Consider the following 72,089-nt stretch of genomic DNA (forward strand, 5'->3'; position numbering starts at 1 on the left):
ACGTAACCAGCTCACCGGAACACCGATTCGGGCTATTGATTTCTCGAACCATAAACTTAACTAGCTTCCTGTGTCCTTTCCTGTTTCACCCTTCCCTAGAACACACGCACACACACACAAACTTGAGTTAGCGTGTACGGTCGATCGGTAGTTTCAAGTTTAGTAATATTTTATAAATCGATTTATTGTCGAACGATGTGAGCCCTCTTAGCCCATTTTTATTTCTCCAGCCGATCGAAAAAGGTACCGCTGGGGGAATGAATTGCCATCGTAGGGTATAATTTCTACCCGTTTCCACCCCCTTGCCCCACGAGCAGGTTTCTCCCTCAGCCCCTCAACCACTTCCAGTGGGAGGAAAATCAGCTCACCATCACGAAAAGGAAGCGGCCGATGTTCCGTATTCAAATTTCGTTTCGAAAAGCATTTGAAACTCATTTAAATTCAGATACGATAAATTCGGTGAACCCTCCCTCTCTGGTGGGTTCAACCTAGGCAAACTCGTGGGTGGAAAGGAGACGTGTACACATTTTACAAAATCTGCATCGCAGCATGGTGCATGGTACTTTCTAGTTCTCCTCCTAGACCACTTTTTTTCTTCCCTTTGTGTCGCTATCGTACGAAAGGTAAACCTAAAGCGGGTTTTTTTTCTGTTCCTCCCGTAAGCTTAGTGAACCATCAGGCGCCTCCATCGGGTGCCGATTATCCGTTTTCGTCCAGCCCGGAAACTCGGGCACGGGTCAGCTCGGTGCGCCGGTGCGCAATTTACAGTACGATGAACCGTTAAAAGGTAACCTCGAGGAACATTTCCTATGTTCAAGCGGGGCGTTGGGTGGGAACGAGGGGAGTTTAAAACACTAAGCGTAAAGGTGATGATGGGTCAGAGGGTGTGTGTGTATAAAACCGTACCTTCCTGTTCGGCTTCGATTGTAAGGCTGATTTCGAATGGATATTTTGGGTGGTCGGGAAAACTAGCTCGCGGAACGGTGGGCACTTGAAAAACCTCCGTTCCGAGTCGGGCCGAGGCGACTGTAAAACGTTTATGTTAAGCTCCCAAACGGGAAAAAGGGGTTTGCGTATGCTGACCGACAAGAACAGAAAAAACCAGAACTGTACACGACTATTTCCACAAATTCTCAACGAAAAAGAGGAAGAGAGAAAGAGAAAAAAAAAACTGTGCACATTCAGCTATGGCTTAACATAAGAAAAAAATACCTTCACAGCACGTTTCTTCCGGCGAGCTTTTCCTCCTGGCTTTTTCGGGTTAGAGCCGTCGCAGCACCGAGAGTTGACTGGAGTGGAAACCCATTTCGAGCGTATTTGTTAAATAGCACATTGGGCACCAATATATCCCAACATTCAGATCAATAAATTTACCGACAGAAACCCCTTCTGGCCATTTTTTACGCTCTGCTTCAAGCCATTCGGATTCGGAGGGAAGTTGGTCCTGCAAACGAAGGTAATATCAAGCAGGGGGAAGGAATGAATAAGGTGCTTGGGAAAACTCGTACGAAGTTCACCGCTAAATGGTGCACCTGAGAAGCTTCAAACCCGTTGGTCGGGTTGCTTCCCGAAATTATACAGTTCCCTCGGGAGGACCTTGGAGTGAAGGAATTTTTATCGTACCACTTGAGTGATTCTTTATACGACCCAAATAAACGGGAAGCTTCCACTCGTTTTGGCACGAGACCTGCCATTAGGAGATTTAAAAAAAAACTCTTTCCCTTCCGAGGGAGAACCCGTTTAGACATCCTATTGACGATAGTTTCCTTTAATGTACTTGATTGAAAATGATTCTTTGAATTTTGTCAAAATAATTTAAATTAAAAGCTATTTGTCAACATTCTAGCAGACAAAGTTTTTCGAGCCTTATTGTAACACATTTGCCTCGAAACTTTCCATGGAAAACATCCCTCCCTGTAAACTTCACCCGAAAGTTAAAGCTAACACTTTCATTCTATTGAAAACTGGCTCGGCTTCAGATTTTCACAGACTCGGAATAAGCTTCAATCACGAACAGATAGAAGTTTTTCCCATTGTAAACACCACACCCACGCATACATCATGCTTTCAGCTTCGCTCAAACCCCACCAGCGCGAAGCTTTTCCATTGTTGCTTTCCCTACTTTATCCCCCTTGACACCGCCCCCCCCCCCCCCTTGAGGGGGGGGGGCCTCACTTCTTTCATTCGTTTGCGCAACAATCGTTTCACCAAAATCTGTAAGCAATCATGTTTCACTTAATTAACATATTCCTAAAAGTCATAATCCCGCCTTTGTCGTCGGCATCATTTGGCAAAGCTTGCTTGCCGTCGGCGGCGTCGCGTGGCTTCAAGCATCATTCCGGGCCGCCTCTGAAGGAGCGCAATTCGTCGTACCTCCGGCAAAAATCGAAAAGCAAGTGGGCCTCCTCTTTGCGCCGCGTGTGTAAATAAACTTCGGGTGTGCACGAGTGTGTTGAAAATTCACGCACAACAGCCGGCGCGAGTGGAAGTGGAAAACAGGGGTGGGGAGGGGGAAGAAAAAGAGATTCTCAAAACGATCCCACTCGGTGCGTCCGGGTGTGCGTCATCTAAGCTGTCTAAGTAGCTTTTGAAAAAGCCTCATTTCACTTGCGAAACATTCAGCACCTTGGCGAGAAACACTTTGCGGTGTGGGTGGGAAAAGTTGGAAAACACGACCGCTCGAATGGCTCGAACTTAACGAATTTTGAACGCTCTTCCCGCAAAAAAAAAATGTGCCCAAAAATGAGCGAGTGAGTGAAATTGATTTACAACGGTCCCCGGGCCCGATGGAACGGGACGGGAAAATGAAGCTTTCGAGAACGCAAGCGGTGAAGTGTCTCTTTAAGTTTTTTACAGCCCGTTTTTACCCAAGCTGGTTCGATCAAGATTTCTTTTCCCATCGAAAAAGAAGACCTTAAAACATGCAAACAAAGCTGCCCCACGCGTGCCGAAAATGGCAAGCATTTTGCATTGTAAAGAAACAGCTTTTCATTTTTCGCAGCTACTTTTCCTCGATGCTTCGATTATGTTCTGGTCAAACAAGGTCCGGGGGGGCCTTCGGAGCTATTAAGGAGCGCAAATTCATCAACAAGCACACCCACTGACCTGCAAGGACCAGCGTTCGAGGACAATGTTCTGTTCCCGCCCGCCTGGAGGGTCCTCAGGAACATCAGCTCAGTCGCTTTATGTTTGATAAATGAATGCTTTGCGTTGCGGCAATGGCTGAATGGGCTTTTTGGTTGTTGGATTGACAAAAGAGGGAGGGAAAAAATGACGAGCAAAGCGTCCCATAACTGTGGGGACGTCCTGATGTTGACGACGACGATGATGAGCATGATGCTGGTATGCTCTTCATTGGGCTGGGTGATTTCTTTTTCATTCTTTTTCCGAACATGATCGAACAATTCAAAGAGGATACTTTAGCTAGAATAGGAAGCTTCAAGCAGCAGCATCAGCTACCAGCAAGTGTCAGCAATTTCGATGAGGTGAATAAAAGTCGAAGCAACCTCGACCGAATGGAAGACGTTTTGGCCGGGCATGTCCGGGCATGGAAATAATGCGTTTTGCACGATTTTCATCAAACAGCACTATGAATAACAATGGCCATTACGAGGCCGGAGGGCTAGCAGGGCGACGATGGACCATCGGGGGAAATGGTGGTGTTTCCACGTTCAATCTAGCAATGACATACTTTCCCGGGAGGAATTGACGAGCGACAGGAGTGGAATAAAAAGGTTTGAAAATAAAACCGTTTCGGAGGAGAAGAAAAACCGTCAAGATGGAACGAACGAATGTGGGCGTCTCCGGGGGGAAAGAAGAAACCCGAGCGGGGCTGGCTGGGGAATTTACACATGACAGGAATTCTCACTTTTATTATCACAACACATGGTATTGCAAAATGGAGAGCTATTTTCCGGACTCCCTGCCCGCATTGTTGCATACGGTTGCAGCGGGTTTTTCCACAAGGAAAGGAATGGGGACCTGCCGGGGACAATCACATCACGTCGGGGCATAAAACACATTCCATTGACATTCTACGTCGAGAAGTTATCATTTATTGTGCTACAAAGTGAGGACATGCTTCCGGTGGCCTTTGAATGCTGACTGAGGCTGGGACTTTTGCGCTCGCTTCTGCTCTTCAGGCGCATAAGAGCGCATTTTAGTTGGTCGCGTACACAACTCCTGACAGGTTTGCTTCTTTATCCCACACAGAAAATGGATACGAGTGAAGCAAAAGGGAACACAACTACAGCTCAAGTGCGCAGGTAACGCAAGGGCTCAGGTAAAAAAGAGCCCTCTTGAGCCCTCGGCACTTCACGGTGGCTTTCGAGCAAATTGTAATGCCCTTGCGCGACCGAGCTTTCTGGAGATTTATTTTTCTTGCTGTAGTCCTTTGGCCACCCCACCCGTGCGCCCCCTTCATCGTCACAACCATCGTTATCCATCTCATCAACGTCTACCGAGCGGGTTCGCTTCAAAAGCCTCGCAGCCGGAAATCTTAGCCCGAACGAACGAGAACGAGCTTCCTTTCTCCCACTCGTACGGCATTATTTGAATTTTCGAGCGAAAGCTTGATAATGCGATGCCTTTTGTGTTCGCGCTGAAGTATGTCGAGGCTTTGTTTTGTCCGCGCCTACACACGCGTCGGGCCGGTGCGTGAAAAGAAGTCATCTGCCAGGTAAATTGTCGGAAATTGTTTTTCCCATTCACGCAAACCGCCATTGAAATGGGAGGAGAATTGTGTGGTCGGAGACTCAGTTTTTCCATCTTTGGCCGAAGAAAACGAGTGGGACAAATTTGGAGGAAAACTTTTCTTCAAAAGCTCTCGCTGGTGGAAGGGGAGCGATGACATAAAATGTCTTGTTTTTCGCAAAATGTTAAGTTTATTTTAGAACTGACTGCTACGAATTTCTTAACAAGGTTTTTATTGTTTGTGAAAAGGAAACAATGTTTCCAAAGCAATGCAACATTTTATCTATTATGTATTTTATCTTTTTTTTTTGTATGGAGCTTTGTGTGCACTAAAACCTCGACTTAACACGTTGAATGCCATGTCACCCTAAAGTGGGTGACAGCAGAAATCAGTTCTAAAAAGTTTTGACCCACAAATAAATGAAAATGCAACATAAAAAATATGGTAACATTTAATATCAATTCTTTAGGAAGCTAATGTTTTGCTTATCCTTCAAAAATCGTTAGTTGACTAAATGTTATGAACAAATTTTATTGAAAAAGTGTTAACACGTTGACTGCCAAGCGTTTTTAGCACACTTTTTAAGTACAATATTTAAAAAAAATTGTATACAAGATGTTGAAGATATAAGACGATAAACTAACGGTTTCAAAGGTAAGACGAAGACTTAACGTCCTTTAGAATTTGTTTTTAATAATACTTTAGTTTTTATGGTGCATTTTAATTTTTTTATGGGACAAAAACTTTTCTGAATTAATTGCTGCTGTCACCCACTTTTGGGTGACATGGCAGTCAACGTGTTATGTTTAAGAAATACAAATGTTGTTGAAGATTTGGTTGAACACTGTTTCTTATATAGAATCATCTAAATTTTACAGTTAAAACTCTGTTGTACTAACACAATATGTCAAGGTGTCTCCATAAAAGTTGTACAGCAGGGTTTATACAACTAGGGGAAATCGATGAAATATCAACCATTTTAGATATGCCGTTATTGTGCACAAAACAAAACACAAAACGTGTTGCATTTGTTTTGCGATCAAAAAATCACACAATTATGCAACCAGTGGAACCTAGTTGCACGCCATTTATCACTGCTATCAACCGTACGTGGCACAGTTTTTCCCTTTTTTAAATGCAGTCACGGTGGACAAAATAAATTAATTTCTTAATTTTCACTACTCGCACACACTGTCGATGGACGCGCGGTGGACGTTATCAGAGGCGACAGTTAATTTTATGGTGTCACCGTCAGCGTCTTATCGCCTCCAGTGTCTCCGGGCTGTTTTATGAACCCCTACTACTTCCGCGCGCTCGTTCTTACCCCTCCGCAATAAAGAAAGTGCTTGATGTAAGCACGCGGACTCTGCATTCCCACATTTTGCCGGAGAAAAGTGCAAATGTGCAGCGAACGAGTGAGCTCCCTATTTATCTCGCTCACAGCAAGACATTCAGGAAGCACGACAAGGTCGAAAGTTCGCAATCAGTCTAGCGTCGAAGAATCGGCACACTGCACACATACACAGAGCAAAACCGCAAGTGCATTCGGTCGGTTGCAGTCGCATCTGCAGCATCACCGTTTCGTATGGCATCATGGTCGGTAAAAAAACAAGAACACACACATAACGGCTGCAGTGGTTCGGTGTGTTGCCACATTAAATTAAGACTAATTTATAACAAGTGACACTTTCCAAATGCCCCACATTGTTTCGCTTGCGCTGCCTTCCCTCCCTCCCCTCCGTTGGTGCGGAACTAGAACATAGTAACAGTCGAAGGAGGACGAGCATTGTGACTTTTGCGACTGTATCATAATTAATGATTTAGATAAAACCACTCGCCAGCGATGGTGTCTTATGCTTCTCGAGCCAGGCGAGAACTGTTCCCCAGCTGTACTTGCCGTGTGTGCGTTCTATAAAAACTCATCACTCTTCTCGCGTTCCGTTTCAGATGCCAGCGGTTCGCGGTTGAATGCTGAATGGCAGCGACGTAGTGGCGGAACACTTTAGTGCGTGATAGTGCGTGTGTGCGAGTGAATTTAAACCCCGGTTTTCGGCAAGGAAAATACAGTGACACCTGGTGCGGATGTCAACATGAGTGCCCAAAATCGGCAAGTGAAAAGCGCCCGGTCGTCGGTGCCGGCCAAGGTGCTGCTGGGTGCGTCGGTGGTGCTGGTGTTGTGTTGTGGTGGATCTTCCGGTGCAAGTGCCGCGGGTGGCTCGGTCGAGCGGTGGGAGCATCTGGTGGACTTCGATCCCAACTTTAGGCTGCTGTGGAGCGTCGAGGGCCAGGAGGTGACGTTCGAGATGCAGGCCCGAACGCTCGGATACGTCGGTGTTGGGTTCTCCAAGGATGGAACGCTGGCCGGCGCGGATCTGGTCGTTGGCTGGATGGACGATCAGGGGCACGCACATCTGCAGGTAAGTCACGGGAATTTGTGTTAGGCTGGGGATTTTCCAGTGTTGAAGATCGGTTGCATTACGAAATAGATCGACGAAGGAAACATTTGTATTGGGACTTATATAAATTTTATCAACGTGAATACGTGAATTTTATGAAGTGCATTCTATACGGATGGCCGTACTTTGTTGTGTTGTTTTAATAGAGGTTTAAAATGTAACTTCATATTGTTAATCAAAGTGAATTTTGTTTTTTTTTTTAAGACACATTAATCAAAAGTACAATGCACGGTTTGAAAATTGTGAATAAATTGTCTCGAACCTGTAGTCAAATATCTTTCCTACCGTGTATCGGTCTCTTAAAATAAAGATCTATTGTTTGATTTAAATTTTTGATGTAATCCCTCAATTATCAATTGAATAAGTAAAATTAACATTGAAATTCGCTTTTTATCTCGTAATAACTCATTCGACCTATTTACAATATGGACAACAATGGTTGAAAGCACTTTTGTCATCTGAATGAAAATTTGTTTCAAAAAGTATATTATGAAAATTTTGAAACTTACTATTTTTTCATAATCTAACATTTTATTTCGGCAGCTTTCTAATGAAACACGCTTTAGCACCATTTCAACAAATTAAATGATGAAGTGATGATTTGTTTAAAAACTGTTTACGAAAACACACGCCTTAAATTGATCGACTCGTTAAGTTAAACCCTTGTGTGGTTTTCAATGTCCAGGCATTCATGGTTTTGTTTTTTGTTAATCAAATAATTTGAAAGATATTGGAAACCAAAAATACTGAAATCAATGACATGTAATAGAAACGGATAAGAATTCAAACAAAAACTTCGAACAAAATAATGCAAAATCAGTGGAAACAATCAGAAACGTAAATGAAGGGAGCAAAATCAACAACTTGCCAGACCTTCCTATATACGAATGACTTACCTTAACAGAAACGATGTAAAAACAGTGCTGGTAAACAGCACATTAACCTCATTCTTGCGAAAGGAAAACAGGTATAAATAAAAGAAAAGCTGAAAGTTACATGCGAAGGTAAATTTTACACATCATAACCTCGAGCGGAAAAGTTTTGCATTTACAATTGAAATTGAGCATGAACATAACAACACGGCGCTAAAACGGCCCGGTCGCCTCGGGCAAAGAGCAAGAAAAAGAGTCGGACCGGAGCAACGGCCCGCCAGTGCGGACAACAACGACAAGCAGACGTACGGTCGACGCCACACCAAACACACGACAACTCGCTTGTTCGTTCGCTGGTGGATGTGGCCGCCCGAAGATTTGTTCACCGCTTCACTCTTCGAAGGGACGTGGTTTCCCTTGTAAAGCGAACGAGCAGCAGACTTTTGCAGAGTTGTACCGAGAAAGTACAAACGCGATATGACCTCCAATTAATTCTGGTCCCATTGCAAGGATGTAACGAGTCGGTTCAGTTCAGTGCCAGGGAAGGCAAACACCAAGCGGTTGCCAAGGAAGCGACCAGGACGCGGCGAGATTGTTGGACGGAATAATAAATGCGTGTTTGACCCGAGGGCACCACTGTTTACAGTGTAGAGTTGATTTTTCCCTTTGGTGCGTGCCGAGAAGATTGATTTTCCTTCTCTCGTTCGTATCAGTTTCCCATCCTTTCCGTTTTTCACTTCAAATCATTTAGCAAAAGATTGATTTTTCTTTTAAATTTTTCAGTTACAGATAGGATAATCTTTTCCGGTTTTCAGAACAAGTTCCCTTTGCGCCCACCACGTTCAATTATGAATGGAAAGCACCAGTTGATAATCCGGTATGTGCGCTCGGTGAAAAATAACATAACTTATTTCCAGTCACTATGATACATTTATTATGATTTTCCAAAAACACCAGCATCATCGCCAAACAAAGCCGTCTCTTGAAACACGTCGCTGCACATGGAGCATTTTCCGGTGGGTTTCCACATTGTTCATCCCCCCTCCCAACCCCGAAAACTTCCGACCGAAAGTAATCCGTTGATCGGATCATTTAAGGGTCTCGGGAGCGTCCACCCCAGCGAGCATATGTATCGCGCGTAATCTGATTATGCTTTCGAGCTGGAACTCTGGCCGAGCAAACTAAGTGTGTGTGTGTATGTGTGTGGGTGCATACCGAGCCCCTCCCGGCTGGTGTCGAAGGAAAATTTTGAGGGAAACCTGTCAGAAACTGGAACAGGGGCCGCACATGCCCGCGAATCCTTCTTTTGCAGTTTAGGGTTTTGCATGCAGCGGATGGAAAAGTTCCCGTTTCGAACGGGTGGAATTTTCCATGCCGACTTTGGAGCCTTGTTCATGGTAATCCTGAACATCCACCCTTCGCCCACGCTCGCACCCAAAAAGACGCTCAATCCACCAACACTCAACCCCAGGTCGGCGCTGGCAAGATGAAGTTTGAAGGAAAATCCTGCGTTCCAACCCACGTAGCGCCCGTCCCGAAAACCCCATCCGGAAGCGGGGAAACTGGCAAGAACATCGGAACGGCGAGAGAAGGAAAGACGTATGCATACGTGCAAATGATTGTTGTTATGATTGTATCATAAATATTACACAAATAAACAAATTAATTCTCCCTACATCAACATCGTCAAGCGATGGCCGGCGGCGCTTTTCCCGAGCGCAGCTTGTGTGCTCCTCGGAGATTGGAAAGTTTTCACCCTCGGCGTTCCCACTCTCCCGGTGGTACATTCCCGGTTTTTCTCCGGTGAGAAATGTCAGACGTCGGAGGATGATGAGGATGAGGCATTTTTCGGCTGGAAAACCACCCTACTACGTCTGGGGAACGTTTTGGCGAAGTTTCACGTTTGATGGAAAATTGTTGGACTGATTGTTGCACCTAGCGCACAAGCCCGGAATGAAATTTTGTAACTTTTGCCCGAAATAGTTTTCCGTACAGTTTATTTTTGGTTTTTAGGTGGTAGGTTAGAAGGATTTTTAAATCACCAAACACACCGTGCAGAAAGGTATTGAAAAACGGTGAAGTAACGAGTAACCATTCAAACGCATTACGCCACTCTAAATGAGAAAAACCATCAACAAATCCAAACATTTACTTCACCTTGCCTGCCATTAATTAGCCACTCGAGTACGCACGTCCGGGGGCCAAAGGGGGGCGTATGAAATTAATCGCTGCCACTCTGGATTCCATTTCCACTTCGTGCGCGATTTGCTTGGACCGATTTGTCAAACCGCTCGTATCAAAACAACATTATCATTTTCGCTTGCCTTTCGATCATCGTCACGGCCGTAAGCCCGCCGGGTCCGGCCCGGGTTGACTCGGAAGCGATACCAAATCCTCGGTCGTTAAGACCAATAGTTTCTTTTCGCTGCGTTCCTCCGGCCACTTTCACCTGGGCCATAAATTTCCCACCGACATTTTCGCCACGCTGACCATAAATCACTCGGTTGGGGATTTTTTTTAGTAGTAAAATTCGTTTTCCGAAGGTGCGCCACCCGAAAACGTACATATAAACAAAAATCTTCAACGAAAAACCAACCCACGCTCACTCCCATCACCCTTAGGGGGACAACAAATGGCCCTCCATTTACTCCTGTCTCGGCCGGTTTTTAGCGATCATGGTCAACCCCAATGGGAGGACAAGGGGAGAAAAGTGTGTTTTTTGTTTTTCACACCGCGCGCGCGGGAGGAGAAAAACCCGTAGTGGGGAAGCTTCCCGACACCATTTACTTGCAGTTACTAAAACGGGCAGGTCATTAATAATGTTAAGACACGCTTAGTCCCAGGTGGGAGGGTGGTGTTTTCTGTATTTTCCCACCCTCTGTTTGGACACGCTGTAACTACCGTATCGAAAGTTAGAATAAGTTGGTACGGTTTTCCAGCAACACCAAGCAACAATTACGGTTACAGAGCATTGGCATGCGTGAAGTCTTTTCTCCCAAAGGGGCAGATAGGGGTGGGAGGACGGTAGATCGAGAGGGCCACTGAGGAAGTGAAACAACCCCAACAAGATGGTAGATGTTCGATAAGAAAATTCTAGGAAAAAGTCTCCAAGCAATAGTAATACCAGGCGGGTTTTGGGTGAATTGGCCAATCATTTCAAACCACACTGCGAGTACTTCTTCTTATCTTTCCTTAGTGATGATTTTGTTTCTGACCCTCCTCCTACTGTTCGTTCTCTCTTTCACTGTTTTCTAGCAAACAGTTCTTCTTTCTTGCGTAGATTTGCAAACGATGGAACGGAAAAATAACCTTATCATTTAGGAGCAAAAGTTTTTCCCTTGGAAACCGAAAGTACGAGGAACACAAAAAAAAAATCGAACGCAACAGGGATCCTCGACGACTGCCAGTGTTTTACCCAACAACAGCTTTCCACTCCAACACTTTTAAAAGCGGCCAAATTATTCGCTTTTCACAAAAGCTTGCCCGGGGAAATGTTTCGCCAACGCGAAGCGAGTTTTATGGTGCAAAGTTTGTGTTTTTCTTCCTTTTTTCGGCGCGTTGAGCAATCGCTGATAAAAATATGCTCCAGGAGGGTGTGCTAATCTTGCGGTTGCGACCCACTTTGACTCCCTTCTGCGTTGGGAAGGGGTTGTTTTTTTGTGTTCGGTTCGAGCCCTTTCTTCTGTGCCCTCGAGACGCGATGACATTTCTTTTTGGAACCACACGCTCGATTCGTGTTAGCTAAATCATTGCCTGAGGTCAGTGGAGGTGTTGGGTAAAACTCGAACCACGGCACGAATTCCCACAGGCAGGAAAGTGGGCCGAGAAAAATTCGGGCACAAAGTTCACGAGCCCACTTCCTATAACGCAACGGTAAAAAGTTAAAATAAAAATAGAAGAAAAACACAGGAAAATGATGCGAACTTTCATGCGCTAAGCCCCGGTCAGAATATCCGCCGGGTTCCCGGCAGTGAGTGAATGAGGGTTTTCCGGGGTCCTCACCATTCCTTTCCGGCACACCAATTCCGGCGTGTTAGTCGCAGCGCAATTAAAAAGTTGAAACGTTTGCGGAAAAAAGACCTCGCGCACACCTTGTCCGGCGCCTAAGCTGGCATTTTCTCTCGCCGGGAATTAAAAAGCGTTAGCTTTTCCGTACGCTTTTTCTCTTCGCCCACTCGCTATCGCTTTCACCTACCGATAGGCTCCCACAATTCCCTGATGGCAGATAACGTCGTTCGGTAGCGGGAGCCTTGTGGTGAATTTTTGCGCAATAAGGGATGTTCCGCGCCAAGCAAACTCGGTGGTGGTCGAAGCTTACGTTGAGGGTTTCTGGAAACAGAGGTTGCCCAAAGGGTGAAGGGAAGGGACAGGTTTCCCCAGCTGGCTAATGACATGCCAACAAGATTGACCTCACAAAAAGAAATACAAAGAGGAGTGTGAGGGTTTGAAGGGTTATGCTACATATTTTCTTCTATTTCCATGTAAATTGAGTAAGTTAAGAAATTTAATTTTCTTTTCATACGTTAAAACATAAATTAGGGCACGCTCACATAAAATAAATGAAATTGATAACCAACTGGGACATTTAAATAGAGTCTGTTAACGTTGAAATCATAAAAATAGATTCACATCGATGGATGTAAAAATTCAATGATTGTATTAAGCAATTTACTAAATGCAAAAAAAGAAGGATTAAAAAGCAACGTCAAAAATTGCTGACGCTTTAAAAATTTACATTATTAAAAATGCTAGCCACAATGCTGGCAAGAAAATGAAAAAAAAAATACCTGAATCACGCGGAAGAATATCGCGATCGAGTTAGCATTCCAAACCCGTGAAACCTGCGATAGAACCGCGCGAAAAATTGCTAACCTACGCTAAATCCAACGGTGGCCACTCAGCAGAAAAGTTGGAAAAATAACGCTGAAATGTTGGTGAACGGAAAACCTTTGCGGAGGAGGGAAAATAAATTGGTGAAAAAAAGGAACACCGCAAAAGAGTACGATACGGCACGGTTCGCGGGTTGTTGGTTCACTTAAATTCCGGTAAGTGAATTTTTGACACGGCAGTTTCCATCGAGCAAAATATAGGCGAAAGGTGCCCGGTGCGGCAAGATTATGTCGGGCTGCCGACGGGAAGCAGACGGCGCACCTGGGGTGAATAACTTTAAACATGATAATTAGTTAATTTTAACCCCCGCCCGGCTTTCGGTCGGGTCAGACTTTCCTAAAAATGCAACCAGGGAAATGTAAACGATGGTGTGTATTTTTTTTCTGGGCTGTTTTCACAACCATCCTCGGGTTAACCGTTTGCTTTAGCCACGTGGGATGGAAAATCTTTGTTCTCGCGCCAGGGGGATGTTGTTTAATCTAGCGGAATGGATGAGCTTTTAATTGTGAGCACAATTGAATCAGTAGTCGTCGTTGGTTTTAATTAGTTGACACTAGGCTCCGAGAGCGTGACGGGGGACACGTTTTTCCATCCACCTTGTTGCATGAACATATTTTTAGCTTGTAGCCAACCAAACCAAGGCCTAATCTCAATGTCTTTACTATTAATCCTTGTAAGAGATATAAACGACTGTAGAACACATTTAAAATTGCACTTAACAATTTAATCCCGCGATTGGTCGAGGAAACGTTTAGCGGAATTGGAAAAGGCAGCGTGAAAGCAGCAATTCCATATTTTACGATTATTTATAGCTTGCTGGTTTTTATGCAACCGTAACAAAAAGTAATGCTTCTTCAATCAAAACGCGGTCATTCACTGAACGACCTTAAATCGGCCATCGCTAACTGCTCTATTCAAAATCCACCGCGCCGCGTGGGAAATGGGGAAAAGGGCCATCGATCAACCAACAACGTAACGACACGGACCCGATCACGTAGGTCGTATGAAAATCTTCTCCCGACACAACAGCGTCCTTGCGGAAAACCCTATTCGCATGATGGGTCCATTTCGATGAGCGGCTTCGTTGAAACGGGTTTTGGTTTTTATTTTATTTATTTGTGTGCTTGCCCGGACTCTACCCTCCCGCCTCGGCCGAGTGCTTGGTGATGGCAATAACAATTTATTGGAATAAATGAAAAATTGTTGCCATATTACTGCGTGAGATTACATTTATGGAGCGGCCATTTTATTGCGCGGCATATTTTAAAAGCTATACCAGAACCTTTCGCTCCTCCGCTGGCATCTGGTGGTGGTTTCGTTGACGGTTCCGTGTTGAAAAAGGAAACTCCCTCGTATAAGTCGAACGTACACACCACGAGCGGAGAATGTGTGGGACATGTTTCAGGTTATTTTATTTTGCCTCTATTTCCCTTCGAAGCCCGATTTCTTCCCGCTTCCAAATATATGGCGAACGTCTTCTAGCCATAACTGGCGATAAAGATAAATGAATGGGTACTTTATCATTTCTATTGCATGTTCGAAGAAAACCTGATTTTACCCCACACTTGTAGGGTTCGGAGAATAGACGAAAAAATGGAACCTCTGTTCGGTTTGCAACAAGGATTTGGTGAAACTAATTCCTTCCCAAATAGTGACCTAATTCGGTGAATTTCTCGAACCTACAAATCCACTTGAAGACAGTCACTTTGCGCGAAGGATTGTGGCTTGTTCATAATGCAATTAATTTTTGACATTTCTGTCGGTAATCGAATCAGAGGCGAAGGTCATCAGGAACTAGGTTTCCATTGTGCCCACTGACTGCATATTAATTATGCCGTGACGCTAAACGATTTGTCCATTCCATTCGTGGGCGCTTCTTCGATTCTTCGTCCTTGGAATAGCTGCTTGCCTGCGGTAATTATCCCTCGCTTGAAGAGAAACGCTCCTGCGCACGAAACTCGATTCAAGGAAGCGTCAAGGTTTTGCATCAAGCTGAAAATAAATACAACGCACACCTGTGCGCGTGTTCTATCGAGGTTGCACCTAGCTCGTAAGCTCCTTTCAAGTCCTTAAAGAAGGACTGCCCGTGCAGGCACTCCTGTGGAATGGGAAAAAAACGCCTGAGTGTCTGGTGCATTAAAATGTAAAATATATAGCACCACTTTTCCGCTGGTAGAGGTTTGCGTGAATGAGGCCTGACGATTCCCGGGTCCTTTCGTGCCGCGTCGGCAAGCACGCGGGACGACGTCTCGAGTGTTAGGAAAATGAAGTTGTGAACAGGAAACAGAAGCCTAATGAAACTAAACAGTTATTTGTGTACCCGCCTCAACCCTGGAGGGTGCCTGGGTTCCACCGAAGTGGTGCGCCACGAATGATATACGACTTTGCAAGCTTTGGGCGAGAGCTTTCTTTCCTTCGCTGAGGCTCAAACGATCATGGCCATGTTTTTCAAACACGGAACTGGAATATGGTAGGCAGACTGTTGGTACCAGCTGGCACCAGGCTAGCAAGCACACAGTGTTTGGTGTTGTTTGTTTGGCCAAATATTCGGGAAGGTGTCAGAATCTGCACCTGGGCACCGAAAGGGGGAGAGGGAAAACCAAACACACGACATGCCAAAGGGCGGACGCCGCGTGTACAGTGGCAAAATCGCTTTCCGTCTGGCAAGTTTTGCTTGTTTCGGTTCGGTTTGGTTTCCGCTCCGGGACCGTGTTTTAGGGGTTTTTTACCCAATCTTCCCCCAACCGAAGCCCCCTAGGCCGGGTCTTTGCCTGCTTTTCTTAAAGGACTCCGAACGAAAGGATGGTTCAAGTTTTCCACCCCGGATACAAGCCTGCCCCGTTCACCGATGTCAGCATTGTAAATCGCATTATCGCGTCTGTCGTGGGGCGCATTCGAGCGAAAGTGCATGTTGTACGCCATTTGCAAAGCGTCCTGTCTATGTCGCCTTCTTCCGCGACTTTTCGGTAAGTGTGCGCAAATGATTCCCCATCGTAAACGTACGTCGAACAATGAGCAGATTGTTGTGTTGATTACTTTTCTCGTTACTTTTGCCAGCGTAAATGAGCTCAGCTCCGTTTGTTCACACTTTGTTGTACGGAGCGCGAAGTTCTATGTTTTCTCTAATACTATTGCACGAAACTCGTGTTTAATTACTGGCTTGCAGTGGATAATGGAGAATGAAAGGACACTTTTTAAATGTATACCTCTCATGAGTTGAATCTTCAGATAGTTTGGAACACACTCTAACTAAATGTTTCTCGCCGTTTTTAAACAAAATAAAAACTATACACTAACTAGCGTCACGAACAGATCACATCGTCCTATTTCGTTCGCTCACACAAACCGGAATGTCCTTTCCGTTGTGATTTAACCATTTGGGAAAATGGAGCGACTTCGGTCGCTAATAGAAAATAGAGCCATCCAGACAATTTTACGATACGCTTCGAGCACAAGCACACGGAAGTGGCCCCGAGAGGACACAATCTCAGCTCTCGCGCACACACACACACAAGCACACATACATTGGTGCCAACTAGAGCGAAAAGTGCTCACAAGCTGATTTTCCCTGGTACAAGCTGTGATGGCTATCAGGATCGTTCCGCTTCGGTGCGGATTGTGTGCAAATTCTGTCATGTGCGAGCAGCTGTCAGAGTATGTGTGTGTGTGTTTAAGTAAATGGAGAGGATGTATTTACCCTTCACCGCCCCATCCCTTACCCGATGGACCTAGGTGGGGACTGGGTCGAACCATGATGTTGTTGTAATATAGTTGCTAAGTACACTCGTAATAGCTTTTATGTCGGAAAGTCGAGATCCTCTTTAGGAAGACACCGGTACCGGCAGTCCTTCAACCAGACTCAATGACAGCAACTGAGGACAAGTTTTACTACATGCCCATACAAACACACACAGCCTCGGATACACAATCACGGAGTCACTATCACCCTTGCTTCCGGTTCCCTTTGCGATCGTGCGCTCCATCTCATGCATCAGAAGCGCTGGCGGTAAAGGGTGATGATGGGGATTTTTAGCACGACGCAAGTTAAATTAATGCAAACATGTTGTTTGATATGAAATTTTAAACTTCTTACAGCCTCGGCGCCTCGGTTAGGTTCACATGGCGCTCTTGGTTTCCGAGCTTGGTGGATTTTATCGAGCTAGCAGACCGAGACTGAAAATAAACCAGCTTTAGTTGCAACCCGCTAGAGTGGCTCTAAAACACTCAGTTACCACTTGCTAGCGCTGTGCTCTACATAAGAAAAAATATGGAATTCACTGGCGCAACTCGGGTGGACTTGATTACGCCTCTGATGTGGCGTTTGGTTTGACATTCAAATTGATGTAAACATAAATGTCATGAATTATGTAAACTGAAGAGTGCTGTTTAGATAAACATGCACTTCTAATTACCAGTTGCTATCGTGATTTGCAACAGTGAAAGTGTGATCAGAAGAAGCATTAATTATTGGAAGGTTTAGGCAAGTTTATTTACTGTTTCAACATCAACAACTTTCAGCATAAGCGAATCTTTGCCAAAATGTTGCGGGATTAATAACTAAACGCGTTTCTTCCTATTTTGGCCTAACCTGTTTTGTTACATGTGTTGTAAATTCTGAAAAGCCTAGTGTTTTTTAGGCATGGTTTACAAAAATGTATGCTTTAGATCGTTCTATCTAATAAAAAAAAGATTTTAAAACTCTCAATCACAAAGAACAGTGAAGACTGTCAAAAGTATTTTTGAAGGTAGTAAAAAAGTGTTCTATACTATACTTATTCGTGCGGCATTCAACTGAATGAGATGAATTTTTTGGGAAGCTTGAAATTTATTTTTCTTTTTCTGATATTTCCTCTTTTAGGACTGCGTATTACTTTTACTTTACTTTTTTAAATGCTTCTGCAGCAATAATTCAATAATTGTAAAATATAGAATTTTCCGTCAGAATACCTCCCTAATTTTCGTTTGAAAAATTGGAAACAAAAATTTGACCTTCGAACTCGTTTTTTAGTCAGACCTTCCACCACGATACACTAACTCAACTGGTCGATAAAGAAAGTATTCCCACGAAAGCACCTTAATCGATGTCACTCATCATTTCTAATCGCCTTCAACCGATTCCCTATGACTAGGAAACCCTCTACGGAATCAACCACTTGGCCACCGTTTCTCTTTTTTGGAGGGCTTGACCTCAAACCAACCACTCCACTCGTATTTTCCCCTCACCTTGAGCCGGAAAACTCCACCCGTGTGTTCCCGAAGCTCGAACATAAATTACTGTCCATCATCCGTCGCTTTTCATGGCGCGTTTTGCAGGATTTCTTGCAACGCCTTGGTTAATAATGATACACGACAACGAGGGGACAGTGTGGGGAGGTGGCGAACGATTTGGGTTTCCCGTGGGAGCCCCCTTACGTTGGCTTCCGTTGCGGTGTGTGTTGGTCATGGTGTCGGTGGCTACCATAAAATGAAATAGCGATGACAAATTGTGGCAATTATTTCCGCCATAAATCAAGCGTGAATAAACTATAAACGGGCCGCGTTGGTCACTCTGGGCCTCACGACAGGAATATGGGGGGAAAATGGCAGGATTCTTAGGAGAAATCTCGTAAACGTTGGACTTCTTCTATGTTTATTGTTCCCGAACCTCCGAGGGGTAAATTTAGTACAAGTAGAGGCATTCGGCCAAAACGGAAGTGGTTTCGATCCTACCCGAAGAACGTTCGGTGTGGTCATTCCGGAAAATTAGTTGCCAATCGAATCGACTGAAGCGACAACAGGACACTATTTGCCCGTTTTGCTTGTAAGAAGACCATGTCGTTCCTCCCTTCGAATGAGTGCGTGAGAACGGTCAATTTTCCGCTACCGACCAACCAACCAGTTCCATCGACAATTTGTGGCAAATTACCGCGCTTTCCCAAAACCCACTGCCCATTAGCTTTCCGCATCCAAATAAAACATTGTTCCAGCGTCCGTCAATCTCGTGTCCGGACGACGTTCCGCGCCGATCCGAGCTCCGGCCGGAAAAGAGGCTGTGCTGTCAATACGAAATTACACGCTGATGGCATTTCGGTGGCACTGATTTGCCACCGTTCGGACACTGCAGCCGTCAACGGAAACATGATGTTTATGACGAGCAATTTCCGGGCCCATGGTGATGGCGAAAACAAAGCACGAAAAATGGCAAGACGAGCGTGTGGCCTCTTTTGGTGCGTGCCGGCTCTTTCCGGAAAGGGCAGGGGAGAGATATGGTGTTGCTCGTAATGAGGGTGAATCGGAAGCATTTTCTATCGGCAAACCTCGGCCAAGTCGATCCTCCATAGAAATGCAGGCCTATGTAACGGAAATTATTGTTTCACGCTGCAGCGCCGCTAATTGTTGTGCGTCCCGGACAGCATTCCAGCTACGCTTTCGCGCCAAAAACCCTGAAGAGATAATTACGCGCCACCCGCCTGGTGTGTCAAATCATCGCGCAAAGCGGAGGCCATGCCATTTCCGGCGTGTGCTCCCGTGTGAAAAGTCCACTGTTTGCAAAGCGGCAAGCTTTTTGGACGCTCGCCAGCGCGCTTGGAATGTTGAGCTCCGGGAGTCCTCCGAGAGATTGGTTTTGGCGTTGCAAGCAGAATAACGGAAACGGATTACCATATAATTGACTCGTGCACCGTCCGATGGCTAGGACGATGTGACGCTGATGGCAGGTCTATTTGGACGATCGTGTGTGTATGTGTGTATGATGTGCTGTGCTTCGAGTAATTTGCATATTTAACATTTTTGCAGTGAAACGATTTACTAGTGGTTAGAAATTGATGAAATGACAATGAATTGAAGAGTTGATCTTCGTTTTTGCGCCTGAGCCAGCGCCATAAAAGGTATTTTGTCATGTTTTTCTTGGTATTTCAAAGACTAATATAAGAAAAACAGGGTACCCTTTCTTGAAACGCATAAAATATTTCATCTTTTATAAACAGATGGAATGACAAAGTAAACAAAATACAGCATTTTCAAGAAGCTTAGAGCGGCTCTTATAGGAGGTAAAGTATGAAGTAAAATATGAAGTACAAGGAAGACTGGGTACTCTTTCTTGCAACGGAACCTTATGATTTATCAGATATGTTTTGTTTTATAAATTGATATAATGAGAATGGAATAAAGACAATCAAAGATGAAGGAAAGGAAAGACAATCAAATATAACAATTTTGGAAATTATTGGAATGACAAAAAATAATGTTTGCTTTAAACAAAACACAACTTTTTGAAGAGTATAGAGCGATTCTAATTTTTAACTTCAAAGATGAAAAAAGCGAAGATAGGAAACCAATAGTTTTAACCGCTAGTTACAACCAAGTTCTGTGAAGACCGAGTAAGATTGGATGAGTGATAAAAATCCTACTATTGAGTTGATCGATTTCAATCCTCACGGAAAGTTTTTGTAATTCTTTTTTGATTTTAACTTTTAATAACAAAATGAATCAAAAACGAGTAAACCTTTTACTTATTCCCTCTTTTTGAATCCCACTCCCTTTTGAGAATTCAAATTTAGTGACTAATAACTCGTTTTGCATGTTTCAAATCACAATAGACTTTCTAACATTTTCGAATCATCGTGATGATTGTTCAGTCGAATTCAAATCCGTTGAACGAGTTGATGTTTTCATCAATACTTTGAACAAAGTTTCTTCAATATATTCAAAGATCAATAAATATTTTAAATGGAAGTAGTTTAATGAAACCACAACCTTGTTTTTAATTTTTGGGAAAACTTTTTGGTGTTCGATTTATTGATTTATTGACGTTGTTATTTGATCATCGATTTTAAAATTCGTTTCCGATATTTAATAAACCTGCAATTAAAATCACTAACAAATGCTTAATAACGACAAGAAATTGACTTCCTTTACTAATCGTTTGTTTTCCTTTACTTCCTCTTGACAGGATCGTCACATTCGGGCGGACAGCGACGGAGAGCCGCTGGTCGATCCCTCGCAGGATTATCGGATGCAGTTTGGGTTCGTGAACCAAACGCACACCGTGTTTCGCTTCAAGCGTAATCTCGATACCTGTGATATGAAGGACGACTTCCCGATAACGGTAAGTGGCTGCTCGAGCAGGCAGCAATTCAATCACGTTCCGTTACGCTTTCCTTCAAAGTGGACGATGTCGCGACAGAGTTACGAGAGCCCAATTTGGCAACATTTTCCTTTGACGTCAGAGGGTTGAGGGTCGGAGAAAGTATCTTTCGCGGCATCGAGAATGGGAAATTGCAACGGTACTTGGTGCGGAGGGTACAAGGGAAATTATCCCAATCCACAAATGGTTAACAATGGGCGATTGAAGAGCAACCTGCTACATGGGAGGAAACCACGGACAACTCCATTGCTTGCAGCTGGAGCACCAAGATCAAGCAACCGCTGGGCGCAATTCAAATTTAATCGTTTGCAAACTATTGCCATAAATCAGATGACAGCTTCCGTTTCTCGGGCTTCTGGATGGCCCAGACCACGTTCCCAGCGGCTGCCGGATGGTCTACGATGGTCCACGCAAACGGTAACGAATGCTGAAATAGTAGGAAGCGAAGTGAAGTGGAGTGTCAGCTTGTGGGATGAACTGAGCCGAGATAACGATCAAACGGAAAAGCACCCTCCAACCCTCCCTGGGGGGGATGAACCACAACCATTCACCGGGACGAAGACGATAGAAAGCCACCGTTCCGGAGGCTGAAGCGAGCGAGAGATGGTGAAAAAAGGACAAAAGAAGGCCAGAAGAGTCAGGCTCCCGAGTCAAACCGCATCGACATTGGAACCGATTTCAGCTCCGGTTTCGATGGCACGCCACTTGGCAACTTCGTTCCGGTTCGCTTCGGCAGATCGATGCACCGATTGACGGTTTTGCACGGAACTGCACCTGCAGCCTGGCCGGTCCATACCGTCAGTCGCTGTTAGATACGCTATTTGCATATCGTCCGTATCACCTTGCGGCCTTGCGGATTCATCGCTCGCCCGGAATGCACCGTCGCATGCAAGTGCTAAATAGAACCCACCGGCATTCGAAAGCGTCCGTTCGATCCAATGAAATCCCCCATGAGGAAAAAGCTGGGAGATGGGAGGGAAAAGACGAACAAAACTAAACCAGACCCCTGGGTGGACAAGGCGATCCCCGATCCGGAAGCGATTTATAAACGCAACATTCGGTGTTCTTTCGTTGGTGTTTTCCTTCCATTGATCCACACCCGTTTGCTTGTCGTTCGGTTACGATGGTGAGAAAAGTTTTCTTTTCCACTTCCGGCAGCCCGCTTCGGAAGCAAGGATAGTGTTTTTCCTCCTAGAAAAGGGGCGCAACGCTGGAATTGATGGTTTTCCTACAGCTTTCGCTCCAATCAGGCTGATAGGAACATTGGGGAGCGTTTTCCCCCGTCTTGGAAAAGTCGGGAAGAAATCGGCAGCCGTCTGAACGATGGATCCAATTTTCCTACATTTTACTATCGAAACCCGAAACGCAAAACCAACAAACCAACGTCTTTCTCCACCTCCACCGGTTGGGATCAAACCCTCCACACATCCCGCGGGGCAGGGAAAGTATAGAAACCGATACCGAGTGGTTGTGGATTTTCACTTCCTCCGGCAGAAATCGGTGGAAAACAAGAACGTCACGCCGAACGAGGACGGTGACAACTAGGACGTTAATAAACAGGGAAGGAATTAAAGCAACTTTTCCAATTAGTTTGGAATTACGATGACAGTTGGAAAGTCGGTGCGGGAGGAAGTAGGAAAGAAGAATGGAAAACCCATCGTCTTTCGTACGTCTCAGCGCGGGATGCAAAACGGGGATCGCTCGGGCTAGCCGGAGTTAAAACCATCCGCACAATGTCTTGAAACGTCTCGCAGGGGTCGTGGGTTCTCCAGATCTCGAGTGAAGAGGGAAGCGCAGCGAATGAGCATTAAAATCAGATGATGCTTTATTTATTGTGTAATTAATTTGTACCACTTTTCGGTCTTGTTTGAGCCGGCGGAGACTGATATTGGTCCCGGTCTGGGGTGACGAAGGGTGTCGCGCAAAAGAAAGCAAAGGTGAGAGTATCAACAATCTAGATCTTTTGCATTTTATCGCGAGGGGTTGAAAATTCTACGGCAGCAGTGTTTTTACCGAACTATCATAAATCAGTCGTTTTGTGACGTTTTTTATCGAGCAAGAAAATTACATTTGGGAATTACTTTCACTCGTGGAAGGACGGAAAGCGTAGGAATTCCAGAAGGTAACACATGGATGCGAACGATAAATATGCCAATCTTTTCTATCTGGCATTTTTCGTATGAAATTTTTCCGCTGTGATAGAATAATTTAATATTAAAGAAACGTTAGATCATTTTCCAAGATTGTCTACAGATTTTGAACAGGTGAAGTTGAAACAAGCTAAGCACTTCTGACCAGGACCAAAACCTCGTTAAAATGGAACCTGCCCGAATTGGGATCACTATCGGGAAACCGTTGGCCGACAACAATCCAATAAAATCACCCATTAGCCAACTCAAACCGCAAACTCAATTACGGAAACTCAATCATAATCCAACGTGGGACGGAAGGCGATGGCCGGCGCACGACGGTTAGGGCGATAGATCCCTTGTCTGAAGCCTGTCAGACCTTTTACGCCACGCCACGCACACACAACGCTTGCACATAATGCTGCAATCCTTTAAGACACCGGAACACCGTTCCCTTTCTTCAGCGGCCGCCAATTTTGGAGCCGCTTTCGAGTGGCAAATTCCATTAACTTCCACCTCCAAAATGCATTTCTTGCCACAACGGCGGGTGAAAGTTTTGGCTGCGCCCTCTCCCTAATGGTTTTTTTTTCGACTAAACTCAACTCGGTACCGCCCAGGACCTATCCAGAGCTGGATGCGTGTTTCGGTTGGTTTGAGAAAATGGAAAGCTCGAATCGCTCCTCTCCAATTTAATTGAGATAAAACCCCGAGCTAGATTAAGGTGTCGGGATAGTCGAAATCCTGTTTTCTAATTGGAAATTGAATTATGAAAATAAGGAAACACAACACGCCACCGACGGTAGGGGAAACCGGCCGGGTGCTGCATTCGCAGGGGGTGGAAAACTTGGGCCCGCCAACGACGCTGTTGAAAACCGAACACTTGCTCACAAATAAAAACAACGAAAGCGAGGCTACGAAACGGTTTTTCTTTCGGATGTTCAAACCGGGACCCCAAATACCAGCGAGGGGAAAGTCAAGCACAGACTTTCCCGGGAAGGGAAATAATAATATTTGAATATAAATTGAAATTAACATGTGCACTGATACAGACAAAGCGAGACGCCTAAACGATAGCAAATGAAAATAAAAACACCGAGCCGCAGACTGGCGGGATGGGAATTGAAAACATTCCTCAACATTCAAAATTGTTGAGCTGCATTTTCTTGAACCATACTGGAGTGGGATTTTCATTTTGTTTTTCTTCAGACTGTCAGTTGAAAACTTTTTGTGAAGGATTAGTAAATTGTACGTTTGCCTTTTTATTGATTGGAAAACTAATTACTGTTACCTTGATAGAGAAAATATCCCTCCAAAAAGTTACTACTTTCAAGAGAACCAATTACTGTATTCAAATGATTTCTTTCAGTAAATAGATAAAGCATGACGATGATGGCTCTGAAAGTAAATTCTTTTACTAACACATCCATCAACCAGGGTAGTTTTCCATTCGCTCCCGACTGCAGTTTCGGATTCAGATTCCCGCACAGATTCATATTCCAAACGCTTGAACCAAACGATCTTCTGTTTTCCATCTGGCAGTTTCCTCCCCACGCAAACAGTTCCCTTATGTCGGCTTCAGCGGAATGGATGAAACCTTGGGCCAATCTCGTTACGGATATGTGACGTTGAGTGAAGCAAAGACCCACTCCGGATGCTCCGCTTTACAACGACTGAGGGAGAAAAAAGTGCAAAACCGACTTCCAAACTCTTGCCAGAGTTTGAATGTTTGTGCCCGGAAGTAAACGCTGCATTGTGCGTGCGGAGGATTTGCATGTGGAATTGAAATTTAATTAAATTTTTCATAATTGTAATTTATTCAAATTGCAATGCAAACATTTTCCTTTCACTCGAACCCCAAATGGGCACGGAATTTAGAACTCCTGCCTTGGGAGTAACGATGGACGGGGCTTAAAACGCTGGTAAATAGTTGTGATAGCTTACGAAAGGTAGGGTTTGCGATGCCACCCGAAATTAACTGCCAGTAATGGAGTAGTTGGGAAAAGTTGAGCCGATAGATATGTTACTGACATGATTTTCCTGGTTTACCGCCTTCCCCCGGGAAACAACACAAAACTGAAGGGTGCTTCCACTTTTAAAGAATAAAGGTTTTGGAAGTTTTACATCACTTTATCAAAAGATACTCCAATAACACAACTTATCCAAAAAGAAATATCAAATTCAATATCAACTGAAATTTATCTAAGCAAAGCTTATTGACTACAAACTAAATTAAACATCCTTCTGAAATTTAAAAAAAACATCCATATGCTTTCGACAAACTGAAATTGTAATCACTCATGAAAGGCATGGAATGTTCTCTGCAAAGTTTCCATTCGCGTAGAAATGCCGCACTCCACCGCCAACAAATTGCCGATCACGATAAAAAGGAAAACCTAGAAGTCGAGGGTGCCAATTGATAAACCATGAAACGAAACAGATAAAATTTCATGCCTCGTAATTCTATTATTGCACAACGCACCGACGCTAGCCGATATGACAAAACCAATCCTCGCCGCATTCGGTTGGTGCGAGGGGCTCTGGAAAAACATTGAGCCTCATTGTTGAGGGCGGGAAGGTGGGATCTAGCGCTGCTGAACGGAGGGTGTATTATAACGGCTGAATGCTTACCAATTTCAAATCAATGCTACACAACGGACGTCATTCCATGGCCTCCCTCAACACCGTGAAGAGAAATGTTCGAACGGAAAGAAGGGCCCGGGGCACGAGCGGGAGCGGAATGAAGCATTGTGGTGGAAAATATTGCACTTCTTTTGTTTTCTCCTCCCATTTTCCCACCACCTCAGCGGCGCATCCAATGATGACCAGTGAAAATGTTTCATTTTCGCCCCGAAATTGGGTTTTGCCGATTTCCGATGAATTTTCCACCCCAGAAAATTCCAATCCTTCCGCCCTAAAACTCGGTTGATGCAATCGGGCCGGAGTGGGGTGCGAGTTGTGTGAAAAATGCATTCGAGTGGTGGCGGTGGTGCACTGGCGTGCAGCGGATCAACATTACTAGCTCAATTGCATCGAAATTGTTCAGCACCGTTTTTGGAAAATGCTACTCTTTTTCTCTTCCACGCGGTCTCGCTCAGATTTTCCTGGTCGGATTCATTCTGGCCATTCGATGCACGTCGCTTCAGTTGTGTTCGAAAGATGAGCAATTTAAATCGATTATCTTTTCCACCCAGATACCCCCCGGATCGGTGCAATTATGTGCATTCGAGAGAAAGCGATCCCAGCAAATGAGCACCCGAACAGGCTAACGATCCCACAATCGGGTGTGTTTTGGTGGGCTTCTGTTCTGCCAATTATTTTCAGCTGATTCGATTGTGGTTCACCTTTTGCGATCTTTACATTCGGGTTAATTTCGCTTTCACGCTTTCCGTGTCGTGTCGTTTCCGAACGGAGGCCTCTGTATTTGCCACCATTTGGATGATTACTTTGTCATTTTTAACACCCATTTTAATCGTCGTATTTTCCACTGTCCTTTTTCCCTTTTTTTCAGAATGATACCATGCGTGTAATTTTCATGTACTCGGACGAGCGACCGCAGCGTGATTCGGAAACGCTGCCCCAGCCGCTCGTCGCCTTCAAAGGATCGCGTTCGATCTTCCTGACGCAGCGCTCCAGTCAGGACGATTTGGGGAACGAGCCGAGCATCAACGTGCTGGAGCTGCGCAACGAGGACGTCGAGCTGCCCGAGGCGGACGAGAGTCTGTACTGGTGCAAAATTTTCAAGCTGGATGACTTCGTCCAAAAGCATCACTTGGTGCGGGTAAGTGAAGATCGATCCAAAAGACCTAGAAACGGGGGGAAGGTGAAATAAAACATTCAAAGCACATTGAAAACTTTCTCTTCGGGAACTTATGCAACTTTCACTCGCAAATGGGAAAGGTTTGATTGTGTTTTGTTTTATATTTTCTAGTTTTCATGCAAGCAAATCTCCCACGAACAAGCAGCGCACCCGCCATTGGCAAACCGAAACCCATCCATTGGCGGTTTTCGAGGTTTCGATCGGCCATTTTCGGTCAAAGTTTCGTGGCTGGCGGAAAAGCCATCGGGAAAAAAATAAATAGCCAAAGCGAAATGTGTTCCCTAATGCATTAACACGCTGGCCACGGCTAAGCAGATGAAAAGCCCATGGCACTCGAGAAGTGAACCAGAAAAATGGGCAACTATTTCCGGCACCCAGCCGGGGAAACCCGGGTTTGCGGGAAAGGGGTTTTGCGTTCAATTTCCGGACAGAATTTCATTCAATTTAGTTTCGGTCAACCACACACGGGCGGAATTCCAACCGCGCTTGCAACAGGGGAATGCAACAAATGGGATTCTATTTTTGCCAAAGAATTTCCTTCTCGGATGTGAATGGCGGGCGGTTCGGAGCCCGAAACCCGATTGTGACTTTTCCCTTTTCTGCGCGTGGCTTCCATCGCGAAAGCTCGAACGAAAATTAATGTTTTCAAATTTTTTAAACCACCACGCGAAACCGGAACATTAGAAGTGGAGAAGAATTTCTTCCGGAAATTTCCTGTCGCTGGTAGATTATCGACATCATCATTTAGGGCGCCGTACGGAATCGCATATATCTTCATCGATCTCAAACGATTTCCTCCCGAAATGGTGGTGGAAAATTTCAAGAAAACGCGATCGCAGAACACACTCGCCACATTTATTTACTGCACGATTGGTGAGTTTTGGTTTCCCGTTTTCAAGGGAACGGTTTTTTTCTTGTTTTTTGATAAATGTAACACACTTGCCACACTCATTTCCATCAATTGAAATCGTTTTCCTCGAAAGGGAAAATCCCAGTTCCTTTTTCTTTTCCTAGAACCATACGAAAAATGGGCCATACTTTGCTACTTGTTTCTCCCTTCTTCGTTTCGAAAGGGAAGACATTTTTCCGAACGCGCACGATAAAACGCGACACCCCAAGGACGACGTCTTGCGGGAATGAATAGAAAATTTATTTATAATGTGTATAAATTGGAATGTGAGAGTGCGATATGAAATGGATGTGTGCCCACTTCCAATTTCCGTTATCATTAAAGTGATGTATGGAAGTGCGGCAGGTGGCGGGTGCCGAAGGGAAATGAGGCAGGACATGAAGAGCACACATTACGATTACGGCATTGGAACGAGTTTTCCTTTTCAGCAAAGTGTTGGACATTTTTTATTTCTCTCTCCTGTCGTCGTATGTTTTCTCTGCTCAGTAGAACCGTCCGGCATCATCATAAGCAAAATGGTTGCTCGAGCCATGGGAAAAGCTTTTCCGTCGCTGGACGATGCTGTGAAAAATGTGCTTCTTTCAGCAGCGAATGAACGTTCGCTTCGTTTCGTTCCCGCCGTCACCACCGCAGATAAGAAAGTTGTAAAAAAATCATTTCCTCACGTTCACACCAACAACAAGTGGGGAGTTGGGTTTGAGTTTGTTCGTCGACTTGGAAGTGAAGGAAAAAAGCACCTGAACAATGGTTTAAAACACTCATCCCAAGGAGGAAAACATATGCAATAGTACGAAGTGAAGAAAAATGTCATCGTAGAAGGCAACACAAGAGAAATTGATTGGAAAATATTTCCACTGGCTGGGAAATGATGTTGATGTAAACGTCAGTTTATAGGATGCTTTTTCTTTTCTCCTATTCAAAGCCTCGCGTTCATTCGTTTCTTGTGCACATTTGGACAAAGATACTGTTCTCTTTCTAATATAATCCATTTTTTCTCGTTCTTGTTGAACCAAATGTACAAACGAGTGGAAAACAATATGCACAAGCATTTCGATCGTACCGTTACGAATCAATCGAAACGGATTCCCGAACGGATGCGCCCGGCCGATGTAATATCCTGCCACCGTGCGCGGTGCGTGGTAAATGAGGAATGTTGACACGGCACGGAACCGTAAATGCGTAGCGATTTCCTCCCATCCTCTGGATGAAACCTCCCCCCCCCCCCCCCCCCAAAACAATTGTGTTGCAAGTGCAAACTTTCATTAAAACCAGGACCGGAACAAATGCACGCTACAAATGGGGTTTTCTTTTCGCCTGTCGAGAGGAAGCGATTACGCCGGGGATGGAAATCCTATGCCCCGCGGTATTGAATGATGAACGTTTGAGATTTGCCTTTCGTGTGTATCGAATCGTTTATGGCATCAAAATGGTACTTTGGTCGAAATGAAAGGGGAATTTAAGATACCGAATGTCGTGCCTACGGTTCGGTTTTCTTAGGGTTTGAGAAGAAACTTTGTAAATTCATTCAGACCGGAAAGGAAACAAACCAAATATTATTATAGAACCAGAATCCAAACAACGCTGTTATGTTCTTGAGCAACGAACGTCGGTGAAAAAATGGGCTTGGTGCGCTTCTATTTCCTTGATACACCGCAAGCAGTTTCGGTGGAAAATATGAAAGGAATCGTTCCCTTGGGACTCAGACTCTTTATTGTTTCTCATAGCAAATATTTGCTCCGTGCGTTGTTATAATCGCAAAACCAACGACAAATTAATCGGTCTCTGTTTTTTCACAATCGATCCCTCCCGCTGGGAAGATGGTGGTCGGTCAACAATTGGAGGATGAAAAATAAAAGTGATATCGAACGTCGTAAAATGCAGATAGCAAAGAACTTGTTCAAGTACAGTCGGGTCAGAAAGGAAAAAATCGTAGGGATCATTTCACAATACTGTAACATGATCTGCTTGCAGCGAGTGGTTGTCGCCCTCGAGAGTCTTGGGAAAGAAAGCGACCCTCATCAGCATCCGAACGCCGACTACGAAATCCAATCGAACAATTACCTCTCGAGCAGCACTGGAAAGCGTGAGGATGAGCTAGCTCTCAGGAGGACCATGAAGACGCGGTGAATAAATGAATTATTTCAACCCGCGATTGCACGAGAGTGCTTTATATTAAGGGGGAATCTTTGACGTCTTTGCGAGCACCACCTCCTAATTCGAAGCCGCGTTTTTTAAAGGTATTGCTACCACACGCTGTGAATTACGCTAAAAATCGTGGAATGAGAGATTCCTATTTCTTTACCTATTCAAAACAAAGACTTTCACTAAAATTGTGCGAGCTATAGATGAAATGGAACCCCTCGAGTTAAACAACCACAGAAGGGATGGACGCAAAACCAACAACGGAAAAAAGGGTGAGCTGTAATTCGATACCCACGAAGTTCTTGCACGTGGAACGCTTGTGCGTATCGCGTGCCTTAAATATGACGTAATTTTAATTGCAAACTAAATGAAATCTAATTTTTCAAAAATCCCGGTGAAAATAAACTGGCCTCAGGAAACAGTCACTTGTTTGAAATGTAAATTTTAAGAAACGTAAATTAATTATACATTGCCCTTAAACATACAACCCTACAAACCTTTTCCTAAAATAAAACCCGTTTATTTCTTCTCATCAAAACCCTTATCGACAAAGTGACACTCCTCTCATCCAAGGAGACGTCAAAAAGCAAGTCCGCCCGACAATCGATCGTTTATCGATCAAATCACTTCAGTTCGTTTTCACATTTGAACGCGCATTTGATGCATTTGGCATCCGGCTTCGAAGCATCCAGTTTTCCCCGGCTCTTGTTGGCATTCCTTTGGCGTCAAAGTGATGCGATGCCGCAGGAATATTCATCAATCTCAATCTCCCGTACGGCTTATTCTTTGCGTTCCCTTGCCCGTGTCGTTCCTAGCGAGCCTCTGCACCGCATGTGGTGTATGTTTCTCTCGGTGGCCTTTGTTTAGCATTTTCCCCGAAAACACTGACACCGCAAGAAAAAGGATAGAGTATGACCGAATTGTCTATTCAAATCGTTCACTCAATCGCGTTTGTCAAGATTATGCTCAAACATTATTCCCTCGGTGGCAGTGAGCAGGGACTGCTAAGCCATTGCTCAACCTCTCAATCAGCGGCACACGAAGGCAAACGGGCACGTCTGCACTGGTATGTCCTTGGCAGTGTTTTCTGTATGATCGAGGCACAAATCTGCTCTTCCTTATGCAAATAAGGTGACAGAGTTTTTGGGGGCAAATGCAGTGCGAACGACTTCATTGCGATTACGTGTGAGAAGTTAATTTTGTTTCAAGTGAGAAATTCCAGTCGCTTGTCTAGTTTTATTTGTTCCAGATTTTTCTTCTGTTTATGCGAGTGTGTAGTGATTCGCAAATTCCTCTAACATGAAACTTAACTTTTTTTTCTAATTAAATCCTTATCGTGAAATTTAGCTACTTACGAGTTTTTATGAACAGTTAAATTATATCTTGTTTGATTTGCTTAAAAATAAATCCTCTTAGCCTCATTTTTTTATGAAACTTGATGAAAACAAAAGAAAATAAAATAAACGCAATAGTTTGATTCTAGCAGAAAAATTATCTAATGACAAATTGATAATATTTATTAAAAATTAGTATATGTACAAGCGTCCGTATTATACTTGAAGTTAGTGTCAATAAAAGGCCTAAATTTTCACTTTTTACCACATATTTGAGTATTTCCAACACCACCTTTTCTCACTGTTTCATCTATCTTCTTCCAGTACGAACCTGTCTTTGATTCGCCAACGAGCGTCCTCTACCTGAATCACATCATCCTGTACGAGTGCCAGGGGCTGTCCAAGAACCTCGAGCAGCTTTCCCGCCAGCGCGGCCAGCCCTGCTTCCGACTGCAGCCGATGCACTGCAACACCGTCGTCGCTAATTGGGCCCGTGGATCCGATGTAAGTCAAACCAGGCCAACCGGGGCTTCCTTCCACCAGTGCAATAGCTTGCCCCTATAATAAGGGGTGTTTTTTTCCACGCGGTTGCTTTCCTCCCGGGGTGTGTGGTTTAGCTTTTTTAGCCCGCTCCATTCTACCGGAAGAAAACGGACCAGCTTTTCCCTCGCAGGAAACGGAAATGGAATGGAAAATGAACATGAAACGAGCAAAGCAGAAAAAAAGAAAGAAAACACAATCAGAAGCAGTAGAATAGCTTTTCTTAGGTAGTTTTTTGTTTGTGTCTTTCTTCAATCAGGACGAAACGCCGGAACGCGGCGAAGCGTTTTGTGTAGGTGACAAAAGTCACTCTCGTTTTCCGCTCGCTAATTAACTAACGGTTACGCTTTTTGCCGTTATGTACTGCGTCGTGTTTTTCTTTTACACTACTTCCGCCGCCTGTTTTCCATTTTTTTCCTTCAACGCACAATGGGACATTTTTCCGACTTGGAGGGAGGGATTTCCCGCCCGTCACGGGTGGCTAACGAACGGGCCAATTCGAAATGCCACGTGAATCTACCACCACCACCACCAGGTATACGCGTTTCGAGGACGAATCCTGTGAACGGAATTGGTTGGGGTTGGTTTTCGCTCGGTCGGTCGCTGGGTAGGTGTGAAAATTCGCCGAAGCGCCCACAACCTCACAGAACCCATCTTTGGTGGCACTTTGCTGCGAGCAAATGAAAGAACAAAACGGGCCACTTTTCAGCACCGAGCCGAAGATGGAAAAGCCCTCGCGGGGAGGGCTGTACGGTGGAGAAAATGGGGCAGAAAAATGGCACGAAACGTCGTGAAATACACCGCGACCGTCGTCTACGAAAAGGAAAACCAACTGATGCAGCAAAACATGAAAGAACATTTACGCGCTGCTGGATCACTGATTTTTCGCCTCCGTTTCGCTGGGACTTTGATGCTCGGGATTGAAAAATGCCGCCTGTTCGAAAGGAACTTGTAGGTCGTATCTTCACTTTCGTCTTGAAGAGGGGAAGCCTAAGGTTGAAAAATATTTTTAGAACAATACCAAACGAGTCGTACTGACGTACGAAAACAACCTACGAACGCGAATGTAATACATTCAATCGTATTGCGCCCTGAAACAATCACATCCTCGGAAATTAGGTCAACGAGAGCATGTTCGTGTAAAATGAAAACACGTTTGTTACCATAAGAGAGCGAGATCCAGGGAAAAGCGAACAATTTTAGCATATAGACAAATAACCTCTATTGCAAACCTCTGGCGCACACACAATGGCGGTTAATGAAACAACCAGCAACAGGATAAACACCCGCCAGATAGACACCAGGAGTTGTGGTCGACGGAGGAAAACAATGGTGGGCAGTTTTATGATTAAACAAAAACGCCAACGCACACAATCCGACCAGGAATGTTTGGCAAGGAGTGGGGCGGAGAAGTAATCACGGGGGGGACGGAGAAGTAGTGTATTTCCGCCTGGAATGGTTGTAATGTTTTTGCAAGGAATTTCGGTTCCAATACAGCACAACATGTAGGATTTTGTTTTTCCTTTTTCGTTCAAAATTCAAACAACTGTGAAACTATTTTATGTCATTCGAGGAAACTGAATAAAAAGTAGTGACTTCAGTTTTTTGCTGATCGAGGATGTTATTTCTGTGCAGGGTAGTAATCATACATGTGTGTTGTTGCACGTGAAGCATGCTTCGAAATGTGCATAATTTTTGACTTTTGTAATTTATCATTTTTTTACGATTAGATTCAATCCATATCTTACTAACATTTCAAATTGCTTCATAATTTTCAAATAAAATAACAGTTTTACTAAAGATTTTTCACAAGACAAGAACAAAAAGGGTTACGCAATGGGTAATTATTATACCTATTGGCCTGCTTCCACAAACACTTAGTTCTAATTATTAATTTCATCTTTGGATAGCGAAACAGTTTATAATTCAACACGTAAAGCATACACTTTGACTACATTGAAGTTTTGTTCTATTTTTCATTGAATTTAAAATCAGTTTTTTCAGGATTTGACGAAATATGAAGGGTTTTTACATTAGATAAAATGTTTTAAAATTTTCTTTTCACTTTCCTACAGTGCGTTGTTCATTCACGTGCCTTATTGTTGCTCTTGATTACATGTTTTTATTTGTTGTTCATTCCGTTCAATTCCAATTTTTACTTAAAACAATAAACCCGCTCATACGGCATTAGGCCAGCTTGGTGAACTTGATCACAAATCCCCCAGCAAATTAAAGTAAGTGCGTGAAAACCCGTGAAAAGGCAGCGCAACGGAGCAACACAAAGGATGAGACAACAAATCGACAATTGGCTGATTGAATTTGTGCCGCACGCTGCCATCGGTGGCGTGGATAAAACGGCGGGAAAATCCATGCTACGCTTTTCTTCAAAGGAGCGGAGGAAAAAAAGAAAACGGCCATGCGCCTGAAGTTTTCCCACTTCTCCACGTCTTGCACGTTTACACTCTTGAAGCCGAATCGAAGAGGACCGATTTGTAATGGTCCTGTGGCGTCGCCTAGGTCGCTCATTTTCTACCACTTCTTCCTACACAAACCCTCCCATCCCGTCCACACAACTACCGTGGAAACAGACGAATAAATTAAATTACACGATAGAATAAATTTGCCGATTGCCAATTCAATTTGAATGTGATGGAATGTAATGAATTTCGCGATCGTCGTCGTCCCCGATACCGTGGAGCTTTCGGCACCGTCATCGTCTCGAGTGCTGGTTTCCTTCCCAGTTTTTCCCTTCCTTCCCGGCAAGGTGTGTCGCTTTTTATGCCGGCGAAAAAATAAGCATACCGAAAATCATTGGCCGTGTGCGCCCGAGGTTTGCTTTGGATTTCTTGCACCGTTCCCTTCGATAACGACGCAGGTGAAGCTTTTCTACCCTCCCATGTTGCACTTGTACGAGTTTCGTTTAGTCACGTTCTGGGGCCGCGTCGGTTTTGGTGTAATTTATCGCACTATTCGCACATAGTGTCTGCGACTAGTTTCGTCCCACGTACGGCCCACGCCACATGAGCGCCGTTCCACAACTCCAACACCGGTTTTATGATGTGTACTGCACGTCGGAGTTGAAGTGGATACACCCCCATCGCCCTTCCCTCGCAAGCCCGCTTTCTTCTTGGTAATCCCCGTGAATTTGGCGCATATGAAAAACAGTAGCAAATGGGTATGGCGTGACTTTTACGACGATGACGCCAGCGCGAACGTGAACCAAGACGGTTATTACCGCGCGCATTGTGCCGTTCCGTTTTACGAGTCTACAATTGGACCCGTTGGAGGACCGGGGAAGTAGTGGCGGGAGTAGTGGGACACCAGAGCGAGAACTACAGTGTCGTAAAAGGGGCCATGCACGGGAGAAGCCGGAACTCGATGGATTGCGACGGATGGAGCGCAATAAAGTCGTCTTAGCTGTTTGTTCGGAGGATGAAAATGAAATGATTTATGTTGTGATCCACCGAAAAGGGGTAACGATAGGGACAGATTGAGTGTTTTGAGAAATCAAGGACATTTTTAAGTCCTTAAGCTTGAAGGACATAATCACTCACTACGTTAGAAATAATGTAATTTTTAAAACGAACTAATTGCGTGTTGCAATAATTGATATCTCAAAGTTCAAAGTTTTACTCCTTGACTTAATTTGTTTGTGTTTTTTTTGCTATATCAGGGATTCACCTTCCCTTCCGAGGCCGGTTATCCCCTCGAGTCCCATCAGGCGACGTACTATATGCTGGAGACGCACTACAACTACCCGGACTATACGTACGACTTCTCGCCCTTCTACCGGAAGAACCTCAGCAAGCAGCAGCGCAATATGAACATTGCGTCCCGCGATGAAACCGTCGAACCGTCGGTGGACGACAGCGACGATCTCGGTGAGGACGACGACGGAACAATGATGGAGCAGCAAATGGTGGACAACTCGGGCCTAAAGATGTACTACACGCACAAGCTGCGGCAGTACGATGCGGGAGTGTTGTCGGTGGGTCTGGACCCCAACTGGCGCCACATCATTCCGCCGCGGCAGGAGAAGGTCGTCTCGGAGGGTCACTGCATCGGGGCCTGTACGCAACGGGCATTCCCGCGCGAGGGCATCAACATTTTCGCCGTCATGAGTCGAACGCATCTGATCGGACGTCAGGTGAAACTGCGACAGGTAAGATCCCATCAGCCAAGCCATTTAACATTCGGAAGTCTGTGGCGTGGATGGTGACTCTGAACTTTAAGAACCCACCTCGGCAGCTTTAAGAACATCCTTTTCGAATGTCTCCGGCAGGTTCGTGGCAATGCCGAGCTTCAGCCGATAATGCACGACACCAACATCGACCCGAGCTACCAGGACTACCGGCGACTGGCGGCCCCGGCCAAGGTCCTCCCGGGTGACAGTCTCGTCGCGGAATGTATCTATGACAGCTCGTCCCGCAAATCCATCACTCTCGGTAAGTGAACCGTGTCGGCTGTCACACTTCACTGCCACTCTTTTTCGCAGCGCGTTCGGCCTCGAGGGAACACCGAGGAGGGGGAGGGAAAACAAGACAACTCACACTCCCAAAACGCCTCAGCACAGAAACCACCACCCTTGTGGGCTCTCGCCAAGGCCTCGAGGGTCTCCGGAATCGTTAGAACTCCTATCACTCTGGACTAACACTCGCCCCTCTCTCCTCGCTCAACCGCGCTTTCCACAGGTGGCATGACGACCCGGGAGGAAATATGTCTCATCCTGACACTCTACTACCCTCGTCAGCGCGAACTGACGTCGTGCCACTCGCTGCCAAGCCTGCCGACCGTCCTGCACTCGCTCGGCATCGAGGAGCTAGCTTCGTAAGTATATTATCTACCGTTATTAACTTCCCCAGATTGGGCGTCCGTTTTCTTCGAGCCGGGCCGCAAGAGGTTGTAAAGTTCATGTTGATATGTGTCTGCTTTTGAAACAAAGCGTAATGGCGCTCGGTGGCATTTTATGCTGAATGTTTCCAAGAAATATTTTTACACGACGTGATAGGTTGTCTATCGTTTGGAGGAAGAGCATTAAAAAGAAAGATAATAAGAAATATTACTTGATGTCATCTACGTTCGCAGTTTAAGTTGAAATGGTGATTAATAGTACATTAAAAATAATAATTTTTTTTCGAACATATTTTGTTATTTATGCAGAACGAAGTTTGCGAATTATTAACAAAAGCAATAATAAAAGTAAATCTCGCAAAAGATCTTTGCAATGTTCAACATGTTACATGTTTTGTACGTGAGTCCACATGTAAACAGAACAGTTCTAAACTTTGAACTTGATTTAATTATGTTTTCGACCATAAGTATTCAATCAGGTTTTACTGTAATCTTACAATCTTTTTTTGTTAAATTATTAATCAAGGTTATAGAGTCAAGCTAAACATAAACTATTGATCATTATGGCTCAAAGACTTTCTGTCAAATTAACCAATACTTAAACTATCCATCTTTCCAGAAGTAGTTTATTTTGAAAAACTATTTGAAAAATAGTTCGATCTGAATTCGAGTATTTTTTTTTGTAACAAATTGTAATTTCATAAAATTTATGTTGATGCAAATTAATTATGTTTAGTCTTCATGTACAGTTTATCCTCATTGAGCTCTTCATTTCCCTAACCAACTCTAAAACGAATTAAATGTTGAATTAAAATCTCTAAACTATTAGTAGCAGAGTTAACCAATAAGTATTGTCAAGGCTATTGTATAACAATAGAAATTACCCATTCTTGCTAAATACTATACAGTCCGGTCTCGTTTTGAAAATGAGTTTGAAACGACATCGTGCCACTTCCCTTTTTCCCTCCGAAGCCCAATTTCCGGTGCGCGCCACACAAAATAATCGACCACAAAATGGCCTTTCTGGGTGTCATGAAAGTATGAACATTGTTTGACTATAAAAGAAAATTCCTTTTCGCACACCCCGCACCAATTCGGGTCGCATCCTGGGAGGAATTTCTGGCAGGGGCCAGACGCCTACCGTCATGTGTCCATTCCTTTTTTTGTTTTCGCCACTTCGAACGGGTGTAATTTTTATTTACTCTCCATCGTTGCGGCGTATTTCGATCGGAAGCTTTTCGAAGCATTTTTGTCGCCGTCCTTCGGGTTGTTTTTTCTTTTCTTATAAATTCTTTTCTCGGTGTATCTGTTGAAAGGGGAAAAAATGTAAGGAACCACTTCAGACAGACGCTTTCCGTTCATGGACCCTTGGACGATGGGCAAGCATCGGGTAAATGAATTGCTTTGGTAATTTTTCAACCCCTCAGTAGAAAGCGGCTGAAGCTCGTTCGGTGCAAACTACAAGATTTTCTCCATTCATCGTCGATGCCTGCGTCCAACCCAAGCGGGTTTTCTTTAAATAAAAAAAAACACCGCTTTGTGCTCCAAGAAAATGAATCCACTGCAATTTTCTTTAGCGCACCTGAGACGTCAAGCGACCGGTCCTCTAGTGGTTTTCCTTAAAAAATTGTAAAAGCGCTTACTTCCGCTGATTTTTTTCACCATCTTCCACCCAAACCAAGGTGGTGTCCTTCGTAGCGTGTCCGTTCGTACTCTTTCTTTGCCACTTTCCCACAACCACTGGACACCGGAGATACATTTTCGCCACCATCTTTAATACGACTGCAATGGCGTAGGAAATTTTTGCAGCAAAAGTAGACCAAAATAGGAAATCCCAAAGGAAAAGTACGTCGGTTGAAATAATCAAGATAAAAAAGCGGGTTCAGGCCAGCCGTTTGTTTCAATTCATTCGCGGGTTGCTTTTCCCTTTTTCTTTCCCGAGATACCCAAGGCCTCGAAAGGTGATGGATTCTTATTGAATGTAAAAGCGACGCGAAGGGCACCCACGGGAAAGGAAATACGAGCGCGAAGGTGAAATGGAAAAATCTCATTAAATTTTAATGATAGCTCCTTTTTTCCAACCCACTGACGGCTGGCGGTGGTGCTGATTTTCCGCCAAAAACGTTTCGCGGCCAGTTTCGTGCAGTTCGTTTGGCTTCACCGTTTTTTTCACTCTCTTTTGAACCTTTTCTCCACCCACGTTGTCATTGCAACATGCTTCTTAGCGATTCTTTTTTCTTCCTTCTAAGCATGCAATACCGTGGTTGCCGTTGCGATGGGCTTTCTTTTCATCACTGCGACATTTTTCCTCCCGGGAGGGGGGAGGAATACGGTTCTTCACGGCAGGTTGCAGGTGACGAGATGATGAAAAGTGGACATTGCGAAAATCTAAAAAGAAAGCAAAAACCATTCCTTGGCGCGCAATGCGCAACGAATTGGAGAAAATAAAACATTCCCCCGCGGCTTTTCCCGACCCACGGTGACCCCGTACACAAAGCAGAACAAAGCTCGCGAACACGGGAAATAAACTGGACGTATCGTCAATATTCACTCAAAAAGGGCCGTGTGGTACCGCAGCTTCCGCAGCGCATTTTAAAAAGGGGAACTTATCTTGTTTATAGTTTTGCGGTTCTGTCAACCGCATCAACGTCCCAAAGGGCCCCCGCAAGGTCCCGCCCGACGATGCAGTTTCCACCTCCTCCGCTCGTCTATGGGTGTCTTCCGTGTTGCACTGTTGAATTTTTCGCGAAATGAGCCATGAACGTCATTAAATTTGATGAAGAGTAAAAGAAAAACTGCAACTCCCGCGCGCCAGTGAAGCCACAATCAAATACATCAAAAACTCGTTCGTTTTCTTTTTTTGTGTGTTTTATTTTTGGTTTGTTTCGTGCATTATTTTCACGTTTCGGGCGTGTGATTTCTTCTCTCGCCTGCGAAGGGTGGAGTGAGGTCGAAGGTAAATGCTCCTCTCGCGTGGTGTGAAAAGGACCATTTTCATCCGCAACCGGATGTGAATTGAAGTAGAACTGATAGAAAAATGTATTTTAAAACAACAAATAACAATAAAAGTTCCGCATTTAATGACGTGATGAGCTGCAGTTCGGTCGTATGCAATAAATTATAAATTATTTCAAAGTGGAAATGGGTGTTTATTGCTGGTTGAAACTGATCAACTGCAAACAATTGTGCTTTTAAGAGAAATGATACAGTAACTCTGATGAAGCGATCTCCCGATTCAGATACGATGTTTGCCCGGAATTCATTTATCAAGTGTTGATAGAGCCCATCCATCATGGTGGACCCGTTGCGTTCATCTCAAACCCCATACACCTGCTCAAGGTTTGTAGCAGAAAGGAAAAACCTAGTGAAGAAAAATCATCCTTTTCCGGGAGACAAACGACCGCCGGGGGTTGAGGACGCCGACAACGGCACCGGAACATGCAATACGAAATGATTATGGCAAAATAATTACAAAAGCAAAGTAAAAACACGCGAAACGTCCGCGATAATATTACAGACGCACGCAAAACTACACGACAGCGGGTGGGAAAACTTAACAACGCCAACGGCAAAAAAAAACGGTGATGATTGCGTGGAAAAGTCACCTTCTGAAGAGATTTGGCTCCGGCGAAGCGCAACAAACGCGACTGACAATAGTTCTTTTCTCCCGCTCCGAATCGTCACCCGCCCCGAAGGGAAACGGTGGTGAAAATTCATGTGAAAATAGTTATCATCCGTCCCGGGGGTAGTTGTCGTATTTTTTTTTTTGTCCTGCCAAAACGAAACAAACCCCTAACGAGGAAAGGAAATACACGATCCGCGAAAGAAAAACACGCCATAATAATGATAGTTTTGGTCTCGTTCGGTTGCGGAATGTCCGCCGGGATGATTTTGCCGTTGTAGCGTCATTGAGTTGCGTTGTTGTTGGAAAAGTTGTTGTACTGCACCGACCACCGCACTGCCCCGGGCGGGCGAAAAAAAGGTGCACTAATAAAAACATTAAACACAACCAAGCGACCGCCTAAGCTGCGGTACTCGATCCTCGCGAACGAGCGCAATCAAGGGATGTGTTGTTCTTGTGGAGGTGAGCAGCTCGTTAGGAAACATGAAAACGGGGGTCAAAAGAATATAAATGGTAGAACTAAGCGAGGGAAAAACATGAAACTACAACAATGTCCAGTATAGGATGATTTAAAAACAAAATATAACAAGAGAACTGTGGCACAGAAAAAGCGCAAACTCAAAGGAAGAGAATTTTTCCCCTTCCCGGTAGGAGAAAAATTGGACGGGGGTGGAAAAATTGAGGCAAGCATGAAATAATTTGCACCTGAGAACTTTCGCTTGTGTTTCGCATTATTTATCATGTCCCTTCCTACCCATTTCCCATCGCCATTCCCTTCCCATTACCCGAATGCAATCATTTACAAGATCCTCTCTTATGTGTGTTACATTTTCCTCTTGTCTACGTTCGATACAGGGGTTGGAAAACATGAAGAAAATATCCCAGCTGCTGCTAGTGCTGCTGCACCCTAGCAAAACACACACGCACACCAAACCCCTCGTGCATAGTTCTGTTTACGTGCGGGATTTGCTGTGAAAATCCACCGAAAGCCTGCTGTTGGGGAGGGTGGAGGTCGAACTAAGCGGTTCTAATATTAGCAAAATCCGCCCGGGATTAGCGGGCCTGTCCCGTAACGAGAATGTCCTCGCATCAAGGACCACCGGCTGCAAATGGTGCGCTGCGCGTTGGGGAAAAAGAAAATTCATTTCTTCGACCCCATTTCGGGCCGGGCACGAAACCTCAACCTAATGCACCTTCCATGTCGGTGCTAACTTTTCGTGAAGTTCAAGAATTGGATAAGAAACGACATGCGTCAGGGTGTCTAATGGCTTTCGAATTAAATGGCTGGATCACACCGAGGGAAAATGCGTCCCTTTCCACGCCAGCGTTCGCAGAAGCCGAAGGAGTGATTTTAATTAATACATTGAATCTCAAAGGTTACACCTAGCGCGCGTTCCGCTGGGAGTTTGATTATATTCCAGCGCGAGTTTGGGCGAAAAGTTTAATCCTTTTCCCACAACCCCCGACAACAACAAAAGTGGCTGAGGAGTGAAATCCCGTTGAATGGAGCACTTTCGCGATTCGGGTGAAAAGTTTTGCCGATGAGTTAATGAGTGAGTTACGACCGACGATGGTTGTTGGGTACCGGGGGGGTTTTTCACCCATCCACTCCACCTCCTGGCCCGTTTGCAACGAGGGGTCAAAGTGTTTACCTTTGCCACTCGTCACTTTCACTCGAGTCGGGTTCTAAAAAAAAAAAAAACCACAACGAGAATCGGAGAGGAGTAGGACACCCACTTTCGCGAAGTAAGCGAACGCGACTGATCCCCAGCCCAGTACCTCTTGTTCCACATTTTCCGAGGCAGAAGGCAGAACACACAGAAGCGCAGAAGGCAAAAGGAGAACGAAAAAGGACGACGACCGGGAGCGCCCAAATAACCGTGGCGAAAAGCATCGCGTACCGACGCTAAGCGTAAATCTCATTTCGAAAAGTGCGCGGAAAGTGGGTAATGAATTACTTTTCCCCACCCCTTGTCACCACCGGCACTCGGGTGCCAGGCCGTTTTTCCTCGGCGGCAGAACCTTCGATCGGGTAATCCGCAGCCTCCTCCAAACCGAATGCGCGGAGGCACGCTATCTGGGAGGCCGGCAAGTCTGGAGGAATTTTCTTCTCGATGGTGGAAAAGCGATGGTTTACCCTGTCGGCGACGGGGGGGCATTTTTTCTACGAAATGGAAAACTTCCACTTGTTCGCGCACCAAAACCCCCACAACCAAACCCCCCCTTCCAGCAGAAGCGTGTTTGATCTTGCACAACGAATGTAATAAATTACTTTCGAAATAATATATATCTATATATATCGCCATCGTTTTCATAGACGCTACGGGTGGACGGGAAAAAAGGTTGGGAGTGGTGGGAGGAAAAGCTACGAAGAATCCATCCGGTTCGGTAGGAAAAAGAGAAAGACGGCTCAGCGGCTGGTACGCGGCAACAACTGTGGTAAATTGCAATATGGCTCGGAAGCATCCAAAAAACAAAAGAAAAAAAACGTCCACAACGAGCGGGAATTTTCGTGGCGTCGAAACATGGGGAGGCCTTTAAAACCTCGCCTAACAGCGACTTAACAACGGCCGGAGCGATTGTGGTAACGGCTGCAAGCATCAAGTCACTTCCAGACACTTCGTTTTTCCCTCGTAAGCTTTTCCCGAAGCGGCAAGGGCCGATCCTTCAGCGTGTGTATCCAGTTGTGGAATGTTTCACTCCCTTCGGGGTATGCCTGGGCCCTTTCGAGCGATCTTGACCGATAAATACGCGACCTACGAAACCCAGCTGGGGACGCGTTGCCCGGGAAAACAGGGAGCTGACGCAAGGAAAAAGGTTCAAAACCATTAACCACTTAAATTTATTGCTGAAAAACATAATTCTCCGAAACGATTACGGAGGGAAATAAATTAAGTAACGGTGTGCGCCCGACTTTCGCAACCTCACCCCGGGGACCCCACGGGTTTTCCAGACGCTGATCCCCACCGGGGGTGAAAAACGGATCTCGGGGAGGACGAAAGCGATCCTGTGCATGGGGAACGTAATTTTTCTTCTGTCCAACAAACACATTTCTTCAAATCGTGCGCTCGAAACGAAATTAACACCGTTGCAAAAGTATATTTTGGCAGCAAGTGCTATTGTTGCTGTTGTTGCTGTGGAACTTCTCATATGCGCCCGAGCGCGGCGTGCCCTTTCCGGTCGGTGACGGTTAGCTATTAATCTTGGGGCTGCTGGAAAAATGGATTTCTCATCTGCGCACGGTGGGAAAGAGTTTCCCGAGCGTTTGGGTAATTGCAAATTCGGGTCGGAAAAACAACCTCAAGATGTCGGCGCTTTGACGTGGATGAATTCATTCCGGTGTGTCGAGGGGGTACATTTTCCAAAAACAACCCGTGAAGAATAAACAGTAAACATCGTTGGCAGAACACAAGAACAATCCAAGCACTACAAACTGCGTACGTTTCGTAAACTTTTCAATCAGCTCCATCGATTCTAGAGCGACCCTTTTCGGACCGCAATGGGCTAGCTGTCGATGTTGCCAACTTCCGCCGGACTAAGTGCACCTTGGGTTACCACGAAAACCGCCGAAAACTAACCGACCGGGTGCATTCGTTACCAAATGGACCGAAACGATGCTCCAGCCGGGTCGAAGCGAAACCCTCCGGGTGCGGGATTCACGCCGGTGGACCATTAGCGCACCTGCGAAAAACCGGACATGTGTGGACCCATTTTCCGTTTCGGCGGTGGGCCACATCGTCCATCGGGGTGACCGCAAAACTGTGGTTACCACTAATAACCGACTGACCAGCGGTGGAACAACGGATATTTCGAACATATATTCTTTCTTGTCGATCATTAAATCTTATTAGAGCGTTGTTTTGAAACTGGCTTATGCAAGCTCTTATGGAAGTTCATTAAATATTGCATAATAATACGCAACACGGTTTATTGTGTTATTTGAACTTGTATCTTCTATTAAAAAAGCAGAATTTGTTTAGGCAAAATAATAATGTAATATCAAATAACGTTTGTTTTAAAAAAAGTAGACAAAGTTCCGTCGGCGATAAGAAAAATGCTAACCATGGTTAACAAGCTTGCAAGTTAATTGAATGAAATCAATTTTATTACAATGTTTCAAATCTTAAGTACCTTGACAAAATATTCCGAAAGCCAGTAATGCGGGCTTACGATACTTGCCAGAAACTTTAGCGATAGCCGAAATAACTATTCATGTAGGAATGTTTTTCAGTTGTTGTGTGGCTTTCATGAGCAAATGCTACTCCGTTTGGACTTTAAAATATTTTAATATGTCCTTCCTTTCAGTTGTAAATGTTTTTTTTTTCGATCAGTTGTAGTTGAGAGGCATAAGAAGGGTTAGCAGATTGGGGTATTTCAATCAAAAGTTTCAAAAACAACATAAAGTACCATGTTTTTTTTATCATTCGTCGCCATGTGGCTTTAAATAAACTATAACATCCATGCTGGTCACGTTGTCGCGATTTTACAAAAACATGTTTGATAGGAGTTTCGAACCGTTTTGTTTGAGTAACTGGCCTTGATCGACACGTCTGTATAACAATGTCCATCTTTTCTAAGTTTTTCTTAACTATAACACCAGTTGAAGCGACCTTCTGACAAAAAGAGTTGCATGGTTAAGCCATTTTTCCATCTGCCTATCATCACAGCCTCTGTTGTAATTTTAGGTCCCGCAGCACAGTTCATGCCCTGACCAAGGTTTCCAAATCATTTTTCAAAATTTTTCCATATGTGACCAAATAGTTAAAAATCCAAATCAGCTGAGTTCGGTAAACAGGAAATGTTATAATTTGTTTATTTAAAAAAAAAATGCGAACGTTAATTGAAGTTAATAGAACAAGTTAATGTTTCAAAATGTGAGAAATAAGTTAAAATGATTTTTACGGTTTTTTTGATGATTTTTTGTAAAATAAATTATTAAATAAATAATTATTTTCATGCTTCGAAAATGTAAGAACCAGATTTAATTGATTTCAATGCTCCTTTGTGAAGGATTTATGTAGAATAAAGAAGAAAAATTTACTTTTGCGTCTGCAATAGTTCATTATCACTTTTCAAACCGTTGAAAAATTTTGAACTTACATGTTTTCAAAATAAGAAAATCTAGAAACTGAAAAAGCGTTATAGAGTAGTTGCTTCAAAACCAAATAAGCTGAAGCCCCAAAAACAAAACAAAAACTTTCGTTTTTAAAACGTTTCTATCCTGAGTTTGCTGAAATGTTACCAATTTCACCTTTTAAAGTGCATTTTCAAACAGATCTCGACCAACTTGTTACTTTCACTTTAACTGTCTGCTCAAGGCACTCTGCAAACGTTCTAAAAATGCTCTAATCTCTTTTTTCCCCAGCGGCACCAACCCGGTCGTCATAGCCTCGCCGGCGGAACTGGCCGGCATGACGCTCGAGCGGCGGCTCACATCGTACGACTGGGAAAACCAGTTCGAAAGCTTCCAGGACGTCACGCGGCAGGGTTCCTTCAAGCCGCTATGCTGGACCCCGACAAACACGATGATGCCGGTAAGTTAAAGCGGATAGCGGGCAACATACCTTTCCGAAGGTGGTATGTGTTAAAAAGGTTCACCTCAAAAATGTCGACTCAATTCCGGCCGGTTGGTCTATTTTTAAGGAATCTCACGCAAGCCAACGGCGACCGCAAGGAAGCCCGTTGCCTACCTGAGCTCCTGTTTTCAATTTACGTTCGGATGCGTCGGAAAAATTCATGGTTTGGTTAAATGGGTATTTTTGAGCGAGGTCGCCCTTTCGTCAATGGACTGAACTGGTCTCGATTTTCCCTTTTTCTCGGTTGCTATTTTGTGTTAAGAACTGGAATCTGTTTTGTGTTTGTGTGTGTGTGTGTTAACTTCCGTAAGCTGCACATGACAGCTTATGACAGACGCCTCAACGAGCAAACCAATGAAGCGTGTAGGATTTCCCAGTGAAAAACCGCCCACTCTGAGCCGTCCCACGCAAGGTTTTCCCCATGGTCGTTTTTGAAACTATCCCTTTACCCCGGCCTTTACCCTTCCAGCGGGGCTTCCCACAGATCCAACGTCCCTTGGCGGGGGCGTTAGCTACTCCGAAGTTAGCTGGGTTGAAAATAAAACTTTTAAATAAGCCCTCCCAAAATGATAATGATAACGTATAATTCCCCGATGGAGCATTCGCCTGCCGAGCCTTGGGAGGTACGCTTTTTTCCCTCTTGCTTTCAGTTTCCAGCCTCGTGCGTGTACACGCTGAGACGTTAATTCCGGGTTACATTCCATGGGCCACGAGGGGGTGGAAAATGCCCGGGAAAATGGGAAAATGCCATGCGAGCAGGAGCCGGAGCTGACTATCAACACGTGTGCACATGCCGATTCCGCCGGTTTTCTGTCGAGCCCCTTCTGACCATTTCCACTTCCACGCTCTTATTGCTTTCCCACACGAAGCGTGTGTACGTTTGTGTACGTGCGTGCGTGTATGTGTGCCCCCTCCACTCTCCATCCTTAATCCGCTCCAACTGGCTGGTAAAACTTCACTCCTCAAAACCCCGCTCTCCACCCTTCCACGGGGGAATGGTATTAGTTTTGTTTTACAAATGAAGGAAAATGAAGGAAAATCCTTACGAGTCTCGTGGGGCAGCAAACTGTCGCCCGCCTGGGGGACGGACGAGTCTAATTCTCGGCGACGGATTTCGAGTGATATAAATGGCTTTAGCAGCGAGCAGCAAATCCTCCCGCAATGAGACCGACGTCGCTAGATGGTTTTGTAGTTTATTTTTTAGGATAAATATTTGTTTTTCTCATTTTCGCTCTGAAGAAAAACGAGGGTAACGTTTCCTTAAATGAACCAAAAAACATTTAAAACATTCTTGCAAACATCGTGCAGCGTTTTCTTATTACAAAGTTGCATAAACACTTCAACGGAAGTACTTTTCCATGCGATTTTCACGCGTGAAAACTGGCGCCTCTCGAGTGTCAATTGATATTGCAACGGCGCGGTGCACTCTGCGTGGCGGCGATGTAGAAAACGCGAACACTAAAGGACCCTTTTGAATGTGCATATGTGTGGGTGGACGCCTTGGGTGTAGCACTTCACTTGAGCAAAGAACAAGAAATGCAGTAAGCTCATCAAGATCGAGATCAAAGCACAAGCCAACAAATGGAATGTGTTCCAAAATGTACTTTCTAAAGCCGGTTTTCCTATGTTCTACACATTATTTTTCTACTTCAAACATCAGAAATGGAGGACGTGTGTTTTTGTTTTTATTCGGGAAACTAGCAGCATTTATGCGTCCATAGCTTTCAAATGCACCTCCATGGTTAAGTAGATGTGAGCTAGTAGGCGCTAATGAGAGACAAACGCACCACTGGCAAAAGTGTCCGCGCACGCTCAAGAACCTGCCGAAGAGAATGACATCAAAGAGTTTTCTTGCACTTCCCTCCATCGGTGTAGAAGTCTTTATGTTTTGATCCTTTGTTTGCCTCACAGGGTGTTTGCTCCACTTTTCTCTCTGCCGATGCACTCAGCCGGATGCAGTCTGCGTTCTAGTGTGGGCACCTGAACATTGTTCTCACAACGCTCGCCGTTTAAGATAGTCTAACCCGACAACCGGCCGAAATGGGAAACATGTAACTCTTTTGCTTTAACATGTCTCCAGCGGGATGTGTTGTAAGCAAACTCTGTTTTCCTCTTCCTTTCCCGTGTATTTTCTTTCCCTTTGTCACGTTTTCCCCACGAACAATTTGTTTTGTCTCGTCCTTCGTTCATCCCGTCGCATTTTTCTTTTCCAGCACAAAATGTCAAGCATACTGCAAACATCAAAGAGATTTCCTGAATTGAAAAATTGCCTTTTGCGTGATAGCACGGTCACCGCGGCGGTGTAGGAGATCTGGTTTTCCTTCTTGCCGTACGAGCGCTCCCTTTTCCCTTTGCACCCGTTTGAAGTGTTTGTGCCTTTTGTTTGCTAGCGAGTGCATTTTTTCGTCTTCCTCCATTTTTTCGGCATTTGGTAAGAAGGTACTTTAGCACGTTCTGAATTTTGGCAGGAGAATTTCGGTACATCTTTTGACAAACCTATGAGTAACTTTTTGGAAAGAGGATGGAGCACAAAGCGTGCCGGAATTAATGATAATCAAATTTTGGGTTGAATACAAACTTGTCTTTGGAAAACAAATTGTAAAGGATATTAATTAAACATTCCTGAATGGGACACTACACAACTTTTTTTCTGATTTTCCGAAACCTCTCATTATAAAGAGGGTCCTTCCCTCTTCGTATCTCTCCTGGATAATGAGGCAGTCTTCTGCGAACACAAAATCGATAGAGTGTAAATGGGACGATCTCTCTTGACGATGCAGTTGCAGTTGAAAGTAGTTCCATCGTACCAACCTCGTCTGATGTAGTTACCAAGAGAGAGCTTTTGAAAGAAAAACAACACAAACTCAAAAGTGATGCTGCATCGATCGAAAGATGAGGTGAAATAATGTGACGGATACGACGTTCTTCAACTGCTCGTGAATCGAGCGACCAACCCAAAAGGATGAAATCTAGACGGCCGGGTTTTTCGCTACACACTATCACACACACACCCCCGATTCCTCAATTTTTTCTTTGTGCCACTTCCCTTTCGGTACTCGGCCTAGAGGACGCGGCCCTTCGTGGAGGAGTAAAGCCTCTCGCTGCGCTTCCAACCCATTCACCATTATGCTCGATATGTTGTAATGTCGGCATCTCTTTGATGTCTGTTTCAAAAGCACTCGCGCTCTTCCACTCCTTTGTTGTCGCCCTCGAGGGCGAAGTCTAGTGCGAGCTCCGGACTCTCCGGTAGGCCTTTTTGAAGGGATGATAACGGCTCACGGGCTCCCCGAGCCAGTGGTGGCGGTGGTGGTGAGTGTGGTAGGTTTTCTTTTCAACCAGACTTACGCCAGAGGGTGGGTTTTGGATGGTTGGGACAGTTTTTTTGCGTTTGTGGTGTACTCATTCTGGCAGTGTTTTTTTTTCATTCCCAGACTTCATAGGCATAGCTCTAGTGGCCATGAGTTTCCTATTTAGAATACGGTACACAGCCCGAGTTTGCGTAGGCAGGTTCAATGAGCTGCAGAGTGAAGGGAGAGCCATCAGATAAGACACTTACAAGAACTATGGCATAGAATTCGAGCTCTAGGATGCAAAATTGCGCGGAGGAAACCATGAAAAAATCTCGTACATGTCCTGCTAGGCCTCATTCGCCGGATGTCTTTCAGGTCTTTCTATCTCCGGTCTTCTCGGTGGCCGCCAGAGAGACCATAATAAACCCATTGATGGCAATGATTAGAAGTAACTGTGCGTGATTGCTTTATGAACGCTTTTTGTACGAAAGGGAAGCTTTTGTTTGAAGCTGGGAGTGGGTGGGGAAGCGATTACACAAACGCTGATAATAGATGGAACTGTAACGCTCGAAGGACACTTACGTTTACGAGATGAAAGGTACAACTCCCAACGTGACGTAAGACGACGTGACGACTCGCCTGCTGAGATAAAAACACATTGGAATAGCTTCTACACTAAACTGGATCTCAGCTCGACTGCAGGAAAACGCAGTTTTTCCGCTCGTTCGTACACTAGCACCTGCTTCCCTCGTGTTCCCGGAGAAGTATCCATGTCTTTGTATGAATATTAAATTTTTAATTTTTTTATTTGCCTTCCACGTTCGCACATTTCACAAGTTGTTTTTCCACTCCCCCTCAACGAGGGAGAAAAACTCTCAAGCAGCGAGCGTTGGGCCTTTTCCGCTGACCAAATGGTCATCCAGCGCAAACCCTCCGCTACATTTGCAGCATTTCTGCTCGGGATTTCTGGATTTCAAACGGAATAATTGAGGCGCAAAAGTTTGTTTATGCCATTCGGTTCTAGGCTCGTCTGGGTGCTGATCCTTATTCTTCAGCCGCTTCCCTTCCCAGCCGTCGGCGTGGGATCCGTTTTCTTGCAAGGAACCTTAGCGTTCGCATGTCGGGAAAAGTCGGGAGGTGGTGAAATAAAAATCCGCATCCCTCGGTCCGCTTCTTTTACGGGTGACTGCAGTCGGAAACTCTGCACGCCAAAGGACGAGTAACACGGAGAAGTATAGGGCCAAGGAGCTCGTTAAGAAGTTTTACATTTTACCCATCTTTTGTTGCCGACGTCTTGTAATGGTTTTGTCGTTGCATTAAGATGCATCCCGAGGGTGACTGTTAGGCGGTGGTTGGAGTTTAGATTAACAACGTCGTTTATAGTTAATTTATTTCGAATGCCAATTATGATCTTTGAACGTTTGTGGATTTTAGGTGGACTCCTTAAGACGAGAGAATTTTAATCCTCATTTTGGGGAAGTGGAATTCTTGACAACTGTTTCCCGATATAGCTTGTAAAAAAATACAACATCTTTCCCTTGAAGAAACCTTTCTTGAGAATGTCCTTCCTTTGATGGAACACTACAAAAACCAAGTATCACTCTCGTTAGCAGAAACGGTGGTTGAACATGAAGGAAAGGATACAGTTTTCGTCGAGAAAATGGCTTTGGTAATTGGTATGCGGTTACGGGTGGAGCTAAAAGAATCCAACAACTTTCCTTCCCACCCTCGTGTTCGCCCCCTTCGCCCCCATTTGCGTCCTGCAAGATGGACGGATGTGTTTTGGATCCTTCATCCGATGGATATCGGTTTCACATTGCCCGTCCGACGCAAGGAACCCTTCTGAGAGAATGCTTCTAGATCCGAAACAAGGTGTAGCATCATCGGAATGGGAACGATTCTCCGCAAAAAGGGCACTTTCCGCACACTCGCTGCCTCGAGCTTGCCCAAAACTATATCATCAACATTATCTCGACTCACATTTCCTCCCCCGCTCCCGAACGTCCAGTCGTCGAAAACGCAGCATCAAATGCGAACCGCACAAGTGAAAAGTGCACGATGCAACTTCCATCACGGGTTTCCTCACTCTCCCGACGATGCCCCGGGAAAAACCGCCCCACGAGTGGGATTGCAGTTGGGGTAACGAATTGGAACAAATGACCAGAACGTTCCATGTTTTATCAGAAAATCCACCCCGACCCTGCCTGCGTTCGCCGCCGTTCCGAGTTTTCTTGGTTTCCCGAAAACGTGTCCCGGTGGCAGATATGAGTGGTATCATTTTCCACCAAACCGAACACTTGGCGAGCAAGTGGTGGACGAACAAAAAAATAGAAAAGAAGAACAAGTGGGGGAAAACACGAGCGAAACATTTAAACAGTAAAGTGGGTTTACCGACGTGAGGAACGTGACGAAATTTTCAATTCGAAAAAACATTTAACCGAACCGTTCCCGAGTGGTGGTTTTATTTTTCGGTAGTTCTTGTCCCGGTTATTCATCTGGTTTTTCTTTTTTGCTTTTGTCTCCTTTCAGGGCAGCGAAGCGGAAGCGTACGGTAGCAACATAACGCAGTCGTGGAAGCCGGTCGACACGTGCCGTGCCGTTCACACCAACCTCGTCACGGAGATGATCGACATGCCGGCGATGGACGATCACGAGTCGACCAACATGATCGATGTGGATCTGAAGGCGAAGATGTCGCGCAGCGGCCAGCAGACACCGCCCACCACCAACCACCGCCAGGTGGGACGCAGTGCCGGCACGGCGCTGTTCGAATCGTTCCTGCTGCTCTCCCTGGCGACCTTCGTTGGGCTGAGCGTGCAATAAACACCAGCAAGCCACCACAAACTGCATTAGCAAACGAAAAACAGGTCCCGAATCGAAACATAACACACACACACACACTAGTGCAAACATATTAAAAAAGCAATAAATACCCTAAATCAAATACACTCTTCCCCGCGAACATAGTTGCGCCATAGCGAGCCGGAAGCTCATTACATTCCGCGAGAAAAGGGGAAACAATATCTGCCACATCGCTCCAGGATAAAAAAACAACCAACCAACCAAACTGTAAATATCATCATCATTTGTTGTGAGGACGGGGGTGCTTCAGATAAGCGAATCATAAAAGGAAGAAAGAAAAGAGTGATACCATACTGGAACAGAACAAAAAACTATCCACACTGGGAGAAACAATTTGTATAAAAGACGGCAAAAAGAAACCAGAATCGAAAAATCAACTATACTATAAAATGAACGTGTATATAGCTTCATTTACTGTAAAACTAACTAACTGAATAAGGATGGGGTTTCGAACGCGAGCGAAGGACGCGAATCCTATCGTCACGCCTGCATCACCACAGCAATACTAACCAGTTGATTAATGTTTAGTTTGAGAGTTTTCATTTGTTTTCCGACCCAACCCCGCCGCCGCGGGTTTCGTTCTTACACTCGTGCTAGCTGAAACACAAACTGTTTAACCGAATAATGTGTATGTAGAACGTGGCATCCGTCGCCCGACGGAGGCACGGGTGGAGGCTAACTAAAACGGTGGAAGGATGGGAAAGGTGTACGCTGTAAAACTAAACCAAAGCGATTACGAATAAATTGTCAAAATAAGCTAGTTGTTACTTCTGTTCTCTGAGTATATTGGTTTTGATATCACACATTTAAAAAACACATCCATCGATTGGTTTTTCTCATATAGATTGTGTACAGTAAGTTCCATAATAAAATGCGAATGTTTTCAATGCTTATTTTTGGGTAACTTTAAACGTTATTTTTACCGTGGTCATGCATCTGGCAGTAAACTTTGAGACGATGTCATCAAAACAGTGGTTCTCGAGTAAAAAAGTGTAGAAAATTGTTCGCAAAGAAGATTGTGACTTGTTTACTGGACGTCTAAAAACACGTAAAACAAATTTTGCTGATTGTGAGATGCCACCTGACTACTGTTTACCGTATCGTTCACTCCTTGTTGAACTACCTCTCTGAAAACCAGGAAGTAGCCATCCACTCACACGTCGAAGGTCATCAGATCAATGAGAGATTAAGTGAGGCAAAATCGTATCACACCGATCCGGAAATTGGCTAAAGAAACCGATATTTCAAAATCTACCATGAATCGGCGGATCAAACATGACTTAAAATGTTTGTCCAGAGTAAACCGTCTTCTTGCACCAGACCGAATCAAACAACTATAGCTAGAGTTCCCGAAGCATTTGGTGTGAACATTAAAATAAAAGAAAACCGTCATCGCCTTCTCTGATCAAAAAATGTTCATCGTCGATCCCGTGTCTAACACACGTACAGACAAGTTTATATCGCCGAAAAAGGTTGAGGATGTTCCAGAGAATTTGGAAACTATTTATTTATTTATTTATTTATTTATTTATTTATTTATTTATTTATTTATTTATTTATTTATTTATTTATTTATTTATTTATTTTTTTATTTTTTTATTTATTTATTTATTTATTTATTTATTTATTTATTTATTTATTTATTTATTTATTTATTTATTTATATATTTATTTATTTATTTATTTATTTATTTATTTATTTATTTGTTTTTTCCCTCCCACCGGGCTTGAATTCTTTGCTTTAAACAACTTGGGCACATGATCGGGTTAAGGCCTGTGAACGTTCTAGCACCATTGTTGGATCCATTTTTTTTTATGGGACATACTGTAATGACTTGCTCCCGAACGCACGATCAAGCAATGCAATTGATTTTACGTTCTCTAATCACAAGTGATTGCTTGGCCCGATCGATTTCCTTGGTAGGCCGGATCTGCTTGGGACGATATGGTGCAGCTTTAATCATTCTACATTGCAGTTCCTTCACCGGAATGGAGGAAGGAACCGCTTCAACTTCAATGGGCAACGCAAGAACTCGACGCCATGGTGAATAATCTCCTCGGCATCATGTGTATGCGTTCGTGTTTGGTGCACAAACTTGCAACGCCGTACCGTGAAAATTGTATTCTGGGAGGCTTCTGGCAATTTTCCCTTTCTCCTCTCTCCCCCCCCCCTCCCTTCCCCCACACACGCCTCTCCCACACGAAGCTTCCGGTCGGTTTGCCGTCGTTCGATCGATTCTTCAAAATGAAGCTAGCAAAGCAAATATTTCATCAGCACAAACACGAGGAGGAGGTGGAGGGAGATACACCATCGCTCATCGGTTCGGAAAACGGATATCGGAGGAGGTTGGCGATTTTCCCGGCGTTCCATCCCGGTGTGGCCACAAACTGATAATTAATCTTCACAAGTCTCGCGCGAGCGCCAACAACGTCCCTTCGTCGTCGTCGCGTCCCTGGTTGGAGGCTCCGGACCGGGATCCTGCCGTTCGTTTGTTGTTAGCGTGTCGGTGGTAGTGTTGCAGTCTGGCCGCAAAATCCCTTTAGGGATCGTGCACGCACCGGGCGAAGGTCAGTTGCTCCCTGACGCATCCCACATGGCGTTCGTGTGTGAAACGTAAATTATGCACCCGAAAGGCTACCCTACGTTTGGAAGAGGTTTCGATGGATTGGAAAGGACGCTCCTGAGTTTTCTCTTCACCCCGTGGGCGAACGAGCCCGTCACGCCAACGGGAGTAATTCCGTGCTCGAACGCTAAGGACGGTGCGATGGATGCGAGCCAAAAACGCAATTCATCAGAGAATAGTTAATTCAGTTGCCACGGTAGTCGTGCGTGTGCCATCCTGTACGAGGGTCCTGCAGTCGAGCCGAACGTGCGCTCCCAGAGATTGGAGAAGGATTTCGAACTTGCCAATCGGTAAGATACCATATATTTAATTGATCGCATCGTTACAGTGAGCGGAGCTCAGCCCAAACAAGGGGAAAAGACACCCGCGGGGCGTCGATGTAGGACACAGGGTTCTCCTCCAGAAGTGCACGAAAACTGCAGCACTGCACCGGCCAACAATGGCCACACCGAAGGACATTAGAGCCCGTTGCGTTCGGGCCACGTCATCCGGCCGTTTTCCCTAATGATACCCGACGAGGCCAACGGGACGTCTAGACGTCTGACGACCACTAAATTGGTTAGTCCCTCGTCGAGCGCCAGAACCCGAGCCGGTTTGGGTGTTGTTTTTCCACCACGACATGAAAAAGGTCAATTTAAAGGCATATACATACAACATCGCTCGTTCCACGCGACGGGCGGGTGGAAGGCTACACCCACCGTGACACACACTCACACATATGCACGCATGCACGCAACGATTTTTCGTTCGACTTTATTGGTTTCGAGTTTGTCCTTTCGGCGATGGAAAGCTGGAAAGGTTACCTTCCGCGTAGGTTTTTCGCTTCCACGCGCACCTTTTTCCCTAATTTGGCGCAATCTTGCTCACGAAAGGGCAATTTTCCGGTCGATGGGTGGGAGTTAAAGTCGTCGACAGCGTGGCGTGCCCGCTTGGGTCACACAATTGTAGGTCGCACCGAAAAAGGGAAAGGGAACTTTCTTTTACTTCAAATTATCCGTTTCCTCCCAAAAACAGGGAAAAAAACCTGCCGGCTCCGCGAAAATTCTGTCCAATTTCTAATTGAATATCGCATGTCAGCAAGGACCTCTCCTACCCTTTTCTTACCCCTAGGAGAAGGTAGGAAAAGCCACCACAATCCACCGGACCGAACAAAGGGAAAATGGATTTGGAAATGTCTTTCCGACGTTTCCCTTCAGAGGTGCCGATTTTTGACTTCGCGCTCGGGAAAAACGGATGGTCTGCGTGTTCGGTGCACGTGTCCCCGTTAGCGGCCCCTTGTTAGCGTTGTCATTCGTTGGCGTGTGTCCCCGGCGTGCGAAGGGCACGGGTGAAATATTTCCTGCGTTTTCCCAACGTCCTCCCGTCGGGCACGTGTCGTTCTTAATCGTTTTATGAGCGGACTTCTTCGGCACTCCTCGAGGAGTGCGTCACGGAGTGCTGTGCCACGCACTCATGGTCATGATTCATTTTATTTTATTGACCGAAATTTCTTCACCGAGAAAAGCCACAGCTCAAGGGAAGCCCACGTTTGCTTTCCACAAGTGACGCAAATAAAACCATCTGCGCCCAACCGACGGTTCGCATTTCCTACGCGCAATGTTCCAACGAGGCCGAAGAGGATGTTAATTGAAGTCGTTCACTTAAATTGCCTTACATTTCTTTTGGGACATTGTTTACCACCTGCTGGCGCTTCCGATGGTATATAATATAAAAATTTAAATCCCACCACAAGAGCACGTACGCGGAACTGATAAATCACCATTTCGTTTCGCAAACAGCGCTTCGAGGATGCTCACTCTGCGTGATACTCACTCCAGGCTGAAAACGGCCGAACGATGAAATCATACAATGTCAATAAAAGCAAATCCTTCCTTGATGAATGAAATCTTCTCTCGCAGATCGAGGACGGCCCCACCCGGGACATTGGCATCGCGTGAGCACTGGATCCTGTCAATTTACTCCCTCGTACCTCTCCTCGTTGCGTATGAGTTGGCAGAAAATGAAGTTCCCGCCCGGAGGTGGGACAATACTTGCCTGTTTATTGTGCGATGTTAGGATATCAATCAATCATGCTGCTGATACTGCCTGATGCCTAATGCCAACCACTGCACCGAAGTACGTTTCCATCAGGGATGTTGCGGGACGATTCGGAACCTGGGACCTGGAATTGCAGGAAGGTTAAATAAATCATAATTATCGAAGCTTGCCCACGGACGCTTCTGGGGAAAACCGGAATCCTTGATTGACATGTATCCTAATAATAAAACCATCACAACACTCATTCCCCGGTTGAATAAATCAATCATGCTATTTATTACTGGTCAGGGAAAACTTATCTTCCTGCCCAAAATTCAAACCGAAGCAGCTCTGAATTATCTCAGTGGTTTTCACCTGATTCCAAGTACCAGATTTGGTTTGTTTGAAGTTCCATATAAATCAATAAATCATCCAATTCCTATTCCGTAAAGGTTTTTAATGTACAATTGATCATGTACCGTAAAAATTTACATACATTAGCCATTTCCCAGAGGTCGATTTGGCAAGCATTATCTGATCGAAAAACCCCGTGGCATTTAATCAGAACGCAAGCATTAATTTTCTATTCATCAACAACATATTTTTCGGCGAAAAAAGGCTGACCACCTGCGTGGGGCAATTAAATTAGTGGGTATGATTAAAAATCAATCAAATCATGCCGCACCGCGGCGATCCCCGCTGGAAACCCTACCCGCCGCGTCGAGCGGGTAAATAAAACTGACTATTGTTTTACCAACCACCGGTGACTATTTATCACAACATCGCGTGAAGCCATAGGCTATTGTCATGCACTAAAAAACTTACAAAATGTTGCAAGGTTTTTTGTCGGTTGTGGTTTTTTTGTTTTTGCTCCTCCTGTCGTTAGAAACATCAGCACGCTCATTATGCAAACATTTAGAGCGCGGGTAATAAAAATAACAAACCAATCAACCATAACCTAGTTATGGGTCGGAACGGTTGGGGCACATTAAAACAAACAAAAAAATTAACCTGCCAAAGGGATACATTTCTCACCAACCGGAAGCGAAGAGCCCAACCCCGGCGCCATCGATCGATCAGCTGCTGATAAACAGCTGCGGTGAACCGGACAGCGGAAGTGCAGCAATAAATTAAAATGCGTTCAATACGGCACTGGGATGGCAAACAAATAATTACTACTCAATGTAAACCTTAATCCGTGTGCGTATGAAATAAATGTGACTAGCATCGAGGGACGGCATGGGACCGAAAAAAAAATCAATCAAATTATTTTAATGACCACCATCGGGTCATTGTTTTTTTTTCTACAAGCATTGTGCCAACATCAGATGTTTCTTTTTTATGCTGTGTGTCACTGGAATACACATCGCTCCATCGACTTTTCCATACTGGAAGGGTTGGAGAAAGAGACAGGGAGAGCAGGGTTTTGCATAAACTCATCGAGCGCCGGAACCGATGATGATTCAAAACTAAAATTTTATGAATAAATCATCTAATGCGGTGTGCATAATTTTAAAGCATGACCACGGGAAATTCATTTGACGGAATTAATCTCTTAATTACATTCATCACCAATACCCCCGACGGGTAATGTTTTCCGCCCGCATTGGAATCTCCCGAGCCAAGAAGGACGCCCGTTGTAACTAATCGAGTCATCGGAGGGTGAACACAATGAAAACTCACCTGCCTTACTGGTGGATGAACTGACGGTTTCTGAAATGGTCCACAACCTGACAGCAATAAACGGACCTAATCTGCACAATAATCACCAAACTCTAATGAATGACGATCTCCCCGATCGTTAAACCCACCGAAGGCCATAAAATCTTATGTTTATTGTGCACCGAAACTGGCCAATAAAGTTCTATCGGTTTTCCGAGCCACTTTTCTAAATTAAAAACCACAACCACCATCGCCATCGGTAGGAAATCAAACAAAACCGTCAACGAATGGACTCAACAGTCGTGCTAAAATACTTGGCCAATGGACTACAAAGTGTGCTTCCTTGTGACATGAGAATCTTCGAAGTTTCATTTTTCCATTCCTAACACACCTACCTCTGTTTATTTGCAGTACGAATTTCTTCATCGATTCATCCCCGAACCGGACCCTCTTCGTCGTTGTAGGGATAATAAAATTACCCAAAGTGTCCACCCCGAACACCTTCGGGAACCGCAAAATCGAGATCCTTCCTCGGTTACAAATAATGCCATTAGAACATGTGTTTCCCGAGCTCATCCCATCCCACCGGAGGCCCGATTATACCGGCTCGGGGGCCCGCATTAACGACGACACATTGTCCCCCTGGTCGAGAGAAGAAAGGCGAACATATGCGAGACTTCCAAACACCTCACACCGGAGTAATCGTTAGATCAAATCTTTCCCAGCGTACTCGCGTGCGCAAGGTTTTTCTTTTTGCAAAAGCGGAGGGATGAAGCCCATTTCAGGCCGCTGGGAGTGGGAAAAAAGGAAAATCCGACAAATGCATTAAGGAACATTTCCGATAATTCACCAACTGCGCCGAAAAAGAAAAGCCCCTCATTTCGGGGTTTCGAAACTAAGAAAATGTTTCGCACACAAAGGATTTTAAGGATCCATTCATCAAAACCGAGGGACATTCGTAGGGATGTTTTAAAGTTAGCAATGGCTATGCCCTTCCTGTTTTCAAGGAAAGTATTTTCCTTTGGACCTAAGTACTTTGATTGTTTGTCAAATCTAAGGGTGTCTTAAGTTCATTTTTTACATTTTAGCAAAAATCCAAGAAAAACGAATTCGATGATTTGGGGTCGATTGAGCAACTGTTCCCCTTCCACAGCACGCAATAATAGAACATTTCAATTCATTTTAGAATGTATTGAAACGTTCCGGCTTTGGCGCGTGCAATCTCATACATCTTTTCGTACGAGATGATTGCCGACGCGCCATAAATAAATCCGATGTGTTTTTCCACCGCGGCCCAAAACCCAGGCCGGCCGGTTTAATCTGCTTAAACATTTATGCGAACACCCACGTTTCCGTGATTAATAATATCAAATTAATTTAATTGCAATCCATTCCTCCATTGGTCGAGCGTTGGACCCCGCCATACCTCCGGCCTCCTTCGATCGAGATAAAACACATTTCGTACAATTATTTTTCACCATTCACGGGGTTCCCATTCGTGCGCTGGAAAACCCCATTGGCGCCGGGTCGGCTGCCTTATCGGTACAATAAGATCAACGAGCGATGGAAAGGTAGGAGGGGAACGGAAAGGGAGGGGAGGGTTACAAATGAAAGCACACCGGTACCGATTCTGTCCTCGTTTTCACCTTAATTTTCCCATTCAACCTTAGTCAGGCGCACCCGAACGGGGTAATGGTATTCGATTGTCAGATGGTTCGATTTTTCCCGCCAACCAATGACGGCCGGAAAACCACCTTACGGTTGGGATATTCGAAGGAAAACGAGGACGGCGGAAGACTTCCACCAAGCAACGATACCAGCACACGCACATAAATTTGATATTAATGATAAAACTTTTCCACTTTAATTAAACGATTCAAAATTCACGAACGATGGAGGCACGGCTCTGTTCGAATGCTGGTGCGCCGGGAAAACTCCCGGACCGGATCGTGTTGATCGCGTCAAAGTTCGCGGACCGAGGTGCGGGTAATTTCGGTAACGCATTGCCTTGAGCTTCCGCGGAACTGAGGAACGGTGTAGGAATGTAAATTAAGGTTAAGCATAATGCGATCATACCACCTTTCGACGGAATTTCCCGGTTACCATCTTCTTCGGCAGCAAAAGCAAGTACAAATTGTGTCAGCAGTAAATTAAAGGTGTTTATTGGATGGCCTTATTGGATACCAAACGTCGTCGAGGCACAACGCGGAAGGAAAAGCACAACATGTCGCTGAATTCCGAAGCTTCCAATCCCACCTTCGGGGGAAAATGTTCAGCATTCCTTACCCGGGTGTGCAATTATCTGTACGGAAAAGGGTAAAACGATGGAAAACAGGCCATGTTCATACGGTTCCCGATCCCAAACACTCCACACGGTTTCATTTCAATTAAATGTGACGCGACATTCTTTCGCTAATCAGGCTCCATCTCTCGCTCCGGTGTGCACGAGATCGGGACTGCGAAACAAAGCCTTCCCCGGGCTTGGCTGTACGCTGAGGGTCGAGGTGCAAAACTATGCTGGTTGCTGGAAAATTGGCACCCTTCAGGTTCAGTCAGGTATTAATAATTTTTGCGCTTCAACCAGAAAAGCGAACCACGAACCGAACTTCTGCTCTTTGCAGGAAAATAAACGATCCTAGCGCGGGATAAACTCCGTCGATTAGGTTACCTGAAGAATTACGAGTACCTTCTCCAGCACGTAACAGGCGGAAGGGAACACCTTTGTGTGTGCGCTTTCCACTATAAATCACTTTCCCTAATTACCATTTGCCACTTCAAAAGTCGCATTAGCCCGCCGGGTGAGTGATATGGTGGTTGTTTTACGATGTAATACTTCATTTTTTTCTGCTCTGTGCATTCACCTTTCCATTTCACACCCTTAAGCTCACTGTGTACGTTTTTTTACTCTCTTTCCATTGCTTGACTTTCTTCTACCTTCTTCGTGTTGGTTGCGCCCGGAAGCAATGCAACCGAGGGCGGGTTTGTTTTCGCTTATTTTGCTGCAAATGTCATTAGACGATACAGCACAAGGTTCCTAGAGGTTTTATGGAGAATTTTCTCTAAACTATGCAAATGTGGGTTTGTTTTTGTTTAGCTAAATGTTATGCAACTGACGGTGCCCCCCTTTTTCGTCAAAGCGCCCGAGAGGTATGCATCACGCAGCACACCCTTCGTAATGGAGGCGCGTGGTAGTTTGTTGCCTCTTATCTTATCGGCTAGTTGTACGTTGATAGCATTCTAAAAATATTCTTTTATACGCACGCATGATTGTTTATGTTAGCAATACTTTTCACCCGCAGATAAAGGCGTCGCTGCGTGCAACAATGTGCTCGCGGGGTTCTCGCTTCTACAAATTAAGTTGTAAATCAGATTTTATGTCACGGGAAGACGGACAACGGGGAAGTCAACGTCGAATAAAAAAAAAAGCGAATGGCCGAAAAAAAAAAGAAAAATGATGGAACGCGTCAAGCTAATCATCGCTTGGGAAAAGCATTGTGATTTTCTGCATATTACGAATCGCGGTATGAACAATAAAATGTTATGGACTGCTTTAAAACAAAAGGGAGGCATAAAGTCGATTTATTAGCTTTTTTTCAACGTGATAGGAATCAACAAAATTATTTGATTGATTTGCAGCATCGAGGGAAATTTTTAGTTAAGGTTTTTCAGAGAAAACTGTTAACATTCTTAATTGGAAAATTATGCTAACTTAAGAAGTTGGTGCAGTTTTCGGCATAAATGTCCTTTACAAGCACAATAGCTTCAACCTTTCAAAATCTCTGAACCTGCTTTGCATGGAACGTGCCTCCTTTTACCCCCCGATACCTTGTTCTACTCCGTGCTCCTCTTAATGCTGCCAAACGATCGATAGACAACTCTCCGATGGGCTAGCCTCGTCCAAAGACAAGGACCCAGACCTTCGAGACCGAGCGGTAACCATTCGATGCATCGTACGCCGATGCATCGCACTCGGAAGCCATGCAGTGACAGGGTTGGTTTGATGGCCACACGGAAACATGGTCATGGTCGTGAGGGCGGGTAGCTTTCTAAAGAATGATAAATTACTCCCACCTCGTCGCTGTACCGACCATGACCGCCGAGAAGTGGAGTGGATGCGGACTGCTTCCGGACACTCGTGTCTCGTAGGAGAAACGGGCAAGTTCGATACAATTTAACAAAATTATGAAATTTGTATGCGTCACGCAGTGCCGCCGTCGGATGGATGGAAAATTGAGACGTTACATTAATGCAGTTCAATTTAGGTGTTTATGAAGTATCATAATTCAGCCGCTGCCAAGGGTTCTGCGGAGGACAATCGCTCTGACGCTGGCAGCGTATCGAAGGTGAATGTGCAACGGTGCGTTGATAAAGGAATGCACGCCAGTTCTTCGCTTTGCATAATTTTCCACGGACTGACGTGAATTAGTGACCACTGGTATTGAAAGGAGCCATCGCCGAACCCCAGGGGGGAAATATGAGATAACTAATTTAGATAGTTAACGTTCAGATTTCCCGGTATGTAGTAAGCCTTGCGTAAGGGTAGGATCCAGATCGATTCGATGGGGTTTCTAAGGCTGCCATTAAAGTGAGCAAAGTTTCACATTTCTTTAAACTCATCTGGGCTCACTAAAAGCGAGAGTTTTCAAAGGAAAATGTATGCTACGCGTAAAATGAGTCAGAGGAATGCATAATGAATGTTGCTCATTAGTATTGCTGAACCATCCTTCATATTGACATACGAAATTGGAAACGTTAAAAAAGTCCGTACGTCACACCGGTCATCAACATATTCGTAGCATCATCTTCTCTCATCTCGGTCTGCCTCATTTCCCAGGTCCTCACGTTTTGCTGTCGTAACAAATTTCCAACATTAAAGCATCATGCGTATTTTCGGCGTACCGGTTATTTATCTGCTTAATGAATAGAGAATGACTTTCCACAATTTGCACCTTCATTGGATTTTTCCCCCTACCCGAACCCGTGTGGGAGGGCAAGAACTCATTTCCAACCGAGGGAAAACTACAACAGACGAAGGCAAATTGCATTGAGGGTCGGGTCTGGGTGAAGGAAAAAAAACACGGAATTGTAACGACGAAGTAACTGTTCAGTCAAACACAAAACTCATTAGTATTTGGAATTGTCCTTGCTCGCGCCCTGTCTCTCCCCCTCGTTGGTTTCCCGTGGGCTCCGTGGGGCCACAAAGTAAGTACCGGAGTCATCTAGATAAGACCCCGCCGGTTCGTTATTTCCGACCGGTGCGCTTAAAACAACACCGAACGATCCTGCAGGGAGCAAATGGCTCCGGCAATCATAACGAAGTCAGCCGGGAAACGTCGTGAACTGTCCGAATGGATAACCCGTTACGTGCCCCTAAGCAGAGCAGCGCGGTGGTACGAAAACACCGAGGGAAATAAAATTCATTAGAAATAGTCATTAATATTGTCAAGTTGCATGCTGCCCCGTTTGGGCGAAGGGAAAGTGTTGGAAGATCCGCCCGGGCGGTTGAAGGGACGAAGATAAATTTCACTTTACTGCAGCTCAATCCAAAGTGGCCACATGATGAAGCGCAACTGGGTACTCACAGCCATCGGTGGAAAGTGCGTGCTCGGGACGGCGGGGGTTTTCCTCATTTTTCCCGAATGATTCGTGTCTAACAGCTGTAAATTTGATGATGATTTCACTTCCAACCGTTTGCTACCCGTTGTGGAAGTGTTTTTCTCTGTTTCGAAGTCGACCGGGACACGTGATGAATAGGTTCCGAAATTAAGGTGGTTCGCAGTAATAGAAACGTTCTACTTTGCTGCCCGGTCGGTGTCAATCCGATCACCCGAACCGATTCGTCAATGCCAGATTGTACCCTCCGGGCGTTGGAATTGCATTCCCGAATATCAATCCGACATTCCGAGCAAAACCCCCGGCGATAGTGATACGTTTAGTTGGCTTCCGGTGAGCAGCAGCTTCAGTGCGTCCCAGGCAAGGACGATCAACATTTATTGAGTCATGATAAATACCATTGCGATCAGCTTTCCAATCACGTAAGGACAATTCTTTTCCCCGTTTTTTTTTTTTTTTGTTCAGTGAAAGTGGCCCCTGCGGGAAAAATGTTTTGCGGCATTTCGTCAATAAAAAGAACATTGCACCTTTTCTTATTGATATGAATGATTTTCGGGCGCATTCAGGGTGTTCGCGGGGCCATCGACACCCGACGATGGTATGATTGGAAACATTGAAATCCCGAATTTTGATTGCACCCCGAAACATGGGGTGAAATATTAAAGCACTCCTCGAGAGGTTTCACACGCATTTCGCACGATGAAGAAATCCTAAACCTCCGCTCGGCAAGGAAGAAAAATCGCTTCCAGCGAAGGAATGCAATTGTACGCCGAAGAAGGGCTCGAGGAGCAGAGTGCAAAATCTCAATGACGCACGAACGCAATCCGGGAACCCCTCCAGGAAGATCCGGCGCTCAATTGTCCTGTTTCGGTTTACACTCGCACGAAGAGAGGAAAAAAAATCGCACGCGAAAAAGGGGACTGAAAGCAAGCCAGGGAAAAGCTTCAACTTGGGGTGCATAAATTCAAACGTGTTCATCAATCTTTTATTAGATTTTTCAATTTCCCGTCTCTCGTTACGAGGGAACGAGTGCGATCTATGAGGGTTTTTTTTTTGTTCATCCCAGCCGTGGACCGTAAGAACCGCAACGAAAAAAAAATGAAACGTAAAGCAGTACACAACACTGTAGAAACACTTCTTTTCGAAGCCCACGGAAAAGTGTTGTGAGTGGGTGAGGAATTTTCATCACAATTCTATACCGGTAGCACTTCCCTTGCAAGACGGCGAGTCTTAAGGAAGTTCTCGGCGAAAGCGGAAAACCCCCTCAGGAAACGCACCAATCAACTAACGGTGCGTGTAGTGAGGCAATCCTGTTAGCAACCATTGTGCGAAGTTTTTCCTTTTTTCTCTCCAGTCTGTCTTCGGGAGGAATTTATAGCTTCCCTGTTGTGCCCGGCAGCGGAGTTTGGTTTCCTGCATACGAACGCACTTTTGCCCGAAACGGAACTCTAGCAACTAACCAATAAACAGCCGCAAACCATCATCAACATCACCATCATCATCAGCACCATCAGCATCGATTTTCGACTGGCAGGAAACAAACACCACCACCCTATCCGATGGTGATGGCTCTAGGCAGGGAAAGTGATTTTTCTTGTTCCACAAAAGAGTGTGTTCTTAAGGAAATACCGGTTTGGAGAAACGATTCATTCCCGACGTTCCTCTATCTTCGTTCCCTTTGGGTTTCACATTCTTGCTCTAGGGGCCAGCGCTATCTATCTTGCACAATTGCTTATTGTTTTACCGGAAGGAAACGCAATCAAACATGGTATTAGCGATGGAATCGAGTGAGTCCCGTAAAGCCACTTAGCGACGAGTACCATTGAATCGACGAGCGATTTGGTTAAAGTTTCAGATTATAAACTTTTTGAAAACCTAAAACATCGGATAAATGGTGGTATTGAACGAGTTGAAAAGGATAACCGTTTTATATTAATATTTGATTCGGCCTAAGAACTGAGCAACACGTGCTGCACAGTCGCGTCCAAGTTTGGTTTAGATTTTTCCTTTTTCATGTTAATCCCTATTTCCCTGCAACCAAAGAGAGGGTATCGAAAGCCTCTGAGATTCATTCACACGTGAATAACGAAGCGCTTCGTTCACAGCAGGAGGCAAAAGTAATGATAAGCATTAAGCAACGGCCGTCGTTCGGAATAAATCCAACCGGAGCAACATAAATTTCCCACCACGTATTCGAATTCGTATACACTCGCATACACACACACACACACACACACACACACACACACACACACACACACACTTCCGGCCCCACGTGGTGGCACAAACGGTAGAAAAACAAATTAAAAATTATAATCCTCTCAGTGACACTCGCCCGAACGGCGCCCCTACAACGCGTTTGCTGCTCACTCGATGCAACAATAAAACTGTTTTGCGTGAATGTAAACAGCATTTTAAGGGCCACATACGGCGGTGCAGTTCATCTGACTCGCGGGGAGGGAGAGGGTTTGCGACCGGATCAGTATTACCCTGCAGGAGGGCACCGGGTCTCTGGCCCTCCATGACATTCCGCCTGTTTGGGGCCGGTTAAAACATTAATTTCGTATAAAAATAATGATTTAAAATATGCAACAGTCAGGCCGGGCCAGTGTGTGCGTGCTTGGACGTTGTTGAATGTCCGCAACGGATGGGGCGTCGGCCTTCGAGGACACTCGAAGGCACGTTTGCTGTTTGGGGGGTGAGTGGGAGAAAAATTTTCATTTATGATCATTTCCAAATTTGCGTAAATAAAAGATACACCAGACGCGGTAAACAGCTTTTACCCCATCGTCGTTGAATATGATTGCGCTGTGAGTGACTTTAAGAATTTAAAGATATTTAATTTTCCTCTCGCTTTATCATTGTTAAGAAAATTTAAAATTTACAAAATTTACATTAAAAATAAATAAAATATAATACAATTGTAAAACTATGTACGACGTTTTGTGGAATCCCTTCTTTCTCCTTCGGTTGAACTTTTAATTACCATAGTACACCTTATTTTCCAACGCTACCGAACTCAGGTGTTGACGATAACTTGTTTTTAAGCTGCCCGGTGCAATCCGTTGGCATCAGCAGACCTGTTTCTATTCTTCGGAGCGGAGGAACCTGATACTTTGGACGGTACTTTTTCGAGACGTTTCGTTGAACTTTTCCTTTCGCTCGAGTTAAAACCCACGGTGATAAGGACGGTGGGTTGTCTGTTGATCGTCTGAAAAGTTTTAACCCTCCAAGTTCGGTCCGTGCGATTCGAAAAACTATCGGAAACTGGCGAACGGATTAGGAAGGCGCACGTGGAAAACCCCACCGACCGGGGTTCAGGTGAAACTAATTAGTTTGAACCCATAAAGGGATCGAGAGTGTTAAGGTCGATTATATGAGCCACATACAGACCACGTGGAAGCGTCCAAATGGGGACAAAAGGGATGTAGAAACTTTTCCGGTGGCGTTTCGGGACGGTGAAGCAACTTTAGAAAGTGGTACTTCGACTAATCCAGGACCACGTTGCACTAAGTAATGTTTCAATTGACTTCCATTTTTCTTCAACTATGCCTGCGAATTGCTGAGCTCATACTGTACGACACTCACGTGATATTGTGTCATAACAAGGGTGTCTGCAACATGCAGCCTAGTCATTGTTTTCAAAACTCCAACTACTATGCTCGTGCGTTGGTTATTTTAAGACCACATATCGAAGACTCACTTCCTCAATTCATCACTAATCGCTACCATAAAAATACCTTCTGAAGAAGTTTGTCAATGAAACCGATGCAAGGAAAGTGTTCTATTTTTAAAGTAGCCAATCGGGCCAGCAGCTGGATTATTGTCCTGGAAATGACTGTGCAAGCGATACGAGGTTCGTTTATTGGAGCGGATGGTGAGTTCATACTGCAAGTAGCCTTAGCAGTTAGTTTGCGCTAAATCTTTAGCTTTAATCGATTGCCAACCCATTTATGGGCCTCAATTCAGAAGCAATTGACATACCGGGTGGAAAGAAGCACCACAATGTGTCAGCTACTTCTGTTATCAGAGGCATCCTGTCTTTTCTGTTCATGCGCGACTTCTTACTGTGGTCAGATGTTGGACAATCGTGTTCCCTATCGTTTTTGGTCGTAAACATTTGGGTATCGATAAGAACCAGATCGAATGGGTATAAAACAGTGTGTCCGCCGGTCAGCAAGGCAGTAAGTCAAGCGAAACCCGAAAGCATGAAGCTATCCATCGTCCTGGGTGTGGCACTGGTGGCCACCCTTGCCTCTGTGAGTGCAAAACCATCGTCAAGCAGTGTTGGAGATTGTACCAAGGAAGATGAAGGTGTAACCTACGGCGTACCCAGTGATTGCCATCAGTACATCGTCTGCAAGAAGGGAAAGCTGCAAGTGAAGCAATGTGAGAGCAAATACAACTACGATACGGTCGCGGCGAAGTGTGTGAAAGCTAAGGACGCAACCTGCGCGGTGGAAGCGGTTCCTGAAGACCCGGAACCCGTCCATCCCGAGCCAGAGGAGTCGCAAGAAACGAACGAGCAGTATGACTACCTCTGCGTGAAGGTACTGTACGGTGTGCGAGTTCATCCGAACGCATGTGACAAGTACCTCGTTTGCACGAAGGAGAAGGCTACGATCGAGCAATGTGCTGACGGTTTCATCTTTGTCGCTGATGCCATCGAGTGTGTGAAAGGCAACAAGGTTTCGTGCACTGTTGAGCGTGACGAGCCAAGCACCACGGAGGCTCCTACTGAAGCCCCAACAACTGAGCCTAAGGAGAAAGAAAGCGAAGAGTCCAACGAATCGAAGCCTGGAAGTGGGGAATCTGACTCTGGTGAAAAGTCGAAGGAAGGTGACTCTGGAGAGGGTGACTCAGGTGAAGACTCGAAGGAATCTGAAGGAAAGTACGACTATCTGTGCGCTAAGAAACTGCTCGGATCCGTTGCTCATCCGGAATCTTGCACCAAGTACATCTCGTGTAAGAAGTACAAAGCGAAGGAAGAGAGCTGCAAGAAGGGATACTCGTACTACTCGCTCTTAGGTCTCTGTGTGAAACAGAACAACGGACAGTGTGCTGATGCTCCTCAGGATCCTCCAGCAACCGAAGCACCTACCGAACCTCCGACGCCGGTCACCGAACCCCCGAAGTCAGAGAGTGGAGAGTCTGACTCTGGTGAAGACTCTAAGGAATCGGAAGGAAAGTACGACTACCTGTGCGCTAAGAAACTTCTCGGATCCGTTGCTCATCCAGAGTCCTGCACCAAGTACATCTCGTGTAAGAAGTACAAAGCGAAGGAAGAGAGCTGCAAGAAGGGATACTCGTACTCTTCGAAGTTTGGCCTGTGTTTGAAACAGAACAACGGACAGTGTACTGATGCTCCTCAGGAACCTTCAGCAACTGAAGCACCCACTGAACCTCCCAAGCCAGTCACCAAACCACCGAAGCCAGAGAGTGGAGAATCTGACTCAGGTGAAGACTCTAAGGAATCGGAAGGAAAGTACGATTATCTGTGCGCTAAGAAACTTCTCGGATCCGTTGCTCATCCGGAATCTTGCACCAAGTACATCTCGTGTAAGAAGTACAAAGCGAAGGAAGAGAGCTGCAAGAAGGGATACTCATACTCTACGAAGTTTGGCCTGTGTGTGAAACAGACCAACGGACAGTGTGCTGATGGTCCTCAGGAACCTCCAGCAACCGAGGCGCCCACTGAAGCTCCTACGAAGCCAGATAGTGGAGAAAGTGGTGAGTCATCTGGAGAAACCGGTAATGAAACACCTGGCAAGTACGACTATCTCTGCGAAAACGTATTCATCGGAAAGTGTGCTCATCCGGAAAGCTGCACCAAGTACATCTCCTGCAAAAAGAGCAAGGCTAAGGAGGAGAACTGCAAGAAGGGTCGCTATTACTCGGTGTACCTACAAACTTGTATCAAGGGTAACTCGGAAACCTGTGCCCAAGGTAACGGTAACGGTGGTTCCTCTACTAGTGAACCGACGACGGTCACTGAAGCACCGACCACTGAGGCTCCTACCACCGCAGCACCGACAACGGTCACTGAGCCACCTACCACTGAGGCTCCTACCACCGAAGCACCAACAACGGTCTATGAAGTACCAACTACCGAAGAGTCTATTCCGGAACTAACTCCACCGGGAACCGGAGGCGATCCGATGGAACCCACGGTAGAGTGCGTGGAAGGATTTACCGGATATGTGCCGATTGAAAGCGACTGCACCAAGTACGTGTACTGCTTCCAGGGAGAACCTGGCGAGAGGACTTGCATGGACGACTACATCTACTACCATCCGTTCAAGGCATGCCTTCCGGGAGATCCAGTGCTGTGCCAACTCTACAATGTCTAGATAGCGTTTGAAACAAAATGAATGAAGCAAAGTACAAATTTAGAAAATACACTTACCACGGATTGCATTCATAAATTAGTGAACGAAACCCCAACTCTACACAGATAAGAACCGAAACGAAACGTATCAATAAAAAGAAGAGCTAACGCGTAAAACCTAAACTCCTTCCGCAAAAAATGACACAACATTGTACGTTCTCCTTCGGCAAACGACCCGTCGGCTGAATGCTGTAATTGACAATCATTTTCATGGCTTTTAGAAAACCGATCCGATCGTGCGTGCGTTCCCTTTTCGGAACGTCGGAAAAGGGACGGGACCGTACGCCGACCATAATCGGAACCTTATTGATTGCCAATGAACCTAACCGCACAACATAACCGAAAGGCCGTAAAAGGAAGAGCCTCGTGCGTTTGTTGTTACTGCTTGTCTGGAGCAATTTGAGGAGACCCGGGGCCGGGATTGCAAGTACTCGCACGCAAAGGTAGTGCGCCATGCGTGTCTCGAGCATGTGAGTTTAATTGCTTGTCCTTTTGTTGTCGTGTGCAGGGGGGCCGGGGAATGGAGGGGACCGGCGCGAATCGCAATCCGGAGTCAGACATCCGTTACATCAGGCATCGGGCGCATCCGGATACGGACGGAGGCACGCACGGCTACGATTATCTGGTCCGGGAGCGAGGAAAAAAAGAACCATTTCCTTCACAATAAAAAGAAGCAGCGAAAACGGAAGAAAATCGGTTTCGTGTAGCAGAACGTCGACGTCCTTACCAAAAGGGATGAAACTGGCGTCCGGTTCAACGCGGGGCAAACGCGGCACGCTGTCTGGAGTGATTTTCGGGAAGTAGTTATCGATTTTTTTCCCTTCTGACCCATGGTCCACATGGTGGCGCACTAACTAGCGTCGGATTAGTCGTTGCAGCGAAGGTTCTATGGCTTTTTTTTCCCCCACCCCGCTCTCGTTCCACTGTAGCCCTTCTCCGCCCGTGTCTTTGCGTGCGGTTTTTCCGTTTGCGGACTTTGCTTTTCAATTATACGATTTTGCCCCGAACCGTCCATCAAAAGAATTGCGGGGCGCGGTGAGCTGGAAGTGGCGACCTGGCGTTGAGGTGGACCGTTTAGTGAAAATCTGTAAATCCTTCCTTGATCGTTCGGAAGAAACGACGAATGGCGGGAGGATGGTTTGAGTGCCATTCCATTGGAAGCGTTTCTTTTTTTTTACCTTGCCCAAATAATCCGCCAGCAGACGAACGCGATTGGATTGTCAGAAGATCAAGAGAGTGAGCGTACGGGTGGTAGGAGTTACAATTACGCGAACATGCAAGCCACCATCATCATCATCATCATCAGACCTCATCGCCGATAGATCTTCGAGTTTCGAGCTGCAATCGACAACTGAATAGAGCTGACTTCAAAAATAATTTCGTACTTGCAAAGAAGAAAGCGTAGGGAGCATGAACACACACACACAGAAACACGAAAAAAAAATCAAATCCAACGATCATACGTAATTACAAAATCCCAATCCATGCATCCAACCGTACGCAATCGACGGGGAGTTAAACTCTCCAACTGCACGGACGAATGCTGTTTGGTTTGTAATTGCAATCCAGCACGTTTTAATGCACTGCTGCACGCAGAAGTGAGTGCGCGGACTAGAATTATGTACCGTTTAATGACTTTGATGCCATGATGAGGGCTAGAAAATGGCACCCGGAAGC

The 72,089-nt window shown here is 45.1% G+C and overlaps 2 protein-coding genes across 2 annotated transcripts; both read left to right on the top strand.

Annotated features, from left to right (window-relative positions):
- Positions 1-6,783: 6,783 nt before the first annotated feature.
- On the top strand, positions 6,784-52,852 carry LOC131272081 (MOXD1 homolog 2-like). The gene is made up of 9 exons (XM_058273699.1): positions 6,784-7,110; positions 20,842-20,997; positions 26,674-26,943; positions 31,693-31,872; positions 35,582-36,070; positions 36,191-36,353; positions 36,600-36,735; positions 45,747-45,915; positions 51,777-52,852. The coding sequence occupies exons 1-9, from the start codon at positions 6,784-6,786 to the stop codon at positions 52,068-52,070; spliced, it is 2,184 nt and encodes a 727-aa protein (XP_058129682.1). The 3' UTR covers positions 52,071-52,852.
- A 15,380-nt stretch (positions 52,853-68,232) lies between these two features.
- On the top strand, positions 68,233-70,374 carry LOC131267277 (uncharacterized). The gene is made up of 2 exons (XM_058270121.1): positions 68,233-69,985; positions 70,052-70,374. Exons 1-2 carry the CDS (start codon positions 68,233-68,235, stop codon positions 70,372-70,374), a joined length of 2,076 nt encoding a protein of 691 aa, XP_058126104.1.
- Positions 70,375-72,089: the final 1,715 nt, after the last annotated feature.

The sequence above is a fragment of the Anopheles coustani genome, chromosome 3 (genome assembly GCF_943734705.1).
Source record: "Anopheles coustani chromosome 3, idAnoCousDA_361_x.2, whole genome shotgun sequence".
Classification (NCBI taxonomy): Eukaryota; Metazoa; Arthropoda; class Insecta; order Diptera; family Culicidae; genus Anopheles; species Anopheles coustani.

Excerpts from the sequence above, each read along its gene's own strand:
- LOC131272081 (XM_058273699.1), top strand. The coding sequence starts at position 6,784 with ATGAGTGCCCAAAATCGGCAAGTGAAAAGCGCCCGGTCGTCGGTGCCG. Across the intron at positions 20,998-26,673 it reads AGGACGACTTCCCGATAACG|AATGATACCATGCGTGTAAT; the intron begins GTAAGTGGCTGC and ends CCTTTTTTTCAG. Across the intron at positions 26,944-31,692 it reads AAAAGCATCACTTGGTGCGG|TACGAACCTGTCTTTGATTC; the intron begins GTAAGTGAAGAT and ends ATCTTCTTCCAG.
- LOC131267277 (XM_058270121.1), top strand. The coding sequence starts at position 68,233 with ATGAAGCTATCCATCGTCCTGGGTGTGGCACTGGTGGCCACCCTTGCC. Across the intron at positions 69,986-70,051 it reads CCAAGGTAACGGTAACGGTG|CACCGACAACGGTCACTGAG; the intron begins GTTCCTCTACTA and ends CTACCACCGCAG.